Source organism: Netta rufina (genome assembly GCF_964035555.1).
Source record: "Netta rufina genome assembly, chromosome: 12".
NCBI lineage: Eukaryota > Metazoa > Chordata > Aves > Anseriformes > Anatidae > Netta > Netta rufina.
In genome coordinates this window covers 20,079,955-20,151,663 of record NC_140135.1, presented here as the reverse complement: position 1 = coordinate 20,151,663, position 71,709 = coordinate 20,079,955, and the positions used below count along the sequence as shown (strand labels likewise).

General features: G+C 45.1%; 2 protein-coding genes across 2 annotated transcripts; one reads left to right on the top strand and one right to left on the bottom strand.

Annotated features, from left to right (window-relative positions):
* Positions 1 to 8,671: 8,671 nt before the first annotated feature.
* Positions 8,672 to 13,328, top strand: TBX22 (T-box transcription factor 22; the record flags this gene model as incomplete). The annotated part of the gene is made up of 8 exons (XM_084293967.1): positions 8,672 to 8,807; positions 8,916 to 9,045; positions 9,301 to 9,402; positions 9,475 to 9,649; positions 9,727 to 9,891; positions 9,989 to 10,053; positions 10,130 to 10,215; positions 12,718 to 13,328. The coding sequence occupies 8 exons, from the start codon at positions 8,672 to 8,674 to the stop codon at positions 13,326 to 13,328; spliced, it is 1,470 nt and encodes a 489-aa protein (XP_084150093.1).
* A 20,068-nt stretch (positions 13,329 to 33,396) lies between these two features.
* On the bottom strand, positions 33,397 to 40,691 carry CHMP1B (charged multivesicular body protein 1B). The gene is made up of 8 exons (XM_084294391.1): positions 40,553 to 40,691; positions 38,709 to 38,806; positions 37,857 to 38,003; positions 37,135 to 37,203; positions 36,633 to 36,740; positions 35,589 to 35,632; positions 34,764 to 34,836; positions 33,397 to 34,086 (listed from the first exon to the last, which is right to left on the bottom strand). Exons 1-8 carry the CDS (start codon positions 40,557 to 40,559, stop codon positions 34,042 to 34,044), a joined length of 591 nt encoding a protein of 196 aa, XP_084150517.1. The 5' UTR covers positions 40,560 to 40,691; the 3' UTR covers positions 33,397 to 34,041.
* Between the last annotated feature and the right edge of the window lie 31,018 nt (positions 40,692 to 71,709).

The following is a 71,709-nucleotide window of genomic DNA, read 5'->3' as shown; positions in this document are numbered from 1 at the left end:
TTGACTTTCTTCCTTTAAACTGAGAACTTTTCTGTAACTTCATGACTGAGGAGCTGCCCGGGAGCTCCCTGCAGCAGCAGCAGCGTCTCCTGCACGTGCGAAACCCCGGCAGGAGGCTTTCCTGGTAGCGCGGTGCAGTTAATATTAGCTGCTGAACCAAGCGCTTGCTAAATTAAGGCTTTTCTTTTTGTCTTACAAATTATTCTCAACGTGTTCCTCATTTTTCTGCAGGTAAACAAAGGAGGACAGTTTTCAAAGTGGGGTCTGTTCGTGCAGCAGCCGCCCCAGAAGCGCACAGTCCTGTTTGCCACGCCAGCAGCAGGAGCCCCGTGCTCAGCCCCGCACAGCTCAGCCCCAGGTCTCCGACCCACTTTTCTGGCAGTCATCTTTATTTGCCAGCAATGGAGATTAAACGGCAAGATTTCTCCTATTCATTTTCTACAAACCTTCCTCCTTGTGCTTTATTGATATAAATTACAGAAAAATAAATCACCGTGCTGTCAGCTGAGTATTTATTTCTCTCTAGCTGGTGGAGCGCAGATTCACTCCAGGTACCGTGGCTATGCCCTGCACTCTCACGAGCAGTGGATAACGCATTTTTCAGTCCTCTTACCTCCAGCCTCCAGCTGCACGGACCGGGTAACACAAAACACACTGAGCTGGGCAACGCAGTGCCACAGCACGTGCTGCCGCAGCGCTGGGAAAGTGGTGGTGGAAGCACATTAAATAAAGGACGGAGTTGTTCCCTGCCCTCCAACAGCAAAGCGGAGCTGTAATTGAAGCTTTCCTGACTCCTCCGTGATTCACTGCATTTGCAGTTTCTTGGGGAGGTCCCAAAGATCCCGAGTTAGGAGATGTGCAGGGCGGAAAGCGGGGCCGCACGCGTTTGTGAGCATGGCTGCTGAGCTTCGCCTTGGTTTTCATTGCGCGGGATTAACTCCGCTATGTGTGGAAGCGCTTGAAGTCTGTGGGATACGGGATAATAAAACTGAGCAGATGCGAGAATGTAGGAAGAAATCCAGATAACATACATAGTCCTTCGCCCTGCAGCTTCAAGGAACCCCTCTGCCCTTCCACGAGCTGCCTGCAAGGGGCTGCGGGCACCAGCTGGAAGGTGCCCACACCAAAACCTTGGTGCCAGCTCTGCTATCTGTCTGGTTTAATGCCACACTTGCTCTTAGCATACAATTAGTAATGAATTACCAATAATATTTAAATGCAAAATGGCCTCCAGGTTGCCCACAGTGGACTTCTGCACGTGGAGGGGCTCTTTGCTCTGGTAACTAATGGGCACGGACAGGCTTGAGCAGCACTGAAAGGTAATATCGACCGCAAACGCAACCAGATGTGCAACGAATACACGACTTTTCTGATGGCTGAAACTAGCTGCAGGTCCAAAATCAGACTCAGCGGCTTATTCCAGGTCTTGAGGGTGAGGAAGAGGCAAATTTTTTGTGCGTGAGCTACAATCGTAACTCAGACTTGTGGCCAAGACTGGCAGAGCAGAGGATGAATAAAGGCAGATGCGATAGATCAAGGACTGATTTGAGTTCCTGGGGCATGGTGTCCAGAAACACAGCCACTATGAGGATTTGGGGGCTCTTCTGCCTGCAGATGAGTCCTTTTAGGGATATTACTTATTTACTGATACTTTTTAAATTGCATCTTATCTAAAACCTTAGACCTTAGAGAGGAAAGCACGCCTGGTGGGCACTGCTCCACGTCCGTGTTAGCTATGGCAAACTCAGGAACATGTTCCAAGGCTTGGAGCTAGCACATGTGGAGCAACCCATGGTGTTGGGACAGGAGGAGACTCAGCGGGGTGTCCCAGCTCGCCCCAGGCACCCAGCGGTGCTCCACGGACCCTGCGCCGCCCCCAGCCGCAGCTCCCCCTGCGCCCTTCCCCGTCCCACCTTGTTTTCACATTACCCAAGGCCCGAGCTGGTTTTTCAGAGCAAATCCCCTGATAATGTGGCTGGGATTTGGATTTATGGCTACGGAAGGTGTTGAGCCACTGGACCAGATGGTTATTTGCTAATTTGGAAGGTTTGGAGTGGTTTTGGGATCTCAACAGAACTGTCCGCATTTGTGAACAAAAGGAACCCATACATCGAACTGCTTCGTATATTAAATCATTGCGTGTTTTTCTTCTTTCCTTATTGAAAAAGATCGTTCGATTGCTTGCTGTATAATTTACAGTCGGCGGTCTGTGACCCAGTGCAGCCAGAAGGAAATTTTGGAAGCGCGGATAATACCACGGAGACAGATTTTCCTGTTCTCTGATCTGAAATCCCTCGCGAAGCTTGCTGACCAGTTCAGCTAACGCTGGTTTTCTCTTACGACAGCAACACCAGCCTCAGACAGCCTTCTCTGCAGCCTTTGCATGGCAGCTACCTGCACGTTAAGATGCCCGGGCTGCGTTTCCTGCTTGTGCACAGCTCAGATGGTGCCGTCGGGTGGCAAGCCAATCTCGCTTATTTATTGCTTCAAATTAAAAGCAGAAAATAATATCCTTCATCCCTAAGGGGAAACTCGGGAAAAACAGGGTTTCACCCAGCTTCGCAATGAGAGTTCATGAGGTTTTAATTTCAAATACAAAGAATATATAGCTTGGTCGGGGGGTGACATCACTCTCCTTAGAAGATGGCGTGTGATCCTTTTCCCTTTTTTTTTTTTTAAAGCTGTTCTTTTACACATCTGCTGACAGATATTTGTATTGGCAGGTCTCATGAAATATTAAGATCGTATCTTTTCTGTTTAATTTCAAAAGTCTCTTCCTAACCGAAGTGCCAGCTAACAATTCAAAAGCACATCAGTGCTCAGAAGATGACTGAAAGCTTCCTTGCAAACCTTCTGATTTATTGTCCTCCCGAACGCAATCCCTTTTCCAAGCTTTCATTCTCTTCCCAGCATTGTTTGCATTTGCAGCAGTAATCAGCTGCAATAACCGAGGAGAGAATAGCAACACAGAGCTGAGGAATGAAAATTCATCACCGCCACCACGTCTCCGACCTGCCTTCGAACTGGCTGCTGCAAAGCACTCGGTTGGTGCACAGTGGAAAGAAATCGGTCAGAAATAACCTGTTGGCAAAGCGCTGTGCAGCAGAGCCAGTGGGATCGGGGATAAATCATTGTGTTGTGTTCGGATACACCTTCACCAGGCCCAGCGAAGGACTGAGGAGCAAAACCTATCGCAGCTGCCAGGATTTGGTGAGATGGAGCTGCAGTAACCTGCGGTGGCTGCGTAAGCAATAAATAACCGAGCATCCCACAGGAAAGCTTTCCTAAGCCTACCTCCAGGCTCACGGCTCTCCCAGAAAGGCTCCGCATGGGAGCTGGGAACCCCAGGTGGGGGCACTGGGGACAGTTGTCCAAGCAGGCCAGGGACTCAACCACATCCCCAAGAAGGATTTTGGCAGCCAGCACAGGGAAAAGCAGCTCTGGGATGCCTCTGGGACGGCAACAGTAAGGGAGAGGCAGCTATCACAGCCTAATAAAAGGGCCTGGTTTTAGTAAATCCTATTAAAGGAGGTGCAACTACTGGCCCCGACAGCAATGAGCACCACTTCAGGTGCCTGATCCTGGCTGGGACATGTGCTGTGGACCCACTTGGTAACAAATCCAGCCGTATTCCCCAGCCCCAAACCTTGGCCATCGCAGGATGCTTTGGCCAGCTTTGCTTTCAGGCCGTGCGGTGCAGACCGTCAAAGAACCTTTCTCCCAAGGCACCCCGTTAGGATTTACAGTGAAGCAAACCAGGATGTAGGCTGTGTTTCATAAAAAAAAAAAAAATAATAACCTCACTTTCCTCCTTAAAAAGGCTTTTCTGCCTTCAGGTGCCTTTCCGTGGAGGGACGGGCTGCTTGTAACGCCCCGCCGGGGCCGGCTGGACCCCGGGATGCAAAGGGCAGGAAACGCGGCCCCAGCAATCCTCTCCTGCGCAGGGATATAGGATAACCCCAAATCAGCTTCCCCAGCACTATTTTTAATTTCCCTTCTCCGGTGTGGTTCCCCTGGCAGTTAAATGGAGAGCGCTCGCAGGTCCCTGCTGTGCTCAGAGAAGTGTGGGGCGGAGGGGGGGTGTCCCCCAGGTCCCCCAGCCCCGTCCTTCACCCCACAACTCCTCCCCGTGGTGAAGTGGGACAGGATACATTTTGGTGCCATTCTGGAGGTTTTCCGCTTCATCCCTGTGGTTAATTTTGCTCTCTCCAAATCCCCGATTATTACACATTCTTGAAGTATTTTCTTTAAGCATTACGGGAGGAGTTCAAGACGGCAGGAATGTTCCCCTTGCCTTGGCAGGGGGAAGGGGCTATTTCTGGGATGTATTTCGGTGCTCTGGAGAACCTCTGGAGAAGACACGGGGCTGGGACAGCCGGGCACAGGGGCAGGGCTGGTGCGGGCTTCCCGGGGGGAGATGCTCCTCCTTCCTCCCATGCCTCTCCCACAGGGATGCCCATGACCCCCATTCCCACCAGAAACCAGAAAAGCCTGCCCCGGCCCCATAAATATGCCTGGAAGCATGGCAGGACTTGGAAGAGGTCACCAACAGCATCCTGCAGGCAGGAGCTGGGTAGGGAAGGCGCTGCTACACATGCTCCTCGCAGAAAGGAGCCAAGAAATTTTTGCTTTTCCAGAAAAAGTGCTGTTTTTGCAGTGGGATGTGGGGCAGAAGCCCCCACCACTCTGCCCCACCGTGGTGGTGGTCTCGGGAGGGTCTCAGGCAGCAGGTGAGCGTTCGACCTCCCGGGGTGAGGTGGGGAACACCACCCACCCTCCCCTCACCACAAAGTGATCCGAGGCACCTAATTCGGTTTAACTTTCCCCAAATACGACATATAATGTTTCTACTTCACTGAATCGTTTCCTTAGAGCTTAATCCTATTCCCTCTACAACCTTTTGTTTTATTCTAATGTATAAAACAACATAACGGAGATGGATTTTAACGTACCTTTAGCACACAGCGCATGTGGCAGGAGGGGAAGGAGAAGGCCATCCTAGGAGGGTGCCACGTCCTGATTCCCAAAATCAATGTGGAAATCCCAGAGCCCTGGCCGTGCTCACAGCATGCACCAGTGTGTGGTCACACCCTGCTGCTCAGCACCACTCCTCACCCCTCGCCCCTGGGCTCTGCAACACCTCGGTTTGGTCCTCACACCTCGCCCGGATCCCAGGCCGGGGTTCATAAGAGTTCATCAGGGGCCAAATTAGAGTGAGAGCGAAATTAAAGCTATGCTGTGGGACCTGACATTCGAGCACTTGAGGGGAAACAATCTCATAAGTGCCGCTCTGAGCTACTACGGGTGTTTCCTGCTGGGATTTACTCCGTCCTTGGGAGCGTTTTGTTCCGTGATTGCCTGCTAGGAATATTCATTACTCTGTTAATAAGCAATCACTTAATGATTCAAATGAAGTGGCAGTCACACTCATTAAAATTACTGCTTGGTGCTTACAGAGGCGAGTGCCACCGAAGCCAGGACGGAGATGCTGCAGCTCAGCTCCACCTCTGCTTGGGTTGCAGCCTGCGGGTCACCAGCATGGTGAGAAGCTGGTCCTGGTCAACAAACACGGCCAGAAGCTGGTCCTGGTCAGCCAGGACACTCCGAAGCTGGTCCTGAGACAGCCGTGAGGCTGCCCCATGGCAAATTTCACCTCCCCCTCTACTGCCGATAGCAGCAGCTGATGGCAGCACGCTGCCACTCGTAAGGGGTTTTTCTTTCAAGAAAATGCCATCGCTTGCTCTCTGGAATATTAGATTTTAGCTTGCATTTCCTCCGTGTCAGGTTTGCCCCTGTGAGATTGGAGGAAGCGTGCTCCTTGATGTTTACATGGCAGGAAAATACCCCAGGGTCAGAAGACCCAGGCTCAGCAAGCAGGCGCAGGAGGGCTTTGTGGAGGCACAGGGTGACACAGAGCCGTGCCTCCCTGGTTAGAAACCACCTGGAGGGCAGCACCAGCTGCAAAAAGGGCTGCCAAAAAAAAAAAATGACCCCAGGACATGCCGTGCTTGTCTTTGACCGCTAAAGGTCTCAGTTAGGAACAGGGAGAGCAGGCAGTTTTGAAGGGGTTCGACACAGATGAAAGATACAATGCTACCAGTTCTGTTGTCATAGTCAAAATATTTGTTAGCATATGATTTCTAGTCCATTTTAGGGGTTTTCTATTCTGTCATTCTGCTATTAGCTGCGAGCATCTTTCCTATTAGCATCATAAGGAATGTACAGGTTTGCAAGACCAGAAAAGGGTTTTTTATTTTTCAAAACATAAAAGGAAAGATTTTCTTGCTCACAGTTCTTGAAGCAGAGAACAAACCGTCCTTCCCAGTCCTTCCATTGAACCTGAAGAAGTTTCAGCACCAAATTTATATTCACAGCTTTACATAAACCTACGACGTATCAGGTGGAGATACAAAAGATTCAAGCTTTAGACGTGTAATGCAGAGCACGTGGCTTTTAAGTGTCACATATTGCCCCTAAGCCACAAGTCAAGTTCAGTTTGGTGCTCGTTTGTTTGTGTGTTTTGCTTTGTTGAATGCAAAGTAAATCTTGGCAGAACCAAGCGCTGCTTGAACATAATTAAACGCCTCAAAATCTGCCCAAAAAACGACCAGAAAAGTCTGTGTTTGGAATTTACCTGTGTGCTCTACCAGATTAATGGTCAGTAGTAAAAGATCATTTTAAAGTTAAGCAAACATTTCTGGGGTATTGTATAACGCTTGCTTTAAAATTAAGTTAGTTAATCTGAACTTTATGCCAAATGATTATTTGCTCGATTTTCTGATGACGGTAATATATTACATACCACCACATAATTTGGTAAAGACAATAAGATTACAAAGCCTGAGAACGCTCTGAGTCAGTCCTTGACGGATTAAAGCTCTCCAAGGCCCCTGAAAACACTTCCCTGACATATTAATTTGACCTAAACCTCCAAAATGTTCCTGATTATATCATCTCGGTTGTGCTTTATTTTTGTTTTATTTTTCATTGTAGGAAATTAAAAAAGGGTCGGTTGATCCTCGTCCAAGTTCTTGAAATGTGTTGCAATGCTGAGGAAATAAAAGATTACTTGAAATACTTTTTAATAATATGTCATGTCAGCAGAGATAAAAGTTCACACTCGGTGCCCTCAGCTGGCTTCTATCAGCGCCGCGAGGAGCGCAGCCGGCGTGGCCGTACTGCAGTAAGGACCAGGGCTTCACCTGGCTTTAAACCACGAGCTGATGCCGTTCTCATTACCATGATGTTTATGAAATGCTTCATTTCTCTTCCTAAAAAGAAACAAAAATCTGCATAGGTGCAGCCAACCCCACCGCGGGTCCCAGCCTCCTCCCCACCGTGCCCTCTGCCAGCCTCTGCCCCATGGATGGAGACAGGGATGGGGACAGGTACAGGGATGGGGATGGGGACAGGGATGGGCATTAGAAGCAGTGCTGTCAGTTTTCCCAGACGAGCTCAGCTGGATCTTTCTGTGCCTCGCTGTCAGACCTGGATGCTCGCTCACAGCTCCCGGGTCAGGCTGCGGAGCTGGGCGCCGAGCTCTGGCCTTCAGCACCAGCAAGAAAAAGCCGGAGTTTGGTGTGTAAATGTGTGGGGAAATGCACGGATGTGAAAAAAATGGTGTACGTGAGCATCGGTATGAAAAATCCACCATAAGCAGAGCAACGAGCATCCTTCAAATGGGCATTTGGGGACGTGGCATGGGGTTTGGGGCACAGTTTGGGTCTCAGGTGAAGGCTCACCTGCCCTGCCCGGTGCTGTACCAACGCTTCCCACAGACCTGCCTTCCTTTTGGGGTCGGCTTGGTGCTTCCCAGCCCGGGTAGCAGCCCCGAGGGCGGCAGGGAGGGGGGGGTCCCGCCTGTTGCCCCCCCGGTTCCCCTGCCCGGGGCCGTCCCCCCGAGGGCTTTGGGCGCTGCGGGGCGCGGGGGGGAGGCTGCTGGGGGGGGCTCCGGGGGCGGATCAGCCGGCTTCGTGCCCCTAATGCGGTGCAGCTGCCGCCGCTTTGAAGCGGGGCCGTGGAAACATCCCGGGGGTCATGCCAGAGCGGGCCGGGCTGGGGCGGATTTTCTGTCTTTAAAAAACAAACAAGAAAAAAAAAAAAAACTGACGACGGGGGGAGGCAGAAGAGGAGCAGCCGGGCCGGGGGGGGGCCGGGAGAGCCGAGTCGCAGCCGTCCCTCGGCCGTCTCATTCCCCCTCCCTCCCTTTCTTTTTCTTTTTTTTTTTTTTTTTTTTTTTTTTTTTGTGCTGGTTCTGGTTAAACGTTATTTGCACTTTTGTTGGAAAAGTGGCCCCTAGTGTGCAATTATGTCAAATTTCTTTGAGTTTTACAATTTAATGGAGAACAGTAACTCTTTTATTGATCCTAGACGGGGCCGGCTCCTCTTCCCCCGCTCTTCCCCTCCGCCGCCCGCTTTCCCCTCCCTCCCTCCCCTCCTCCCCCGCCCCAGCCCCACGAAATGCCACTCCGGCTTTCTCCTGCTCCCACCACTTTCCAAAACAAACAGCGGGAGCCGCAGCCTCCTCTCGCCTCGCTCGGATGCGGGCGGACCCCGCCGCTGCCCCCCGACGGCGCGGGCCGGGACCCCGCATGGAGCGGCCGCCGGGAGCCCCGCCGCCCCGCTGAGCCCCTCGGCGACCCGGGGGGGCCCCGGCCCGGGGGAGGGGGGCATGGCGCTGAGCTCCCGGGCTCACGCCTTCTCGGTGGAAGCCCTGGTGGGGCGCTCGGCCAAAAGGAAGGTGCCCGACGGGCGCGACGAGGACGTCGGGGCCGGCTGCAGGCAGAGCCGCAGAGCCCCGGAGCCGGGTTGGTAGCGTCGGGGGGTCGGGGGGGAGCTTAAGGGGAAGGGGGGGGGGGGGGGGGCAGGCTCGGCAGCCGCCCCGGCGCCCCCTCCGCTTTGTGTTCCCCCCGCAGAGAAGCGGCCCAAGGCCGGAGCCGAGAGCCGGGAGGCGAGGGACGAGGTGCAGGTGGAGCTGCAGGGCTCCGAGCTCTGGAGGAGGTTCCACGAGATCGGCACCGAGATGATCATCACCAAGGCCGGCAGGTAGCGGCGGGGCCCCCCCCCCAGCAGCTCCGTAGCCCCCCCCCAACCCCTCTCGTTCCCTCCTCCGCTTCTCCTTCCTCGAGGCTTCCCCCCTTTTATTTTTGCTTTTTTTTTCCTTCGGTGTTTTTCGTTCGGCATTTTTCTTTCGATGCATTTTTCCCCCCCTCTCCGACCTCCCTTTCATTTTTCAACCTCGTCGCCGTTTTAAACGCGTCCCCCCCCCCCCCGCCTCTGACGCCCTCCCCGTGCCCGCAGGAGGATGTTCCCGTCGGTGCGGGTGAAGGTGAAGGGGCTGCAGCCGCTGCAGCAGTACTACATCGCCATCGACGTGGTGCCCGTGGACTCCAAGCGCTACAGGTACGGGCGGGCACCGACGGGGCGGGCACTTGGGGGGGTCCCTGCGGATCCTGACGGCGGCCGGCGGCCCAGGTACGTCTACCACAGCTCGCAGTGGATGGTGGCGGGGAACACGGACCACTCGTGCATCACGCCGCGGCTCTACATCCACCCCGACTCGCCCTGCTCGGGGGAGACGTGGATGAGGCAGATCGTCAGCTTCGACCGGGTGAAGCTCACCAACAACGAGCTGGACGACAAGGGCCACGTAGGTGCGGGGCAGGGCCGGGGCGGCCTCGTCCCGGCGGGGCCGTCGGGGCTGAGCGCGCCCTCCCTGCCGCACAGATCATCCTGCAGTCCATGCACAAGTACAAGCCCCGCGTGCACGTTATCGCCCAGGACTCCCGCTTCGACCTGGCTCAGATCCAGTCGCTGCCGGCCGAGGGGGTGCACACCTTCTCCTTCCAGGAGACCGAGTTCACCACGGTGACAGCCTACCAGAACCAGCAGGTACCCGCGGCCGCCCCCACGGGCGCAGGGCACGGGTCCGGCCCCCCCCCACACAACACCCCAATAAATGGCCCCTCTCGTTCCCCTTCCCCCGCAGATCACGAAGCTGAAGATCGACAGGAATCCCTTCGCCAAAGGTTTTCGGGACCCCGGCAGGAACAGGTAACGGCCGCCGCTCGTCCCCCCCCCCGTCGGGGTCCCGGCCCCGCCGCGGCGCTCAGCCCCGTGTCGCCCGCAGGGGAGTCCTGGACGGGCTCCTGGAGCCCTACCCGTGGCGGCCCCCCCTCGCCCTGGACTTCAAGGCTTTCGGCGCCGACAGCCACGGTGAGTCCCGGGGCTCCCGACGCCCCCCCGACGGCCCCCGACGGCCGCAGGCTCCGGGCGATGCTCGGGGAGCGCCCCTGGGAAGCGGCCGCGGGGCAGGGGGGGGACAAAGAGGGGACAGGGGGGACACCGGCAGCCTCTCTTTTATTATTTTATTTATTTATTTTTTTTTTCCCGAAAAATGCGCTTCCCGCAGGAGGGAAAGTGGCCGCCCGCTTCGGTGCCGCACTCCCGCAGCCCCTCAAAGCGGGGCAAGGAGGGGGGAAACCGAGCACTGAGCACAAACTGCCCCGGCTGGCACCCGCAGGGGGCTCTTACAGCCCCCCGGCAGCCTTTGGAGGTGTTCCTGTGAAGTGGTTTTTGTTAGCGCCGAAGGAAAAGCCGACAGAGCTTTTGCACCCTGGAGCGCTCCGGTTTGGGGTTAAAGTCGCCGTTTTTGCTCTCCTTTATGTTACCAGCTCTTCAAATTTGTAATGGCGCACACCGAATCACTCCAGTCTCTGTAGGAAAATGCTGGAAAAGAAAAAAGAAAAAAAAATCGTGCTGTATGGGCGTAAAAAAAGCAGAGATAAAAAATCAGGCTCTGGAGAAATTAAGAGGTTTACCAGATTGCAAAGAGAGCTACTTTTTATTTTTATTTATTTATTTAAATAGGGAAAAAAAAAAAAAAAACATTTCTAAAGTAAAAAGCTCTCTTTGAACCTATTGGGCAGGCTGTGGATTGGAGAGGAGCTGATGGACGGGCTGCAGTGAGGAATGAGAAAACCAGCACAGCTTTTGCAGTTTTTATTATACAGATGCTAAAATATTAGGGCTTCTTGGGATTTCTTTTTTTACTAGCTGTAACATAATTGGCATTTTTTTTTAAGGGTCAATTTTCTGGAATGATGTAAATATAACAAAATCCCCATTTCCACTAATAAGAAAATTGCATTTCTGAAAAAGAAAGAGAAAGAAAGAGAGAAAGAGAGAAAATGAAAGAAAATGAAAACGAAAGGAAGAAAGAAAGGAAAAAAAAAAAAAAGCTGAAATAAAAATCCTGAATCCCTAAAGATAGAAGACAAATTTAAACGAAGCATGAACGATATGATGAAGAAAAAAATGGCAACAAACTTGGGATTTTTAAGCCTCGTAGAAATGGCAGAAAGGGCCAGCTATTCGGGCTGCTCTGTGCTCTCCACCATTACTCCCAGTCCCAAACTGGTACTGGGAGCTGTGGGATGCTACTGCTTAGGATACCTTGAAGTCAGTACTGCCTAGAGCAAGCATGCCGTGCTCTAGCTAGCTTCACAGGGACTCATTTGCTGCCTCATGCTCACAAATATTGGCTTTGTTGCACCCTTTTACGTGCCTGAAAGCCCACAAATCCTGGGAGGCTGTCAGGATGCGTGCACCAGGAGGAGCCCAGCTCCCTGCGTCCTCTCCCACCGATGTCAGTCCGCAAGCAGCCGCTGACATCAGTGGCGAAGGGGCGAGACCCTAAAATCGAGCATTCCAGGGCTATTGCGGAGAGGTGCTGATGGTGCTTACCAGACCTGGAGGATCCTCTGCAAGCTGGCAAAAATTAATTTGTCTTCAATTAAGTCTTCAATCTGTGTGTGTGTTTGGTTTTTTTTTCTTGTTTGTTTGTTTTTTTTTGGTTTGGTTTGGTATTTTTTTGTTTTGTTTTGTTTTTTTGCTCTTGTTGGTGGGTATTTTTTTACTTTTTTTTTTTTTTTAACTTTTTTTTTTTTTTTCTGTTAGATTTCATATACTAGCTGACTTTGTTAAGAAACAAAAAGAAGTGGGGGGAAAAGCCTCTGAAAGAGCGTGGTGATGAACGTGAAGCTGCCCCTCCAGGCGCTGCTCGGAGGCGCGGTGCCGAACAGTGGTGTTACACACACGAGCAGCCTCGAGAGCGCTCGCCACGTGTGAAGTAAACTGGTGTCGCTTTTCGACCAAATTATGAAAGTGTCCATTGATTCGTTTCGGAGAAGAGAATGTCAAAATGACATGTGCGTTTAAGGCTCCGGCAGACACCGAGAGGAGTCGAGTGTGTGTTTCAAATTGCATGGGAAGCCAAGCAAAATTAGTCAATTCCTGTGAGCAGGAAGGTACAAAAAAATTCTCCATCAGGCTGAATACATTTTTTTGTTCTTATATACGTGGGGAAAAGCTGCCTATAATTTGTACAAAAAGTAGGGAACTGAAAATGGCAAGTGTGTGTGTCTAACAGGAGGTTATCGGTCGTGCAGCGAGGCGCAGACCCAGCAGGAACCTGTTGGCGTGGAACTGAACCTCATCATTATCCCACCCAAATTAATGGCATTGGACAGGTCTGAATATTCCTTAGACGAGCACCAAGTAACAGCAACGTGTAACTTAGGGAGAGGTCTTCCCATTTTCCAGGAGCTGGCTTCGGGGCTGCTTTGTGTTGGGATGGAGATGCGGTGGGAGCAGGAGTCCACCAAGGGCTCCGCGTTTGTGGCCATCACTGTGGGTGATTTCTGTTCCTGGTTTCAGGTGGGAGCTCCAGCTCTTCTCCAGTGACCTCCAGCGGTGGGACGCCCTCTCCTCTCAACCCGCTGCTTTCCCCGTCGTGCTCCCCGCCTGCCTTCCATCTCTCAGCGAGCAACATCGGCGTGCCGTGCCCCGAGACCTACCTGCACAGCCTCAGCCTGCCCCTCTACTACAAGATCTGCCCCGCGAGCTTCCTGAGGCAGCAGTCCCTCGTCTTCCCCAGCCACGAGAAACTGGGAGGCGCCAGCCCGCCGGCTTTGCCCCACTTCATGGTGGATATGCCAAAACTCTCTGCCCTCGGCATAACGAGCCTGAAAAATGGTAAATCCGAAGACTTAAACGGGCAGTGCCTTCAAGTACCCGGTTCTGCTAGTCAAATGCTGTATGGATTACATGCATCTGGAAACATTTTCCCATCAAGTCCCATTGCTCGGGAAGCACTTAATTGTTCTTTACATCCTCCATATGGCTTGTACGGCTATAACTTCTCTGTGCCATCTAGACTGATGAATGCAGCAAGCCATTTCAAAGTGAGTGACAGCATTCCAGCTTCTTTGAGAGATGGCAGATGCAATCACCCTAACTGGCACTCGACAATTAACCATTGCCTTTAGTGGGATTTTGTACTATCGCTAAGCATGGGTGTGTAAAGCGAGCCCGTTCTTCAGCCGTACCCAGGGGCTTGCTAATTTCCGAGTACGAAATACTGCACGGGGCAGGAGCGGTTCATTTTTGGTGGGCAAAGGTGTCGTATCGCCGGGAGTGTGGAGGATCTGGGAGCGAGGATTTGCGATGATCCCCGGCAAGGCGATACCTGTTGGTGGTATTTATGTCGCGGTGGTAGGTTTAAGAGCGAGCCGTACAGTCACCTTTTTCATATTTGCACTCTGAAGCGGGAACGTAGCCGTATACACTCCCACAAGTATGTTTTCCTGAAACTATCTAGCTTTCCTTTAGTTAGCCCAAAGCCCTGTGAGCTCATCCCGCTGGAGATTTTCCACGAAACCCAGAGGGGCTGCCTGAGGCCTCGAGGTGCCGTGCGTGGCCAGGCGCTCGGGTGTGCTCTCCCGCTGCCTTGAGCCCCAATTAACCACGTGGAGGTGCCTCAATGCTCCAGGACCAGGGCAAATCAGCTCTCCAAGCAGGAACATGAAGCCAAAGCCCTGCTGCCGAGGTGAAGGAGGACAGGACAAGTGACCAGGGGCTGTGGCACGGAGCCTGGAGCCCCTCTGCTGTGTGCCACCTGGTCTGGTTCACACCAGGGGGCTTGGCTCAGAGACCTCAGCAGGGAAAAACGCCTCCTGAAGCTGCTGGAGAACGTGGGTCCTTTCTGGAGAGCTGCAGCTCGACCAGCCCCGAAGCACGAGACTGGAAATCCCTTCCAAAAGTCCTGTTTATTTTATTATAACCTGTGGATATTCTTGTTATTCCTGTAAATAATCTCTAGTCCCAGGGGCGCAAAGTAACTCTCAATAAATCGGGGCACAGATTATATTTTTTGTTTGATCAGTGCTCAGTCCGTATCTGAAGCCAGTTTTATCACTCAATATATGACAGAGATTTGAAAAAAAGTGCTTGAGTGGGGCCAGCCATATTTGGGGATTAAGATAAGAGAATCCTGTATTTACAAACATAACACAGCAATATATAGGGATTAAACGTAGGTTTAAGAACCAAAACCGGTATCAGAGTCCTGGTTTTATTTTCATCCATGGCAGACATCAAATTAAGAACAGAACAAATGGTTCAAATAACAAAAAGTCACACTTTTACTTTCATGAGTCTTTGCTAAAATCAGCCAGCACTTCTTCCCCCAGCATGCTTGGAGCAGCCAGAGCCCCGGGTGATAGCAGTATGCAGCCATAAGCCACGCCAGCCCTGCTAAACAGTCTGTGCAAACCTGCTTTCTCATGCTGTTCCTTAGCAGTTTATCTCACTGTTTTTATTAAAAAAAATGAAATGTTTTTTTCCTCTGGGAGTCCTTATTTCCAAGCCGTCACTCACTGCTGGTGGGCGAGCCCGCAGCGGAGGCTGGGACGGATCCTGCAAAATGCGGGGCGATCCCCGGGGCTGGGCGCTCTGCTCGTGGTCGTGCTTGCTGGGAGGCTCTTCCCGATCAGTTACGGATTTGTGGGTGGATGCAGGGGGTAATGTCCAATTTTCCAAATATCTGCAGTTGCGTAAAATATTCCAGAGCTGCTGGCCACGAGCTGCTGATCCAACAGACCCGTGTTTGTCTAGCCGAAGACTCAACCGATGATGGATAGCTATTTTCGGGACAGACAATCTTATAACAATAGCTGTTTGAATTCAGATCAGATAAATCCCATCTACTGCAGCTGAGCAAATTCCCACTCGGTGGGACCCACGGCGGCGCTGCTCGGGGCAGGTCCTGCAGGAGCCCGGGGACCCGGGGAGGTTTTGGGAGGAGGCAGCGATGCTCTCAGTGGAAATTAATTCGCTGGATTTGTTCATACCGTGCCGTAATGGTTCTGCTTATGTGAGACAAACCATGCCCAAAGTAGCCTGCATGGCACTTTCTAGTGGGGAACTTTCTAGCGGGGAAGTTGGGCACGTTGCCATCACCATCGGTATAATAAATCGCTATTTATTAGATGTGAAACTGGGGAAATCGAGGTCAGCATTTCAGGTGAGACCACGTGCCTGTAAATGCACATATGTTATGTGCTGCTTTGTGCTTCCTCCTGCTAAATGTGATTTGGAGACAACTGCAATAGTTCTCAGCTTTCTGGAGGTAGGGGGTGATTGAGAACATAAACCCAGTGTTACCGTGCTATTGTTTTAATGGGAACAGGGAGAAAAAAAGAAAAGTTTTTCTGAAAGACTGAACTTGCTCAACAACCCCAGCTATTAGCCACCTGACCTTTCCCAAGAGAAGCCTGAAGTTACTCACAAATCACTGATCACATTTACAGCACTCGGCAAATGAAACCGGCAGCGCTAGAGGCGCCGCGTTTGTCCTCCGCACTGGGACGTGGGATGGGCTTTGTGTTCAAACAGCAAGAGGCTGATCTAAAAACCACGGAGACAAAAAAAAACACAACAATTGTGTTTTTAATCAACGGGCGGTTTACTGTCCAGCCTCACCAAAATTTCGTGGACACACCGGAGAAGTTTAAAGTTGGCCAAACGCACAGAGGGAGCGTTGGATGGAGCCGCACTGATAGAAGTGCCTTAGTTTACATTTGATCTTTTGAGGTTTGCTCTGTAATTAGATGATAATTTGTATCACAATTATGCAAAACAAACGAGGATTGGCTAGCAATATAGACCAGAACAAATAAGCACACGGAACATTTGAAATGTATCCAGTATTAAAACTATTTACATGTGTGGCTCAGGCCACATTGGACATGTTGTTCCAATAAAGTTACAGAAAGGGAAAAGGCCAGTATCGGTTCCTACGAAAGTTTCAAATGTTCATGTTTACAAATTTGTATTGCACATTAATATGTAAACACACACGATAGGAAACAGATGACTCCGCAGTATTTGTGTGTCCTTTCTTCCTAGATCTGTGTGCACCGAACGCACAAAATGCGCAGCGACTCCTGTAAAATGGGGATAACAAAGCTGAACATTTTGAAATCACCAGCCCGGCAGCTAGTTTGTGTGAAGTCACTTTGCAGCAGATGAGAAAAAACACCTCCCTTGCTATCCGTACACAAGTCCGTGACATGTTAGCCACCTTTTGCCACCCCACGATTTGTGATTTAGGTTGCAGACCCCAAGCACTCTGTCCCGTATGTGGCTGGGTCATGCAACTTGCAGCCTCCTGGCCCTGGAGGAGCTACAGTGGTGCTGGGCAGCCTGGATGCAGCCCTCAGAGCTGCTGGGATCCATCCTGGCTGCAAGGGCGCCTGCAGATGTTGGGTATTACGCTGCAAGCTGCTCACGCTTACTAGAGCTTCGCTTTCTCTGAGCTTGTGTAGTTTCTGAATTTTATGGTTATTTATAAATCCACTTCTCCTCCGTGTCCCTCCGGTGACATTCATGAGGAGAACCTACCGTCTGCTTCCTTACATCAAACAGTTTCCTTCCGCACGGAGCAGATTGCTTCTCCGAAAGCACCGACCTTGGAGTTTATTGTGGCAATTAAGCAGAAGAAGTATTCCAGGTTTCGCGAGGGACCCTTTGAGCTTATAAATCAAATGACACAAACCAGAAAGTAAAATTCAAGACGTTTCTGGAGAGGAAAACACCGACATTAAGGGAAAACCCCAGGTAAAAGTAATATTTGCTGCCTGAAGAGGCAGTTCCTGAACAAAGCCAGAGACAGGGGCAGGGGTTTGGGATGGTTTCTGCCTCTCTGAAGTCTGAAGATATATTGGATGCACTAAAGAGGTTTTCAGACATTTTCTGTTATCATAAAAGCTTCACTCCTTCAGATTTTGAGAGAGCAGCTTTTCAGTGAAATCCACTTTTTCCTTCTTGGCGTTGGCTCCAGATCTCCTCTCGGAGCAGGGTCCCAGCTCCAACAATTTCCTCCGTGCGCGGCGGGCAGCTGGGAGCACTTAGCAGCTAATCAGCCCAATTCGGCTCACCTGCCTGAGCGATCCCTGACAGGTCCATCTGCTTCCAGTCAGGCTGCAAACAAAACGGGGCCTCGGCTCTGAAGGGGAGGAAAGAGCAACGGAGCTGTGGGGTTGCTTGCAGATACCCATCTTGTTGCTCAGCTGATGCTCTGGGGATGGTCACTGCCCTACCCCTTCACCACGGACCTGCGACCTAAAGCCAGCAGAAATTCACTGTTTCTTTAGATTTGGAAAGATGTGCTTGCTGCTTTTGCGCTCACCAGGAAGGTGTGAAATACTGTCAAAGAGATGTGACGTTAAACATCAGAAGTGTTGCTGAGAGAGGGACCATGATACCTGTTTGGGTGCTGCCCTGGCCGTATCCACCTCACCCCAAGCGCTCAGCAGCTGGAAGCATCAGCTTCCATCATATGTTACTTTAAATGCCTTGGAGGCCCGGCCCCTGACAGATGTAAAATGTGCTGCAGAAAAGGCCCAGCGTATTTATGGCGGTTTGCTAAATCTGAGGTTGGGATTGTGTTTTGTGGGTGTTTTCGATAGCAGGACAAAAGGGAGCAATCCAGGTGGCTGGGCTGATTTATCCGCCACCGGCACCACAAACCCTCCATGCAGGCTCTGAAAAAAAAAGGTATAAATCTTTCATAAATACAAATTAAAAAAATTACCCTGTGAGGGAATAAAAAATGCTCCCCTGTGAACATTTCCCCAGGGCATTACAGGCACAGATACAAGCCCCAGATACAAATTCCCCCACACCATACAGTTTTTATTCAGGCTCACACAAATACTTTGATTCCCACAGTCTTCCAGTAAATCATCGCGTACACCCCTAGTAAAACCTTGGCAATCTTAAAGAGAATAACTAATGGTCTTATAAGTATTGACCACCAACCAATTTTCTTCCGTCAGGTAAAAACTGTCATGAATATTCAGCTGCCTGCTCCGGGACGTGCAGGTACCGCTCAGCATTGCTCTCAGCATCCCCCTCCTCTCTGTGCACTGACAACGCTTCTAGATTCAGAGCTTTACCAAATTCTTCCTTTATCTTCATTAAAAGTCTTAACCATAAAATTAAGTGAAGTTGATAAGCCATTTCCTGTATCGTATTTCTTCCAGCGTTATCAATATTGCTAATAAAAACATAGATTGAAACAGTATGTTGTAATGTCCAGGATATAAGCCAGGTTTTGCTGCAGCTCAGATAAATATGAATTTGGCCTTTGGCTTTCATAAAAACGGGCTAATGTCTCTATCGGGGCTATTCGGACGGATAACATCAGCCCCCTCTGCTTCAGTGCTCAGCACTACCAGTACTTGGGTGAGCGGCGGGCTGGTAGAAGCAGAGCTCTATTTGCTGAAGATTTTCCAGATTAAGGCAAATTAAAGCAAAGCGAGGCCTGAAACTTCATCTCAACCCAAAACCCAACATCTCCAGGGCCTTCATGCTCTGAACTGCTGACTCTCCTCGTGTTGGTTTGGGCGTTTTTTTTCGGCAGAACTGCGGATGAGAAGACGTTGCCACGAGATATTTCAGAAGGAGGATGGGGAAGGGTTGGTTTGGCTGGAGCTGTGGCGCCTCGGCGGTTTCTCCTCCCCAGGCTGATACTCTAACTTTCTAAAGTGGTTTTGGGTCAAGCCATGCTGTGTGGTGCTGGAGGGCTGCGCCTCCCTGTGTGGGAAAGACCCGAGAGGAGTCAGGAGCCCTTCAGCACGATGTGAGCCCCCGAAAGCCTTCCCGTTAGCTGCCGATCCCAAAAACGGGCCTTGCCAGCTCCCCGGCAGTGAAGACACATGCGAGAGGCTGCTCCAAGCCAGCGCTCCCCCAGCGATAGAAATATAACGTACTGCTAAATTGTTTTTGAGTATCACCCGTGCAGCTGGAGTCATGGGCCATAAAAAGGAGGAATTTCACCGGGTAGGTCTCCTGGATGCAGAACAGCCTGTAAAAGAAAACGAGCTGCAGCTCTGCTCGAGCTCGGTGGCAGGGATGGCTCCCAAAAACGGGGGTGGGTTTGCCCCTCGTGGGGTGAAACCGACCCCAAAGCTGGCAGCACGGAGCTGGTGCTCGCCCGCAGCCTTCCCCTCCCTCCTGCTGGCATCAGGAACCCCCTGGTAGCGCATCAGCAGGAGGATTAAACACCAAAGAGCACGGAAACGTTTTCCCCTTGACAGGCAGAACGAGCCCGGGAATAGCAATTCGTTGTCTAATGGCAGGAAAGAAAATTAGAGGCCTCGCCACGAGGAGGATTTGCTGTGCAGCAGGTGAAAACACGGATGGGTGATTTTAAGACAATTTGTCAGTTTAAAAAAATAATCAAAACATACATGGGACAGGGGGAAGCACTCTGAGCGCTTTATTTCCAGTAATTGTGCTTGGTCAGTTTTGATCTCGCAGTTTCTGCTTTGACAGCCACGCTCACCCCAAAGCCAGCCCGCACGCTCTAATTCTGCTGGCTTTTTTCTTAAAATAGGACACACCTGCGAGGAAGGCGAGTTTCTTCAAGACATTCCTGATCTGGAGCGTATTAAACTGATATTTTTGTTTTGTATTTTTGATGATTTGCTCCAGTGATAACATAATAGCATGATATTTTGCCTGGGACTGATTAAAACATTTCTTTTGATCAGAGCAGCAGATTGAAACAGTTGTTTATTACTGGACAAAGCTTCAAGAAAAAAAAAAAAAAAAAAAAAAAAAAAAAGAAGAAGAAGAAAAGAAAAGAAAGAAGAACGTGGCTCTGGATCGCTGTTGAGTCTGCTTTTTTGCCAGGGGAATTTCCTTCACTTTTGGGAGCGGCGCAGAATTCCCTGTTTCGGCTTCGGCGAAGGCGGGGAGGATCCGGCCGCCGCCTTCCCCAAAATTAGAGGTAAAAAAAAATAATAAAAAATAAATAAAAAATTTGAGGTAGGGAAGGAAGGACCAGGCTGCCCAAAGGGCGACGCATCGTGCTGACAGACAGCGGATGAGATCTTGGTTGTTTGTTTTTAAGCTCCATGGGCATTGGATAAAACTCATTTTTTGAGCACCGTGCCTAAGATCACAAATGACACGGCTTTCTGTAACCAAACTCAGCATTTCCTAGAAAAAACATCCTTCCAAGCTGCTTGAACCGCTGCACATTTCAAAGCTACCTATATATTAACCTTCAGACTTCAGCTAAAAAGCTCTTCTTTTGCTTTCTAAACCGAAACCAGAGTCATATTGTTACAAGCCGACAACATCTGAATGTAAATGTGTTATTTTGGTTTAACTCCAGTTGCTATAAAGACTTTCAAGAATATAGATTTTAATTACATAAATATTTTTAATAAAATCCCACATTTAACTGCTGGCAAGACTGTAAGGGAAAAAAAAACAATAATATCTGGCTCTGTCTCTTTGACAGAACAATTCTTCAAGTTACATTTGCCACATTCACGCAGCTGTGACCAATAACTCCGCTGTCTTTATTATTCTCCTATGATATGAAATTAAAATGAACTGGAAATGTTTATGCCACAAATGGCGTGCAACACATTAAACAGATAATGCAAGCTAAGGTTTTGCTTAAAGCAGCGAGTTCCTCCTCCAGCAGGACTGCGCTGTAACTTAATCCACGCTTTTCCCAGGCAGCGGAGATTGCTGCTCTGTCGAAAGCCTCAAACACATAACAATATCTTCATTAAAGAGGAATTACTTCCATCTCACCATTCCCAGGTGCCACTGAAAGCGAGGCTTTGTTTCATGTGGCCAGTTTCAATTACTGTGTTTACATCAGCAGATTCCTTGGCTTCACGGAACATTTTTTGATAAATCTATTTCGGTTTTTGTTTGCTTCCCCTTGGCTTTTCCCCGCAGCGTGTTTATGAGCTGCATATTAATTCATTGGTCATGCCTTTGCTATTTTTCACCGCTTCCAAAAAAAAAAAAAAGGACCCCATCGCATTCAATCATCTCAGCCCAACACATTTTTTCCTCGTTTGCACCGATCGATAAATTGAGCTCTGTCAAATTAATTAAGGCTGGTAATTCTCCCAGGGTGTGCACCTGCCCCCTGTGTACCTGGCACCCCCACGTGCCAGGACATCAGAAGGGTGAGGAATGGTGTCTGCAAGTCCTGCCTGCCCCCAGCACTTCTGTTGGCAGCTCTCTGTCCCATTCTCTCTCCCCCAGCACACAGCATTAAAGCCGCTGTCCACTGAAATAAAAGCAGCAGTTTATTATTAAGAGGCTCTTTTGCACCGATTTTTTTAAAATAACATCTATCCGCAGTGCTAGCAAATGAAAGATAAAACCAACTTATTTGTTAAAGCAGGAGCAGCTTGGAAATACACGCTTGGAGTATATTGATTCGAGCTTTCAGCATTGATTTTTCGTAGAGGACCTTTACCTTCCCTGGCACAGAAATCCAGACATAAATGCTTCTCTGATTTACAGAGAAGCTCTGTTTTTCACAGAGAAACTCTGCAGAGTTTGAGGCATCTGCAGATTTGGAGGCATTCTGCAAGACGAGCAGCAGTCCCAGCATCGAGGTGAGGGTGAAAGGCAGCCAGGGCAGACCCAAGCCATGTGAGGGCTCAGAGCCTGTTTTTGGCTACCCACTGTGCCTGGCCCCAAGCTCTTGGCAAAGGGAAGGGCCTGATCCTGCCATGGGAAATGCCTCTTGCCATGCTCTGCATTGCATTGTAGCTTTTGGGACTGCAGCATTTGGCTAACACCACTGTCAGTGCACCCATGGGTGCTGTTGCATGGGCCCAAAGCGCACACCAGGACAAAATGTCCCCGTGCCATGGGATGAGTTTGCAGCTCGGGTGCCTCTGTCTGAGCTGGAGCAGCAGCAGCATCCCCCCTCCCCAACCTACCTGGCACCACCACCACCTCCCCAAATGGATTTTAAGCCCAGCCACGATCAAGTGAAAAGGGAGCAGCCCAAATTAGCCGTGAACCCACTGTTTTGGGCAGCTCTCCCGTCCTTTCCACCGCAGCACACAGGCATCCCGCTGTCCGCAGGCACGGCTGACGGGTTTTTGGCACGCTCTGAATTGCACTTGGACAAGAAACCACGAAAACCTCTCCCCGCAGCTCTGCCTCGGCCAGCCCGGGAGCTGCACGAGACCCACCTCGCATCAGATGTCCCCTAATATCGTCTGTCATGGGCAATCCGTGGCGATCCCGGGCTGATTGCTAATTGCTAATGGTCCGCAGAGGAGTGCTGAGTGCCGCTGCACGATGCTGGCTCCAGGCGTGCACACTCGCAGCACATCACGTCGGATTTGCTTTAATATTTCAAATCATTACAGAGCAGTGCTCCCCCCCAGAAGTCCGACCGTCCAGCCTCTGCAGAATAAAAGGCCAGAATTAAATGTGCAATTGCGGGTTTGGAGGGGGTGCTTATCCCTGCGAAGCAGAGCTTAATTAGCGCCCGCCGATCGCGGCGTAAATCTCGCCGGCGAGGGAAGGAAGCGAGCGGCGGCGCGAGCTGTCAGCAGCTCCCTGGGATCTGACAGGGTCCAACAAATGCTTTCCACATCCTGACCCCGCACGTCAATCAGCACTCAGGGAGAGCCCCTCGTGCTGCTCCCGCCGCCCGGCCCCGCTCCCTGCCCGCTGCCCTACAGGGGCAGGCGGGATTTGGGGTGGCTGGGGAGTTCCTCGGCACAGGCAGGGATGGGTCCTGCAGGAATGAGCCTTTCCGGGCTGCTCCAGGAACGGTGGGCCAGTTTTAATCTCATTTATATCTCAGTAACCCAAAGCATAACTCAGAAGTCAGCTTCTAGCATTTCCATTCAGGGTGAAGAGTAATATTCCACTTCCCCCTCTGCACCCCAAGTGATTTTCATTTTATGGGAGCTGAACTCAACATGGACATGAGTTTTGGTGCTAAACTAAATGATATGAATGTGCTAAAGAAAATACAGCAGAGAAGTGACACAGAAATGCCTGCGTTAAGCTCTGCGAGGGAGCTGATTTAATGCAGCAGGGAGCTGTGACAAAACATCTCACTTAACACAGTGAAATGTGTGAAAAACCCTTCTTGGTGTCTGCGGCACTCACGGCAGCTGGAACCGCTCCTTGCCCTCGGATCCAGCACGTGTTCAGCTGCACCAGCCCTGCAAACACTGACGTGCTCAGCACGTGCCCAGCTCACACCTCCCTTTGCCAGGGGCTTGGTTCCTCACCCCCTCTCCTGGACACGTGCCTGGGGGTATCTCAAGGGACTCCTCAGTGGGGTCAGTACCCAAAATGCACCAAAAAAATTATAACAGGGTTTTTATCTTCTTAAAGACTGATATTAGACAGGGTTTTTAACTTCTTCACATACATGTTAAGGCACTACAGCAGCAAATAATGTATATTTTTATGTGCAGCCTAAGCAATATAGTCAGCACATGGTCGGAGCCAAACTTTGAGAAGACATCGAGGTTGCTCCGAGTGACCAGAGCTGCTCGGTGTCCCCGCGGGGCTGGGCTGAACCCAAACGTGCAGATTGGTGATGCTGCACACAGAGGTGGCCGTAAGCATCCCACCCTCACCGCTGGGAGAGGAGCTGACCCCTGGCCCCTGGTGAGGGACAAGGGGAGAGCAAAGCGTGCAGCTGCCATCAGTTCGGTCACATCACGGCGCCTCCACAGACCCCAGCCTGGGTGGGTGTCTCGTTACCGTTCCTGGGACGAGCTGCTCGTCTGGGAGGCGATGATAAAGTTCACTTGTGACTAATGAGGGCCTTTTCGTTCAATTAATTAAGGGCCCGGGCTTTGCAAATGACGGCTTGCATTTATTTCTTTCTGTCAGCCTGACAACCGTTTGGATGTCTCTGTCACCACCGAGCTACTGCCAAGGCGCCTTGTGGGGAGGAAAAAAATTGCAAAAAAAATGGAAAACAAACAACAAAAAAAAAGAGTTCATTCCTTAATTTGGAAAATATGCCCTTTCTTAAACATCCAGTCAATATTATTGTGTTAAAAATAACTTGCTTTAAGAATGAATGCTTAAAAAAAGTGCCTGAAGAATATTTTCCCTTTTGGAAGACCAATCTTAATCTGCTCTCCTTCTGAAGACAAAGGAAATTGGCTTTATTTTTAAAATTAACACTGTTATTTAGAAAGATGCCGTATTTCTCACCTGATTCACCTGTGTTCACTTCTATGCAACGCCAAGAACTTAAAAGGACAAAATTTAATGAACGGATTGCAAGCAAGCCATATGCAGGTGAACACCAAGGTCTACAAAGCTCCAGCACGTCAAGGAGGCAGCAATAAGCAAAACAAGTGATGGTCGAGAATCCAGTGAAGAGCATCCAAAGCGTTTGACTGCGGCTCTGCTTTGGAAATTGATGTCCCACACCCCACTGCCTGCCCACAGGGCTTCCTGCTCGGGGTCATCCCTTGGAAAAAAGGAAAGGCGCACGCAGACACGGCCCTTGGCTGCACTGCAGGGTTCTCCCCTTTGCTGGGGGAATTATTTCTTTGTTACTTAATCATCTGTAATTATCTCCTGGAGTAAATTCTGTTGGTGCATCAATTTTCAAACACAACATTCGTTTTTATCAGTCATGTTTATTTAATTTTAGCTGATTAGCACAGAACCTAACAAGTGGCTTAGACTAACAGTGTGTCACTGCTGAAGTATTTTGTAGGTAACAAGAAGACATGGAATAGTGCACATGTTGCTTTGTCTGCATTAATCTATTTACATTGTAATTCTTCGACTGTTTTTAATGGCTGGTTCAGCTGGAAGCGATTAGTTGCCCAAATTAAAGCCACATTTCTCACTTTGTGCACCGCGAAGGTTTTCGGTTGTTGTCTTTTCATTGCTTTTTGTTTTCCGAATCAAGGCAGATATCACTCGAAAACGCATGAAATCCTATTGAGGGGCTGATCCCACTGCTCGGCTCCGTGCTCCCATTTATGCCTTTTAAGCCAAATACTTGGACAGGCCCCGGGAGCTGCGTTTGGAAGGGGAAGGCTGCTCGTCCTGGCTCCTCTCGGCTCCTGACTGAGGTTCCTCCAGCTCTCCCCACACCACCACAACCAGCTTGAAACCCATACCCAGGTCTGTCTGGGATGGCTTCCAGCCACAACTGCGTCCTCCTGATGGCACATCCATGGGAAGCACGAAGTGACACCTCGTGGCTTTGTCCTGGAGCAGCGTGCCAGGGCCTCAAGGCGATGCCAGCCTGGAGGGAAGGGGCAGCAACCTGGTGTGCACCACGCTGTGCTCACCTCAGAGCTCCCAGGAGGGGCTTCCCTGAGATATTTTCCTTAGGAAACACTATTTTATAACATTTCACCTAGAAAAAAAAATCTGGAGGAGGCATTGCCATGCTTGCCTCTCACAAAGGTAAGGAGCAAAGCCCTGCTGTGCCCTCCACGGACCCGAGAACAGCCCATAGGGTGGTACCCATGGGAAGGGGGGTGCGGGGCAGGAACCTGCAGGGAAGGGGGATTCACCTGCTTATAGTCCAAAGTGAGTCTTCTTCAATACTCAAACCAAATAAATCGAGCTTTATCACGGTCTCTGTCCCACGGCAGTGCCCACCTGGCCACCCGGGCCAGGGCGCTGCTTGCTCCAACGCCTCCCCCCCAGCAAGGAGGACAGCATCCCCCAGCAAGTTTGCTGCCTCTGTCGCTTTGTCACAACCTGAGAGCCCCTCGAATATTTCGGTGTACTTAATTATCCTATCTGCAGCATCTGCAGCTCATTACATGCTCGGGCTGAGCGGTGCGCGGAGTCAGGTTGCGCGGAGGCAGAGGTCAGAGCAGCCTCCAGCCCGGCTGTGCCACGAGGCAGCAACACCAGCCTGCCAAAAGAGCAAACGCTGCTCCGTGCCGACCACCAGGACCCTCTCACTCCAGCAGAATAAAGGCAGGTAGCCTGTTCCTCCTGGCTACCCACCGCCTTGAGCACCTGAAGCACACCAGGCAGCCGGCTGCAATTTCTTGCAGCTCGGTGCACCAGGGCTGGTGCTTCACAGCATCCTCCCTGCTCCACCACGTCTTGCTTCTAATATACTGCCCGGCATTAATCAAACGGGTTGGAAGCATCCTGTATCGGCTCTGCAAACCAGAGCTTAAATGATTTACTGGCGGATTCTTTCAGCTCCTGTTAGCCCCCTGTTTTGCTTTCATGTCGGTAGCAGAGGTCAGCAGCGGGAGGAGATGCATGCTTTCACTTTGTCTCACATTTGCTGCTGTCATTCTAACCCCGCTCGGGTCCCTGCAGAGCAGCAGGATGTGTTCATGCTCGCAGCCCTCAATGCTAATTGATTTTAGGGAGCCCATTCATCAGTTTAATTTAGTAGATCACCCACCAGGTTTGCTGTTCACTGTCAAAGGTAATTCAATTAAAAGCCAGAAGTGTGACTAACTATTCGATGCTAAATATGCTTAGCAGCTGTGTTGCTGTATCTTCTCCATCCTATTGTGTCTGCAGAGCAGCCCAGGCGCAGCATGCGACCGAGCCATACCTTGGCTGATTAATGTACACAACAGCTCGGCAGCAGGGCCAAAAATTAAGTCCAAATGCCTTCTTCAGTATGCAACGACATGCAAATGTTGAAACGTCATAGTTCCAGCAAGGAAAAAAGCCTCAAAAGTGCTGAAAGTCAGCAGTGGATAAAATGGTTGAATTAAATCTTTGCAGCTGTAGTTTTGTGCAGTTTTGTGTTGGTGCTTTAATAACCTTCCCAAGAATCAAATTAATTCTCTCATTCATTCCTACTCTTAAATACCTACTTTTTCCCTTTGTCATTAGTCGAGGTTCCTACAAATGCCACCCGACAGGATTTAATCCCACGGCTGAAGCTGTTTGTAAATCAGGCAGACACTAGAGCGCTTGTCTAAAGATGTTTCTATTAAAGACAGGGGAGAGGGGGGAGAGAAGCCTCGCTGAATTCCTCCGGGCTGACAAACTGTTTTGACACTTGTCTGTTGGCATCGGTCACTCATTTGGGGTTTGGTGGTAATTAAGCGCATCGTTAGTGATCCCGTTGTACGCCACGGGACAAAATGGTGTGTCTGCTTAACAGATTAAACGAAAACTTTATCTGAAAAGCGCAGGTAAACAAGACACACGTCCCCTAACCTTTCACCCCTGGAGAGCAAGGTTCACGTCCCACCAGCCCTGGTGAAGGGGCGGCTGGAGCTGCTGGGGGGCTGCGGGCATGCCAAGAGATTCCCCAAACCACAGAAACCCCTGTGCTTTCCTGTGTGTGACATCCTAAAATTATTCATTTTAAAATGAATGAGGCACTGAAATGCTGAGCACCTAATAGCTTCCATTACACAGGTCCCGTTTCATCAGCTTGCGCCCTGCGAGTCCAACCCCATACAAATGCTGAGGTTTCCCAATTTCCACGAGCTAAAAATGGTCAGTGAGCTCCAGCGACAGCCCAGCAGCCTTCCTACGTGGCTGTTTGTAGAGCAGGAGGCAGAATATTTGTGCTATTCTGTAAACAGCATCCTGAGAAAACATCCAGATTTCCCAGGCATCACAATAAACCTTCCAGCATTAGCCTGTCCATTAATGTGTAATTAAAAATATATTTTATAAAAATACATACTTAAAATATTTGTTTAAAAAAGCAAAGACATAGTTAAATGTAATAATTCCCACTAGGTAAATTACATTAATAATTCTATCTTTACAAATAGAAATATCTCTGCAGAAGAAACTGCTACAACCACACACTTTTTTATAGAGATATCAAGCTTTTAAGCAGCAAAACGCTCGCAGCAACGTAACTGGATCAGCAAAGGCTTTGATATACGGTCGCTGCCAGGAATCCTTTTTTTGTAGTTGCTATTGAATCCTTCCCTTCTTCTGGCATTAATAAATTAAGGCACCTGCTATACAAATCAGCAGAAATTTGGAAAATCATTATCACTTCCATGCGGAAACAACGTCCATCACCAGTGAACAAATGGGGGATGTCATCTACTCAGGGCTTAAAAAAAAAAAAAAAAAAAAGATTCTGTTTGTCAAATTACTGGAGGAAAAGTCGATCTTACTGTTATGGACTTTATCCACTTCCAGGTCATATCAATTAGTTACAGCAGTCTCGGGGAGACTGGAACTAATTTACAACACTCGGAGCGGGCCTGCCTGCCATGCCTGCAAGCTTCGAGTCCCACGCTGGGGCTCTGTGCGGGTACCTGGAACTGAAAAATCACCAGCAAGTGCACTGAGTGGCTCTGGCGTTAGCCCCTTTCCCAGCAAGAGACAAAAAGTGAAGTCCTGACTTCTCTAAGCACCAAGTGAAATCTCCCTTATAAAAGCTACAAAGCTAGGTTAAAGCTTTTTGAAGTAATCTTTGAAAAAAAAATGACAGATCTGAAAAGCGAACAATAAAAGCACAAAAAAGAATATCGAATATCTTTAAATGAAGTTTTGAAATGTTTTCCTCTGACAGCTCTTTCTGACAGAAATTGATTATAATGAAGTATTAGGAATCAGATAGCATGGAAATTAAATTAAGCTGATTATTATCTCCTCAGATATGTTTGTTACTGTGCAACGTTTATTACTTTAGACTTTTGTGAAATAATTGCTTCATTTGGAGTTAACCATTTTTGACCATTCTCACCAATACACACAGCCTGTCTGAACAGTAAACCATTTTGGTTTAAAAACATGAGGCTTAAGCTGTTTTACACTCTGAAATCACCCCTTTGTAAGTAACAGCCTGAAAGCAAGCTCTCTTCTTTAAGCCCCACACTGCTGGAAGACCCCGCAAAGCTTCCCAAAGAGCTGGAAAGTGCTCAGATCCTACAGCCCATCGATTTCCTATCTCGAACTGTATATCACAGCTGATTCAGCATGACTTTCTTAATAAAGAGTAGTAAAGGTCAAGCGAAAGCCTGTAAGACTCACTTACTGCATCTTCTTCCAAGTTAAAAAGGCTCAATTGGCACTCAAAATTAGTTGCAGATTGTTCACATCGGTCTTTTCCCTTATCCGAATGGGAACGAAGAGAGCTGCTTCCGATACAAGCAAGGCCACTGACCCTTCTTGTGATTTCATTGAAAAAATACTGTTTGACAAAAGAGAGAGCACCGAGCACTATGCTGCAGCCACTTCAAACCAGGCCTTTGCAACGGAGTAAGTGCCAACACTAAAACCAAAAAATAAAAATAAGATACAATACACTACACAGAGAGTCCCAAAATCAAAGTAAACATATGCTTCATCAAATAAAATCCTGACACAGACAGCACTTCTAATGAGAAAATTAAAGTTTCCATTAAAACCTATTTTCCATCTGCATACAGTGTTTTCTTCTATATAAAATGTAATTATCACAGGGCAAAACCAGAACCACACAACTGTAAAAAAAAAAAAAAAAAAAGGAACTAAAAATTAAGGAACTTAAAACAACTTTTAAACAAAATTTTGCACTCCTGCGTTCCTAGCAGTGGGTCTCCAGGACTCAAATGAATGCCCAAGGACAGCAACGTCCTGGTGTGTTTAGCAGTGATGGTTGGATGTTGACACGAATTAGCTGATGGCTCTACCAGACTCCTTTCCAGATTGCATTTTGGGCAGCAGATGGGGCAGCAGCCAGGCAAGGATGAATGCCCTGCCACAGGCGCTTCCCGGTGAGGTTGGACACTGCCCAGAAACAAAAAGGGGCCACCAGAGACCAACAGTTGCTGCAACAAGTTGGTAGTGACTGGGAAACCCCCTTTGTTTTAAAAACTCAAAAATCATTTCTGCAGAACCTCTGTAAAAACAAAGCTTGAGGCTCCCTCTGCTGGTTACTAAACAACAATGGAAGGGGAAAATAGAAGTGGAAGTTAGTTTTATTTATTTTTAGCTTTGTGGAGGACAAACTCCAACACCCACCAACTCCTGCCCATTTTCCCTTGTTGTGTAGGTTAAGGACAGAAAAGCCCCTCAGATGCTTAACCCCAAAGGACAAACTTTAGTCTCAAACCAGACTAAACATTCATAAACGTCATTATTAAATTTAAATTACTTGTATTTTATGTTCTTATACTTGATTATAATTACTCCCCCAAAAGTTGTTCCAAGTCTTTCTTGATAGCACTCACTTCACTTTCTCCTTATTTCTCTCTAAAGGTTTAATTTTCTGGTTATTTCTCCCAGGAAAACCTTGATGGCATCCACTTGTCTGCCCATGCACTGAGACGTACCAGTAGGTAGCCACACAACCTAGGAAGACACCTGAAATCATTTGGCTGTACAATTTTTATTTACCATTTGCAGTTACATTTACAAATTGTCCCGTACGAGTTATGCAGTTTTCAAGATGAACACTATCAGAGCTACAAAAATTACTCTTCTCTATACCCGTCACCAACTTCAGAATTTATTTCTGTACGTAGTTGCTGACCAAGTGACAAAACTTCACTATTTTTTTTGGCTCTGAGGATCTCCACAAAGGCAAGGTGATGATTTCATCCCAACGCAACTGAGAAAGACAAATTACTTTTCTCTCCCCTCCTCTCATCTGAAGCTTTTCATGGCTTTCAGTTTTCAAATTCAAAAGAACGAAGACTACCATTACACTAGCAGATGGAAATACAATGCAAAAATACCGCTGTTTTTCAGTAAACCAGGAAAAAAAAAGTGTCAAGAAAAACCATCCTGAAGCATTTCAAGCAATGTTTCACTTTAGATGTTTCTGCTCATAAATATAAATATTGAACTCTTACTTGGTAATGAGGTTACATAGGAGTTGTACAATTTATTTACTGTGAGATGGGCTTCTACAAACAGACAGTCAAGTTCCAAGAAACACTAGAAAAGTAAAAGTGAGGAGCCAGAGTTGTTCAGAAAAGAGCAGATGTTTCAAGGAGAACCTGAATGGAAGAACGATACAAAAGTCAAATATTGCTTTAAGAGTAATAACTTCCAGTTTTAAGCATTTTCCAAAAGACTGGAGAAAGATACATACATTAAAAGTGTAAGTATTAAATCTCTGTGAACGCCAGCTCTCATACAGAAGTGCTCCTTCCCCAGGAGAGGGCAGATCTACATGCAGAAGTGAGTGGTACAAAATCCCAGCAACATTCAAACGCACAGCAATGCTGAGTGAAAGCAGCAGGGCAAAAGTTTTGTTTCCAACATCTTTTCCTCGAGTCAGCTACGCCTGCCTACTTCTTTGCATCCTAGTCCTGCAGAGGTTACACTGATTACGTCAATCGAGCCACTAGGTTACTTGCTAATCCCTAAAAAGATCCAAAAAACTACTCTGGTACCAGCGTTCAGCTTGGGACCTCTGGGAGATCAAACTATGAAACAAGCTGCATCTAGCCAGTAAGATAACGAAGCTTACTTAATATTCCTCTTGCAGCAAGTTAATCAGTCTCATGTCCTTCTGTTTTGAAATTCCTCCAAAGCCCCAAGGTTCAAGGCAAGGCAACATACTCAGAAAATCAAATACATGAGGCCTGAGAATAGCTGCCTACCCCCTCAAATAAAGACCAAGAACAGTCCCAAAGCAGCATATTGATTAACATAAAAAAAAAGACACAAAAAAAAAAAAAAAAAAAACACAAAATAAGCCAGAGAAGATAGCTGGAGTTGTCTAATTATCAGACACTGAAAGCCTTGGTACTTTATGGTACAGTTTTAACAACAAGCAACTGCAAAATAAATTCAGATGAGGAATTATTACACAATAGTGCTGCCATAAGATGTAAAGTAAGCAAACATCAAAAAAAGTTCACTAAGGCAAAGGCACACACAAGCAGCTTCCACAGGCGTGGGTAACTTGGTTGCATAGATACACCATTATGTTTCTGTCACACTATTCAGGAGTAGCTAGCAAGAAAAGTGTACTACATGGTCTCTTTCTTAAGATGTTTACTAATCGTTTTAAAGGATTGTACCTAGACTACAGTTGTGAGTACATGGTTTCTAAAACACCTTCCAGTTTCCCCTAATTACAGGAGGAACACTCAAGGGTGTTTAAAATAATGCTGCATTGAAAAGAAGTGTAAACATGGGAAAAGAGCGCATTTTAAACAGACCACTTTAATCTAGGCTGCTGGTCTAAGAGAGAAAACAACCTGAAATGTTGTGGAATTGTCTCTCTTATTTTCTGTATCTTATTTTTACAGTAGCCTTGAATACCTCAGTATGTAGCAGCCTGCTAGACCTGCAAGGTGACCAGAGTAATGCATCAAGAACAGTTTGAAACAGCTCTGAAATGTTTCCTCATTTTTGCATGCACTGAAAAAATCTCGACTAAAAAAGCTGAGTTGTTTTTTAACCCATATTTCCCCAACACTGAAAAACCCATGTGGTCCTGAAAACCAGTGAATCAAGAACTAATTCTAAGCCTAGTGCTATACACCTTTCTCATCCCTACAAATAGAAAACAAACCGAGCCCAAAGGGTCAGAAATAGATTTTTAACACCATTGCTTATCACAACACATCACAAGTGGTTTCTGCTACAAATGTCTACAACCATTTCTTTACTTCACAACTGCAGCAAGAGCTTGAAGCTACTGAAAGCAGATTCTCTTCCTGTGCAGACATGTGAAGGGATAACTAAAACAAACTAGCCTCTCCAGACGTGACTGCAATATTCCAAATCACATTACTCCACCTGCAGACAGCAATACCACATCTTACAAAATGAAGTGGCTGTTCCTAATCCAACGTAACTGATGCACACATCCAGCAGCCTGCCCCTTTGAGGCAGAGCTGCCCTACCTTACCCTTCCACTTCTCACCTCTCTCCCCAACACCAGACCAGAGAAAAGGCTGATCTGGGTGAGTGCCCTGGTTACAGCAGCCAGGGTTGGGACTGTGACTGATGAAGGACTGTGAAGATGTGAGCTTGAGGAAAACCACTTTTGTATTTCTTATTCCATACTTCAGCCTTCTGCCATATTACAATCACCAATTTTTTTCTTGCATATTAAGTGACCAAATAAAAAGCCAGCATGACAAAGAATGAAGAAAAGCAGGCTTCAGTTACATATATGGTTTCTCAGCTTGAACCTAAAAAGAATGAATAGCATGAGCTCCTTATCAGCAGGAGCAAGATACTATGTTGGTCAAAATAGAGGTGAGAGTGGCATTACTGGCTGCACCTCAGGACACCGAGAAGAAAGCAAATAGGAGAAGCTAGAGTACTCAACCTTAAACAAGCAAGCTGACAGAACTGACAAAGAGTTGAAAAATATATTTTATTCCTCCTGTACTAAAGTGATGAAACCGTACAAGTTCCCGATTATATTAAAATAGCTTTTGGTAACTCACTTTTGAGCCGGACCATTAACTTCAGTACAATTACTGTATCTTTAAAATACTAAAACCACCACAGACTGAAGTCCACTCATTTTTTTTAACAAGAGTATTTTCATGAAGTCCACACTGTCCACCTCTGTGTTCCAGGAGTTTGGCTGCGTAAGAAAGTTGGCTAGTACAATCATTGGAACCGAATACATCAGTTCTCCAACCATAAACAGTTCCATAATTTAAAAAAAGAAATCACTTCATAATTTAAAATATATATCAATGACACTCTGCTTTTCTTTCAGCTAGAATGTGCCAACATTGCTAGCTGACTTAGAATATCAACTTGATTTTGTGAAAAAAGCTTGCAAAAAATATATCAACTTCAAAATGTACAGAAAAAGACATTAGAGAGCTGATACTTTTGGATTACTCAATGTATTTAGAAAGAAGAGCAAGCTTTGAGTGCAGTACCCTATATTACAAATATTAAACACCTAAGCCACGTTTGTAGTGAAGGGTTAGTCACAGAAAGGATTTTTTGAAAGCATGTACACAGACTGCAGCTTTGTTTAACTTAAACTTGATCACGAAGGCGGGCCAGTCTCTGTGACAGCTCATCCTGCAGAAGTGTAAAACAAAGAAACCAATTATCAGCAATATGAAAATTAACTTTTGGAAAGTTCTGCAATGGTCGAGCAATCTCTTGTTATGACTTCATATGAGATAATTTCATACCATCCGAACAAGATTTACTTCAGAGCAGCTATAGCAGATTAGACCAGAGATCAGTATAGCTCTCTGATCTCTAGCAGAGAAAGGAGTTTCAGAACATAACACATAAGGATAACTTTCCATGTATGATCTTTGCAAGTTTAAGTCAACTTTTACAGAATTGCATTCTTGGATGCAGCCTTGACTAAGTCATAGGCCTAAATTTTTGGGGGGTCACATGCAAGGTGAAACTGAACCTAAAAATAATTTGGAATATTTGCAGCTTCTCTTACATAAATTAGTCAACAGGAGGCTCCCTGCCTTGAATATGTTAATGGAGTCAGCTTTTTGGAAGTCTGAAATAACCATCCAAAAACATCTGAACTTAGTGGATACCTTAAATAGACAAACACATTGTTAAAATTGTTTTGCTTATATGACTGCCTTAACTACACAATATTGCTTTTGGACAGCTAACATCTAATTACAACTTAGCAAGCTTGATTTTTGTTTTGACCAAGTGAAGCATTTTTTCTTGTCCCACACTTCTCTACAAAACATTGATTTCTGTTGAAACTAACTTACCTGTTCTGCTGAGGCAACGCTTGTACCAACAGAACCTGTCTGTCCTTGAGGTAGTTCCATGTTCAGATCAAGACTATAGTTAATGGGAAAATAAAACACAGCAGTAAGTACAATAATCACCAAGCTGAGCAATACTGTGAGCAATAGCGTGAGGTCACTAGTATCCCACAACCACCACAATTCTGGTCATTAGGCAGCTTGACCAGGAAACTAGCTCCATCACCAAGAACACAAGTCGTGTATTCCAACCAGCAATCAGGACTGACCAAGATTTCAGTTTAGCAAAGATGCATTGGACACAGTATACATAGGAGTGAGATAAAGATAGGAAGCCTAGACAACTTTTACTAAAAATGAGTCCTTAAGACAACCGAGTGGCACTTCCAACTTAAGTGTCACCAAGAAGGAAAGCAAAATTCTCTGAAATATTTCTTTAACCAGTAAGAACAGAACTACAGGAAGTTCTAATGTGGTAACAAGGACAAAAAAAGGGGAATAGTGTGGAGAAACAACGTAAGGATTGCTAATGCTAAAACAATCCAAGCAAATAACACAATTCTGACATGACAAGTGACATAATTTGATTTTAGGCCTTTGCCCAACCATCTGCTTTATCAGCATTCATAGTAGCTTTGAGTGAAAAAAGAATGAAATATTGGCAACTAAACAATAAATTAGTGATGCCCAGAGGTGAAAGGAAAATAGCGATCCGTGGCTGCTTTTGAGACAGACATTTAAAGCATTGGTATCTGATCTTTGTGTTTACCTGGAAGGGCTGGTGGAACCAACAGACCTACCCAAAAAATAGTCAAACATTTTACCTACCCTGCTTCATCTGCCATTTCCTGTAGAAGCATGTCCACTTGGTTCTAGAGAAAGGAAAACAAAATCCATTCAGTTGTATCACCATAGTTTATAACAAGTTCTGTTCAATCCTGAGAGAACAAATTTTTAACTAAACTGATTTAAAGGGAAATGTCCTTTACAGAACATATTAGTGCTTTTAACCACCAGAGGGCCCTGTATGAACTCAAAAGGAGCAGCAGAGCTAAGTCTGTTAAAAGCCCATTGAACTTTAGCTTCTGAAAAAAACACAGAACAAAAAATAACCATTTCCAAAGAATTAAACTTATCTGTAAAAAATTAAACATACACCTGAATACGGTAAGTGCTATCAACTGCTGATTATGAATTACTAAAACACTGCTTCGCACAACATGGAATAAAGCCTATCTTCAATACATTTGGTTTACTGGATTTGGGTTTAGGTTTATTTCCTTTTTTATTTACAAAGCATTATCTCCAAAAAAAAAATCTGATGGAATTTCTGATGAAATAGCTCTTTGCATCTTGTGGAACAGCACAAGGGGATGGGTGCTAACTATCCCGGTATTCTTAACTATCTCAAGTATTGTTTAAGAATTTTAGTAAATATATATAAAGGTATTGATCAACATTTTCATTACACATGCTACTACTAATTTGGTGGTGACTAACATCATTTTGTTAGTATCAGTGAATTAAAACTTGATTTTCTTGCAGTATATTTTGTTTTTCTTATATAATGCTAAAACATATTCTGGCTAAGAAGTTTACTAAGAACATGTTGAAATACTGCTTGGTCAATAGCAGAGTTAGATAGTTCAATATGTAATATAAAATAAAGCCTGATAAAAGTGAAATTGAGTAAAATACATGTGATCCTCGACACTTGGGACTGTAACTTGAACTTGTCTCTTCATCATAAAGAAACAAAGTGAAAATGCTCCAGTTCCTGGTGCCTCAAAACAGGCAGAATGAACAGAAGCAGACAGTTTAGACAATTGGAATTTTAAAGATCACTTTTTTAAAAAAAATTATTCTTCTTACTTGTGGCGTTGTTAGCGTAGTAGTGTTGCTCATTGTGTCTTCCATCTGCTGTGTCTGAACATCCAGTGTTTCAAACTGATGCTCAAATTTATCCATTAGTGCAGATATCTTAAAAAAAAAAAAAGAACTAAATCACTGATCTGCAGATTAACATAAAAGAAATACATTTCAACTGGTAAAACTAGAACCACACTGTAAGGCTGCAAGCAGCTTTTGGAGATCAATTTGTACCACTTCACCCCCCCAGCTCTGCCCACCCCTCACACAGGAGGGACTCTGAAGCTGACCTACCCCTGCAGCTCTAGGCTGGTAAGGGCCCCATCCAGTCAAGTTCCACCTACCCCGTACTGGGACTTGAAAACCATACTGTCTTGGGCAGCCTGTACCCAGGTCTACCACACTCACTGTAAAACCTTTTAATTTGAAACTCCCCTTTTTAAAAACTTGTGTACATTTCCCTTTCTGATTTTGATGCACATCTCCATGAAAAGTTTCTATTTACCTTTTCCAAGTTCATGCTCTTCAAAGTGGCATCCATGGACTTAACTACCCCTGCCATTGACTTTGTTACCTGAAATGAGGTAAAAGAAATGTATTACAGAGAGAGAAAAATAAATAGTTCCTTACCAAGTTCTCTTATTTCTGTCCAGTTTCTACAGTACCAAATAGCAGGGCACACATTACTGCCATCTCACATATCACTTGGTTAAGGCTCCTATCATTTGACGTTTTATAAGTTCACTCATTTGCTTGAAATATGCATTCTGAACAGAAACTCACTACAAACTAAGATCTACATGGCATTAACTTTTGAGGGTCCCAAAACCTGTCAAATGGTAAGGGATATAATTGGTACACAAATCATATGGCAGAACAGTCTCTCTGGCTGAAGAGCAATACAGCAGTGTACCTTAAAAGACTGCCTGAGCTAAAAAGATCTCTGGAATCACTAGTTCTACACATATAGGACTGTATGTATTTGGAAAGGGAACAAGATCTCCTTAGGAACATAAATAACAACAGGCAAAAGGAGTTACAAGCTACAAACACGGAGGATAGCAACATATTTCTAAAGGAAAACTGCCAGGGGAATTCCAGTACCTGATTTACTAATGGCTACATCTGAAAAGCTCAAACTTTTCAACTCATTATAGGTCGAATTATGTCACTTCTAAGAGGATCAGAGGTTTCATTCTTTCAACAGATTTGTTAAAATTGACTTACTTTGCCCATCGTCACTGCAGTCTGAACTCTTGCTGCTACTGCATCTACTCTGGCACTCATGCGCAAGAAATTAATTGCTTGATTCTTCTGTCGGATTGCATTTTCTGCATGTATTCGTGCAACTTCCATGTTACCCTTCTGGATTGCCTGTTTAAAAATGTGGGGAAAAAAGGCATTTTAGCTTTTCTTGATCTTTGTGAACACAATTTCCAAATATCCTATTTCATTTTTGAAATAAGCATTGATTCATCGCAATACTTTTTTTTTTAAAAAAAAAAAAAAAAGGCAAGGAGAAAACACAAACAAAACAATAGTTCTGAAACTTCTTTGAAATGCGAACCCACTAACTTTCCCCACTAAAGCATCCAGCATGTGTTTCAAGTAGAGGTTTTTACAAAACTACAGGAAGTTTCTCTTCCCTAAAACTTTTTCAGCCTTAAGACCCAAATACAGATACAGCTGGCGTGGCTGTATTTCATGACAAAAATATAGCCAAATGAATGTAGGGTCTCTCTTTACTACTTCATGGACTCACAAACTAGTTTCAAGAACCTCTTCATAAACCCTTTTAATACAAGCTGAAAAAATCATATATTTTTAAATTTGAGAATAAGCCCCTAGCGGAATACATTTAAGACAATTTTCTTAGTAAGTAAATGCTACAAGTTCTTAATAAATGAATCCTTATACTTATTAATATGGGAAGATTTATAGTTGTGTAATTTAAATCACAAGCATCTATCAGTATTATCAGCATGCATACCAAGAAAATGGTAACAAAACACTAGAAGTTTTTCAGCTATAATATGTGAACAAAAGACCTAAAGAGCAAGTTTCAGAGTCAGTGCTTACCTTCTTAATTTTTGCTTTCTCAGCCTTTTCTTCTTTGTCGCATTTTTTTGAGTTTCTGTTGAGCTCCTTTGCAGCAAACTTCAAATTAAACAGATGCTCTGCAGTGTAAGTTAAGGGTCCAAGAACATGATCAACCCTCACACTGTAGTATTTTTGCTCTCCTGTTTAAAGTGCTACCAACCCAGCATTATACCATTAATGATATTAAAACCTAGAGAACACAATTTAACTAAGCCCTTGAAATTCACACAATAGGGAGACCTATCAAGCTGTTTATAACTTATATGGACACATCATACAGGTTTTAAAATCACTGGCCTTAAGGAAGCAGCTCAGGTCCCAACTGGCTCCATTTCACTGCAAACCTAGTTCTGACAGATGGATAAAACAAAACAAACCCCAAGCGAAAATGAAAGCCTTACTCTGCCAGCTTTCGCTCACACACCCAGACTCATTGGCTCTCAGTGATACGGAAGAGCACAGCAAATGGAAGTGCAGTTTGCTGGCCTGGATCCGCCCCAGTACAACAGAATAATTTATAGGGTAAGAGCAAACTGGCTTGGCTGACCGCACCCAGGTGCGGGGCAGGGCTGTCCTTCCCAGCCACAACACCATCCCGGGTTGGAATTGCTCATGCAGCCTCACATCCCCGGGTCACGTGAGCCCTTCTGGGTCCCTGATGGTTGTCACCTGACACTTTGGGGAAGAATGCTTAAGTCTGGAAGAGAAACTTTCTTAATTTTCAACTTATGCTTAAGATGAAAGCTCTAAGACAGCAAAATTGCCTCTCACAGTGATTTAAATGATTCACATTAAACTATCATGGGACAACAAAGTATGTGTCACAAAATTTTTCTTACAATGACACATTTTTAAAGCACTGTTGATGAAAGACTGATATTGTTTTGGAGCTTTCTCAAACAACAAAAAAAGCAGCATAAAGATTTATAGATGTTTTATATTTTTGTCATGACACCTTTTGACACCCCCAGAGAAAAATGTAGCAAATACTAAGATGCCTAACAGTTAATTGAAAACACAAAGCTGATCATTACGAGGTTTAATATTTTAAACGTATAAGTTATTCTACAGCCATTGTTCCTCCAGTCCAGCCACACATCTTAGAGCTTCAATAGCAACTTGATGAGGTTAAGAAGTCTGTTGATGTTTGTTACCTTGCCCAATAATCACAAGTAGGTTACAAAAAAAAGTGACAAATGTGCCTATACACCTTATGCACCTACCAAGGTAACTACAGAGGTAAAACCAAAATCTCCGTTTGTATTTATATTTTGCTGTTTTCAAACCTAGGCCAGCACCCCTTTCCGCAGCAGTACACATATAGCACTGAGTCACTGCCTGGGTAATTTCCCAAGCAGGAAAATACCTCAGGGGTGATCGCCCAGGCACACGCCAGGTCAGAGACCAGAGCAACCAGGCACAGCGTGAGCTCCCCGCTTACACCCATCACACAGGGAAGGCACATTCAGAGCAGCTTATTCCTGAACTATTTCCTTGGTTATTTGCGTGGGCATTTAGCTTGGGCCTCCTGGGATCCTGAAGCTTTGGAGAAGCGTCCCCTCATCCTGCCTGCCCCACAGAGCAGCCGCCACCCCACAGCCACCCCCCAGCCCCTACCACAACCCCCAGCAGGGCCAAACCCCATCACCACCCTTCGGTTACTCCCACCTCCGTCAGTTTTTACACCTTTTTTTGTGTGTGTATCAAGACGGTTTCAAGCAGCAGGAACACCCTGCTCCCCGACCCCGCGCCGCCCGCCCCTTCCTCCCCCGGCTTCCCTCCCGCTCCCCCTCAACCCCCAGCCGCGGAATCCCCTCGGATACTCTCCATGCCGGCCTCGGCAGCCCCAAACAGGGCAGGGCAGGGCAGGGCAGGGCTGGCTGCGGCCGCTCTCGTCCCCTTCCCCTCTGCCGGCGCTGTGCTGCTGCCTCCGGGCCCGGCCCCGCTCCCCTCCGCGCAGCCGCGCCGGGGCGGGACCGCGCATGGCTGCGGGCCTCAGACGGCCTCAGACACCCTCCTTGGGCCCGGCCTGCCCCGCCCGGCTGCTTTTAGAGGGATCCGTGGGGTTTTTTTTTTGGCCCTGGTCCCAATCCCGGTCACGGTCCGGGTCGCGGTGTGGGATGCGTGAAGGCTGCGGTGGCAGCGGGGCTGGGCTGGGCATTGGTGGATGGAGCGCTTGGGATTTTGTCCCGCTGCTGTCTCGGCCCCTCTCTGCTTAAAAAAAGAGCCGAGATTTGCGAGCTGAGCTGTGGGGCACTTGGGATGCTCCTGGAGCAGCTCTGGGACTGAAATGGGTCATACTGGACACAAAGAGACAGCAGGCTGAGGGAGAATGGCGAGGTGGGTTTGGTGACAGCTGCTCGGGATCTGAGATCAGGACGCCTATTAAATAAGTTTCAACAGCTTCCGTGTACATTCGTGTGGCAATTTGTCTCCTGGGAGCATCAGAACTAGTACACAAAGGCAAAGCAAGGCCCAGGGCTGACAGCAGGCACCCTGAGTGCGTTACGAGGCCTGGACAGCACCAGTGGCGTTGGCCCCAGGTCTCTCCAGGCACCCAGCCACAAAGGTGCGGCTGCATTTCGCACCTAGGACCCGGATTCATGAAAAGTTCCAGAATCTGAAATACCCTTCCTTAGATACATGTAGGCCATTCCGCGAAGTGCCTCAGTTCTCAGCTTCCTCTTGGCTTGTTTTATTACATCACAATGCGATCACAAGGGGCAGTAAACAGCCGTTCCCTTGGCACTCTGACACAGTTCCACAGAAATAAAATAATAATAATAAACACCGTTAGCCTTTTTTTTTCATCAGTCTTGCTTCATTTCAAGCGTTTTTTGAACTTCATTTCTTGCAAAGAACTGGTTTCATATAAAATTGTTTTTGTTGATAATGGTAATTTTAATTTCCGCTCTCCATTCCTTTGTGGAGGTTCCCAACAGTCTGTTTAGTTTCAGCACAACCCAGCACATATCCTTGAATAATAAAAGTCAGCTCAGAACTTTCATTATATTTGAAAAATTGTATGTATATATATATATATATATATATATATATATATATATATTATCTCTTGGTGCATTGCTTTACATATATTTGCACTGAATTTCATCTGTCATTTTTTGGCCAGTCAAAACTGGCTACCTGCAGTTCTTCATGACCAGCTCTCGTCTTCCCACCAAGAATGTGCCAACCTGAGCAAAGTTTGCTGCCTCAGTTTAAATATCAATTTAAATATTTATATTTATTTGTTCTGTACGGGATGAAAAATTTGACTAGATTTGTAATCATTTCTGCCCAAAATAGATAAATATAAAATAAAATAAAATAAAATAAAATAAAATAAAATAAAATAAAATAAAATAAAATAAAATAAAATAAAATAAAATAAAATAGCTAAAACATGCCAATTTGATGTTTCTTATTAGATTCTGATACAAAAATGCTATACGCCAGGTTACAGAATAGATCAGAATATTTTTATTTACATTAAAAGGTATGAACATAAAATGGATTTGTTTTGACTACAGAAATATAAAAGAAACAACGTATGCAACCATACCAAGAAGACAGGGAAGCACATTACACCAATATTTTTTTCTGCGTGTTGCCACATGCAGAAAACATATGTGCTCTGTTGTTTTTTAGTGCTATAACTCATTTTAATTATCATACCTTTGGCTAAAGCTAGATTATTGTAGAGTATATAATACGCATATATTTGTATACAGACATGCATACATATACGTGAGAGCTTTATATATATGTAGGGCAAGGGTAACAGACTACATATTTGCGTTACCTATCATTTATTTATACTTTCATAAAAAAGCTATGTTTCTTTTTTAATAGTATCCCCTCTCAGGATATGGTGTTTCACTTGGGAAATACTGAAATGTAATATTAATACACTGTAATACTTTTTTTACTAATAATATTTTTTTAATTTGACAAGCAAAGAACATAAAATTCTGATACACTGGGGAAATGTTGAAAAACTGTAATATCAGATGTTTCTATTGCTATTGTTTCTTGTCCTCCAATATCTATGGAAACTAGCGGAACTACTTTTCAAAGGAAGCAGAATGCTATTGCACAGAGCTAATTAAATGATCTGTGACTCCGATTCAATTTTTCTATAAATTTTGTGTCCCTCACCTGAATTCCCTGCAGCATGTCCTACCTGTAGGCTATTCTGGGATGGTGCCATCTCTGGTCTTCCCTCTGAGATTGAAAAGAATAGAATTTGACTATATTGCAGAATTTGAGTATACTGAGAAAAAGATAAATAAATAAACTGGAAAAAAAAAAAAAAAAAAAAGATACAGATTTAACACCCACTGACATTACTAGAACAACTTTCACTGACTTGTATTTAGTACAAATATTCACGTGAGCAACGAGACCTTAATCTTCATAGCACTAAGCAGCCACTAGTACAAGCATTTGATACCAAACAGTAATTTTATCATGTTCCCAAATTTTTCCATTTATCGCACATATTTCAGTATGCATAAGTAAAAGATCCTTGACTAAGTGTGCAGCATTTCTCTTTGGATCAACCTGAACACAAAGAGCAAACGTGAGTTGTGTTCACTGTTGAGTTGTTGGAGGTGTCATTTTATAAGCTCGTGACAGTCTGCCTTATTAAGTGGTAATTCCTCCAGAAAGTTAAATTATTTTCTTGAGTCACCTTGCTGAGTCACTCTGATAGCTTGAGATGTGATTTTTTCCCTGATATTATATCTTTCAGACAGAAGCTGTTAAAGTAAGTGCTCTGGTGTCTAATTATTAAAAGGCTGAGAGCCTGAACCAATAACTTTGAAACAACCAAGGAGGACTCTCATTTCTTGCATTGTATGTTAACAAGAGCATAACTATTTGTAGAGACTTTTTCTACAACAAAGACCCCCATCTAAATCCAGCCTATCCAAAAAAAGAAATAACAAAATGACAGTAGCCTGCATCATATCTAATAAACCATTCAACACCCAGAAAAGAGTGAAGAAATACGAAGTTATGCCATTGAATTTACTGTGAGACAGAACAAAGTTATTGGAACAGAACTTTCCGAAATAAAGTTCACAAGCATGTCATTAGCTGAAGGACTTTTTTTCACCCTTTAAATCACTTGAAGAGAGTGTGCTCCAGCTTTTAATTAAATACATATTTTTTGCAGGATGAAGTGATTAAAGTGCTTGATAAAAAGCTATACATCCTAGTTAAATACAAAGTACATAATGAGAAGGAAATGTAATATTTTTATTTAATTTCCCTTTAATCTTCATTCCTTTGATAACTATGGCTAAAGCTTCACCTGAAGAAGTTCCAAGCAGCACAGGAGCCATGTACAGCAACCAACATTTTGGCTCTAATCTGTTCTGATGCTAAAAGTCCTCTTGTCACTAATTTATTAACTTGCAGCTAACCATAAAGTAAATCTGCCTGTCTGTCACCATCCCAGAAGAACTCGGGGGAATTACGAATCCTCTCAGTGTCATTCCCCAAAGCACAGTTGCCATCTCCACTGTTTGACTCTCATCTAGTTTGGCAGTAGCGAATGGGAGAAAATCAGCCATCTGGTGATCCGAAGTGATACAGCCGTGACATCCCCCATCTGAGAAGTGTCATAAGCTTAATTTCTGATAGCACTTGACTGTTAATGCAGCACTGACAGCTACTCAAGGCGAAAGGCAGAAGTTTTGTCACACATACAGAACATGTTCTGCTCCCGGAGTTCAAGCCCGAACTTTTTCACGGTCAGACTTTCCTTGCTACAAGGTAAATGTAACAATGACTTTAAGAGTTAATTGCACCACATTTTAGAGGAGTTTGCAGTCAGGCTTAGGATGAGATATTTTTCTCTTGAAGACCCAGTCTTCCATGGAGGGTTTTATTTTTCATTTATCATTTACTTTAGATGAAATAAACTATCACGTTAAGGCTTTTTTTCTTTAATGAATCTTTCTAGCTTGCTGTAAACATAACTAGACTTCATACTCTTCATACTCTACAGTAGTCCTTTAAAGTCAGCTATTTGTTGCACTAATAAATAGTAAGACTCTGATTTTCTCTTCAAATACATGATGGAAAAGACCAAACTGACGGTAGTCTGGTAATGTGTTCTGGCTGGTAGCTGGAAGCTGTGAGAAGCAGAGGAAATCAGTCAAGGCTAATTTGGGAGAAAACATTCATCCTCACTGCTTGTCTTTCATCACAGGAGGTTTCCTTCAGACAGCAGAATTTTTAGGAAAAAAAATGCTGAGTTATTGTTTTTAGCTAGCTAAGCTTTCAAACATGAGTTCATGTTTTCTCTTTACATGAATGAACATATCTCACAGCCCTATAAATCTCTGTGCTTCATAAATAAGGTGTCCAGAAAAAGGTGTTGGAACAGGAGATTAATGCTGCTTTATAGTAATTCAAGTCTATATTTATTAGTATAAAGTTTTTATCAGTATTGGCCTTTCACATTCTTGAGATAGTGCATGGGGTTTCTCCAACTCCTCTGGAAGTGTGAGGTTGGGTCGAGCAGTCCCGAGGAGATACCTGCCCTCCCTTCAGGGGGCAGTGAAGGAGCAAGGACCCCTCAGGCTGCTCTCAGACTGAGCAGCAGTAGGGCTGGGAGCTTGCTTGCTGCATGGCTGCTGAAGCATCTCCGGCAAAAACCTGCCAGGAAAAGTGATGCATCTGAACCGACAGCTTCCTCATTTGCCTCCGCTATCCGAAATTCATATATGAATAGCTTGTAGATATGGTAATAATGTAGGAGTACTTATAGCAAATGAGCCATAATAAGTGTGGCAGCAGGCACTTTTGAGCAAAGCTAGTAACAGTAATTATTCTCGCTTGTGTCTCGGGAGTCTGAATTCATAATGATAAAGATTGCTGAATCCTGACTGTAAAAGCTTTGTAATGCCTACCTGTGACAGACACGCGGTGACCAGCAGCTGCACTGCTCTGTGTTTTAGCAGGAGACGTGTATATAAAGTACCTTTTCAGGAGATGGGAAGAGACACAATTATGGGGTACGATTTTCTGGATCCAATTCGCATCGGTAGATAATTCTCAATATCACTTTCACAGAAGCAAGTATTATTGTCTGTGGTTTTAAAACCAAGTCTTTGGAGAGCTGTAGGAGTGATTTAATAGAGAACACATTTAATGGAGAACTAACTGCGAGCAGACTACTCCGGAGTGAACAGCCCAACTATAATCAACCTCCTAGAAACTTACACAATAATCCTCATGTATAATACTTACTTAAACGAATAAGGTTTTCCAGGGTCAGAAACAGACACTAGATCACTGAATATCCACTCTTTTTTTTTTTTTTTCTTTTCTTTTTTTTTTTCATATTATTACTGGAACTCATTAATTAGGACATGGTTTGGAGGTGGCAGCAACATTAGATAGGAACTATTAGAGTGATCATCTACTTGGAAAAAAAAATGATTCATTTCAGTGATGTCAAAGAGAAGTAAAGATGGCCTAATTATACACAACAATATCAGAGAACAAAGAAGCAAGAACTGCTCAGAAATAGGAGCTTACCTCAATCAAACCTGAAAAAGGGTTGATCAGCTTCACACAGCTGACACAGGAGGGAGCCAGCCAGGCTGCTCAGGGCACACGCCACCAGCCTACATCCCTCTTCCCCTGTGGCCTGCGAAGAAATCCCCTCCTGGTGATGGGCTCCTCGGGGATCCCTTCCCATTTTGTGGCGAACACAAACCTCCTGCAGGGCCAAGCATTTCCAACGCCACGTGTGGCAGCTGCTCTTGGACCCTATTCCCCCACCTACGTGGCCACCAGTGACTAGGAGTTCCTTGAGATTGACCAAGATGTTGGTAGCGTGGCACCACTGGCAGAGACGATGTTCTCTAAAAGAAGGATGTTAGTTAAACTGAAATTTAACATCACAAAGGTCAGCTGAACTATTTGAACAGCAAGCTTAACCCAGTATAACACCTATGAAAACTTGTTAATTATTGCTTTCTAATTTTACACTAATAATACCTAGAAAAATGAGAAATTAGCCTTTTTTTCTTTTATTTTATTTTCTTTTGACTCACACTGTCATTTATTATGGTGGGTTTCTTCTTTTTTTTTTTTTTTTTTTTTGGGGGGGGGGGGGTTGGGGGGAAATCCTACACACCTTTAAATGGCTGGAGGATTGTAAGGGAAATATTGCCAATGAGTCTTAATCATTGCCATGGCAACGTTGTGGTTGCAGTTGCACCACAAGAAAAAGGGATTTTATTGCCTTGCAATTACTTGGAAGGCTAATATCAGTATCGAGTATGTGAAGCACTAGGATTTCTGTTGGCTCGATGGGAGATGGATTTCACCCCAAGCACCGGGTTGTTTAAGGAGAGCTGTGCTTGAGTACAGCATTCAGCCGCAGAAGTGAACACCGAGTGGTTTCCACCCTCCCATAAACCTGGTGTTCAGCTTATCTGCAGATGGCATGGCTTATTCTCTGCAGTCCTGTCACCTTTAAGAAGATTAACCCGTAGAGAAGATTTTAAGGACTATTGACCAGTTAATGATCAAATCCTATCAGTGCTGCAGTGATTAAGAGGCAAGCAGCATTACTAGGGAAATACAGGTTATAATTTCATTTTTTTTAACAGACATATACCATTGAATTTTAATGACTAAAAAGAACATAAAAATTTTTGAAGATACATATTACCTGGCGCTTATCTTCAGCAACCTGAATTAAATATCTTGCCTACTGTGGGGGAAGTTATAGACACACCAAGAAGTTAGTAAATAGCAAAGAAGCTTACACATTTCATATATTTGTAAGCATTTTCATTAGAGTAACATACTGAAAGTACATTAAAATACATAAATCGCATGTTCTCTGCAAGTTTTCATTTGAAATTTACTATTTCACAGAGAAGGGAATAAATCTGGCAGGGCAAACTGCATTCACGGAGCTTTGTTAAAATGCTGACCCCACAGCACGGGGAGAGCTGCAGACACACAGCCCAGTGCCATTAGAGGAGCGTGGGGCTAATTACAGCCCCAGCCCCAGCCAGCACTCCTGCAGGAGGCTATAAAGCATCGTGGAAGAGGCAGGGTTTGAACCACTGCAGTTCTGCACTCAAAAGGCCCAAAGGCAGGGATTTCCAGGAGGGCAGCACAGCTCTTCATTGCTTTCTACGACAGACAGCCCCTGTTAAATCCTGCTGCCTCGTCCCTTCTCCAGTAAGACCTGTTTGTCAGGGTCTCCTCAGCTGGCCAGAAGCTGTGTTTTGGGGCAGAATGAGGCATCACTTACGGCCACTCAGGCTGTGCTAAGACCCTTGATCGTGTCTCATCTAGGAAAAGGAGCGTTGGTAATTTTGACATCTGAGTCACTGTTATTTGCTATCTGAACGACTTCCTCTCTGAAATGAATAAAGCTGTTGACCAATCTCTGAACTATCGGTACAGCCTTTCTGCCTCTCCGAAATGAGGAGGAGTGTGCCGTGTCCTGTCTTTCTGAAAGATGAAGATGCAGTTGTTGACTCTTTCCAGCCAATGCAATTTCAAACAATTTAATCCTTACTTGAAACCCATCATGATTTAGATTTCCAGTACCGACTGCTAACTTCTCATTAGGCTGAAATCACCCTGCACAGCCACTATTTCTGAATGCTTTCCTCCGCTCTTTGCATTTTAATTCTTGATAAGTCCATTTTAGAACATTTGTGCTCTGTTGAGTTACCTACTCTCAATTCTCAAAGCTCTTCCAAAAGCAGCAATTTGGTTAAAGTCTGCCTCCTACTTCCTCCCCTCACCTTCCCTCCTCCACAATTTCCATCTCATCTATGATGCAGCAAACATTTATTTTTCTTCAAATTTTATTGAGTTGTGAATTGCACGTTGCCCCCTCCGTAGCACTTTGGAGAAATAAAACTGACAAACTCAGCTGCACAAGACGATGAGCCAGAAGAAAGAAGTAAACTGAAAATAAGGAAAAAAAAATACCAGAATTATTAAATGAGAGTGCTGAAGAACTACAGTAGAATTCAATTTCCAAACATGATGGAGGTGTATGGATTTGCTATTTTAATGCATACACTTACAGGTGGTGATGGCTTTTAGGACAGGAACGAGGCAGTGAGGTTTAAAGCATTCATTAAGCAAATAAAATTCTCCTTCTCTGTGGTTTTTCAGCTCAGAGTCTTGTTTTTATACTTCCTTCAGCATCCACTTTTTCCGTCTCTTCTTCCCCTTTCCTACATGCTTTGACATTACCTGCAGACATAGAGAAATATAATTCTTGTCACAGGTTGGTTGTTGATGGTGGGTTTATCCATGCCCAACAAAGTGTTACAAACAGTATTTGTTTGATGCCTTTCAGCTAAGCCTGTAGAAACCTGTGTTATCCTTCATGTTTTGTAAGGAGAAACAAAGGCACATTTTACATTTACCTGAGGTCCCGTATTGCATAAAACCTCCAGACTGGCTCTTGCTATAAAATAGCTCATTTCTAGAATGCATTTAAAACCCAATACGACTTTACAATTAGGTATAAAGTACATAAACACCACATGCACTTTATTCTCCTGATGATCCAATGCCGTAATTTGGATAGAGAAATAGTCCTACGATATTCAGTGAAATCCTCACAATGTGTAATTGGTGCAAGACCAAGCCAAGTGAGCTCATGTGCGTTGGTTTGTGAACTGTGACGCCAGGAGGACGTTGCAGGGAGGATCGATTTTAATCACAGTAATTGATCTGTACAATTAGTCATTCGTAACACCAGTCATGCCTGGTGTGCAAAAGAAAGTAAATGTTAAAAAGTTCAGGGGACAGAACATTAGACGTAAATGTGGGTATCCTACAAACACAACTGAAAACTTTAAGCTTGTGGAGAATGCTGCCATAACTAAAAAGCAATTTTCCTACCAGATGCCAAGTAAAAGCAATATATGGATTTGATCCACATTGTATTTAAAGTCTGTATTTATAGCACAAAAAAAATAAATTGATAAAGATATTAGGGAATATGGAATATTTGTTAACTGATACCTTTCTGCGTCTCTGAAGCAAAACCAGCTGGCTATGGAAAGCTGAATTGTGTTAGCCCTTGGAGCGAGCCAGGCAGCTTGGCCTCCCCAGGCTTTCCTAATGCAGGAGCCCTGGCACAGGAGCCTGCAACCTTTGCCCACTTCCGACTTTGCTCTTTTACTCGCAGCAATGTTCATTACGGCAGATGGACTCTGGAACAGTTTCTGTTGCAAGGGAGGTTTGCTAAAGGCCAGAAATGTCAGCGAGACACCAGATTCCCATCGCAAAGGGTTGGCAGCTGCAGCAAGCCAAGTTCAGAGCGTTAACGATGAGGTGCAATTTAGAATCAGTTCAACGTGGAAAGATGATGGCAAAATATAGATAGATCTGCCCACTTTTGTACTCAGGTAAAGGTGGATGCTCTGGCTATAGGGAGCATGTCCCAGTGGATGTCACAAGGCTTGTAACTGGAGGCAAATGCTTGCACCACAAGCTGTGTGATTGTAAATCACAACATAAGCATTTCCATCATTCAATACAATCACTGCTAGCATACGGCAACAGGAGGAGACGGGCTGATTGCTGGAGCTGGTGATTTAATGCCAGCATTGATTCATTCAGTCCTGAAGCGTTCCTACTGGTTCTTCTTTCATAAAGATACTTCTGCAATATTTCGGCTTAGCAGATGCCATTGAAGTGGTCAAAGCTAAGAGTTTCGCTTCCATAGAAAATTCAGCAAAAATTGCTTTCATTTGCAATGAGTACCAGAAATTGTGAAATTTTCTGTGGACAGAAGAGTCCAACAATTCATGTTGTGTTTTTTTCCTTCTTAAAAAAAAAAAGCCTAATTTTCTGTTATTCTTCATGCTCGCAACACATTATAGACTTTCTTGCTGAGGAGAACACAAAGCAACGTGAAGGAAAGTGCCTGCCTCCAGCTGGCTTCCCTTCCTTCGGCCATGCATGGATGAAGAGGGCGACAGAGCAGAACTGCAATTTAATAGTTCTGCTAGAAGACCAGGGTGCTGTTGACAGGTGTGATGACAACAAATAGCTTTTCTTATACGTGCCATGCTGTAAGTACCTTCATGTTCTGACCTGTAATTTACACAAAACCAACAATATGGGCATTATTTAGATGAAGTAGCACAGGATTTTCTCCCATCTCTTTGGAGAGGAAGGAAGGAAAGCAGGAATGTGAAAACTCCTTATCTGGACACAATGTCTAGGTACTCAGAGCCAACCTGCCAGGATCTGAAAAGCAGGCAGCTGGAGGGCATAAAAGCATCAGTTCAATAAAGCCATTTAACTCTCCAGTACTGTCATTAATTATCTGATTCTGTACCTCTGAGGTCCACCAGAGCAATACACTTGATTTTAAAATGAAAACGGGTCAGTCTTTTCAAGTAACAAATAAGGCAAAATAGAATGGAAGATGGGTTTATCGGGGAACAGCACCCGTGCTAGCACTGGAGAAGGATGCTCAGCCCCTTGGGGGCCTTTCACGTGTCCCCAGAGGTGCCTGCTAGAGCCACGGCTCCTCCGGGCTGCAGGACTTTGCCTGTGGGTCACAGAAACACAACAAAAAATTGTGCTTCCATGTGGGACGTGTGTGTGTGTTCTCACCATAAAGGCCATCAAGACTTCTCATGATCCCAGATTGTGGCATTTTCAGAAAAACCGCTGCCAGTTTAAGCTAAACCTTTTTGACAGTCAATGGTAGAGTAAAAACCAAGGGACCCCACATCACTAGGGTGAATTTTTGGAAAGCTTTTTCCATGTTCAATTACCATTAATTTACTGATGTTCATTTCCAGCTTATCTCTCCCAGTAAGCCTGACACAGCCAGCTGCTGAGCTGTAATGGTCATGTTCTGTAATGGGATGTTGGTAGTCAATTTAAAATAAGGATATGGGGTTTCACCCATATCAAAAACAGTTTGAAGAAAATAGATTGGTCATGCTGAAGAAGATCTGAAAGTTTATTTTTTCAGAAAATGCTTCATTTCTTTTCTTAGAGATTAATGTTCAGACTTTGAAAATACTCTGTCAGCCACTGAGCAGATGAGAAGCTTGGGATAGATTTAAGAAGAAAACGAAACTCAATTAATGTGACAGGGAAGTGATTTTTCTCCTGGAAAGGACTATAGGAGTTGCATGCCAGTTAAGAGAATCTGAAAACAAATAAATACATGCATTTATTTATTTTTTAGAAACAAATGCCCTTTTCTTTAATAAATTAATCCCAAGGTGGTGTGTAGGCACAGGAATGGCCATACCAGCTTAACAGGAGGACAGGGCTCCCGGAGACAGCAGGAGGCACATGTTTTTATCTGAAATAGCATATTTTTTACATGCAAGCAGGGTGTGCTACAGGACCTGCTGCATATCCAGGGCCAGACCTGCCAGGCCTCATCCCCTGCACGGTGACCCAGGTGGGATAAGACTTCTCTCCATCCCATCCTCAATAGATGTGACCCCCTGAGCATGGGATGCAGAGCACCATTTGTAGGCTGTTTGTCAAGCAATCTCCCCGACTTCACCATCACAAATCTGGGTGGTAAGCACGGGGCTAGAGCCCTCTGCTCACAGCTGTGCTCAGTGCCTCTCCATCCCTGAGGCATCCTTGATGTCACGGTAATGGAAAGAACAAACCAACACGATCCGGCTTGCATAAGCTTTTGATCCTCGCTTTCATCAGCCTTTCCGTTTTCAGCTCCCTGATGGAAGAAAACATCTGTATGAAAAAACAGAGTGTACTGTGACAATGTCAGAGCAACCGGTGTTAACATCAGTGCTTCATCCCTGCATAATCACATGCTGAGTGGTTGGAAAAACATGCTGGAGATTTCTCACCATACGCAAGCCTGTAACCCCAAGCCTTCTTTTTGCAGGTTTATGACAAACAGCACCACTTAGTTGGAGTCTTTGGGATTGTCTGAAGCAAATTTTCTGTTTGATTGCTCTACAGGTGAAAAGCATTACCTAGTGGGAATAAAACCCAATACATTAATGTCTATGCATAAAGTTATGCAAGAGATGCTGCTTGCTACTAGTATTTGAAGAACAGCTTTTAGGACCCTAATTTCAACTGGTTCCTAAACAATACTTCATGGACTTCAGCTGTCCGTGAAGCATTTGCTGGTGGTAATCTGGTTTCTAGCTGTAAGGCTGTATCAAAAGATAAAAAATACATTCAGTAGATTATTACTTTGCCTCCTCTGGTGGATATCACGGAGATGTTGCGTGGTTGTGACTGGTGAGATAAATGCAAGAACAGGCTTTAGAAAGGTAGGAGTCCTCTGATGCAAGCTCTCTAGCAAGTGTAACTAAGAAAACACGATCACACCATTTCTCTGGGGTCTGAGCAATATGTTGTTGTATTATTAGAAAGCTTGTGCTACAACCGTGCCTCCTGAGCTCTGGGAGCTTGTTTGGACTCCCCAAGCTACTAAAACTGCTATTTTCAGAAGTCAAACAGCAACTACCACCAGCTCCTTTGCTGAAAGCAATTTTTCTCCAAAGGAGTTTGTTTTTTCACAATGGTTTCTGAAAACATAGGCATGAAAGCAACAGAAGAACAAATGAATACTCCTCTGCGCCCACCAGAACACAAAAAATCACTCAGGAACTGCTCGGGGTGCATGGCAGTGCATGACTCCATCCGATCAGTGATGCTGGACACAACCTGCGTGTGGTGGACCTGCTCAGGCCAACCTCCGTGCCAGCACCTCTTAAAACTCCTTGCAGATGGTGTTACAGCTTTGTTTTTATGACCAGCCTTTCAGCTAGAACCAAGCATCTATGCTTAGCAGCCAGTGAAGCATTTTTCAGCTGGTCCCACAATCCTGCTGCCGCCTCTCCAAAGGATCCTTGTGCTCATTAAAGGGAGCTGCAAATGCGTCTGGTGTGCAGACAGCCACTGGTGGGGATCGATGAAAGGCATGAATCTTTACGGCTGAATTAAATGAGAACATCCTAAAACAATGTGCCGGCTCCCCATAAAGCAATCGCTGTGAGATCTGTCTCAGAAACCATGGAGGAATTCTTCCAGTGAGGTGTTAGAGCACCTGGGCTCCTTGTTCACTCTCAGAACAGAGAAATGCTGAACTGCCTCGCTCAGGTGCCATTAGCAGCCTGTTGGGTTCCCTTCTGAGTTCTGGAGTGGCGAGGCAATGGAGAGCTTCATCTCCAGTTTGGAGGCCTTGGGGAGTGGGAAGCCCCATAGCTGGTGCTGGTCCTGCAGCAGGGGCAGCTCCCAGGTAAGGACGAGTGGCAGGGAACCACCAAGAAGCCTGCGTGACTGCTCCCTTGCTCCAGGAATTAAAAGAGTTTTGCTGCCAGGCCAGCCTGTGCCTTACTGAGCATTTAAAGGATGTCCTCAGAATGGAAATCAGAACAAATCTTTACTTTCTGTACAGTATTTGTCAGAACGGTTTATTCTCTGAAGGAATCTCTTTTGCTCTGTATTCATCGTTCATTTTGATTACACAACATAATAAGTAATAATAATATCAAGCTCCACTCTAGCTCTTTTCATTCAAAGCTCATGAAATGCTTCTGTGTAGCACATGAATAATACTAAGGAGCCTTGATGCTTCCCTAAGCCATTTCTCTGTTAGAAACACCCTGAAATCCAACGTAAGCCTTTTCCCCTTTGGAAACGTGGGAGCCACGAGCGTTGTTCCTCGCACTGCTGCTGCAGTGGCAGATGAGCAGTGAGGTCTGAGGGTGCAGCAGGGCTGCCTCCACTCTTCTTTCCCTTTCCACGCAAAGTGGCAGCTAGCACATGCATTATTCAGATAGCAGCAGATGTTGCTCCAGGTCGTCCTCTAAACCAGCAGATCCCTCCTTGCTCATCGTTCACTCCCCCAAACTTCTTTTCATACCTTTCTGTACTCCCTGCCTGCTTCTGCTGCTCCCTCTTTGCTCAGGTTCTCCCTCTCTGTCCCTCCTGTGGAAGGAGACGTTTAGGAGGGTGCTTGACCACAGTCAGGAGTTCCCACCAGGCTGCAGGAGAGCTTGGATTTGCGGTGTGTGCACAGGAGCTTCCTTTGTGAGAACACAGTGAGCAGTTACCTGAGAAATCCCACCAGTCCTATGGTGAAAGCTGAGGCACAAAGTGAGTTGCTGCACAATGGACGGGGAATATAAAAAGAGAGAAAGAAAATAAATGTGCTATCAATTCATTAGGAGCAAGAGAAAGTCCAGGCTGACTTCTCAATCAGGCAAGAGACAATAGCAGGTGGCAGAGGAAGGTTACATCTTTAAAAGGCTGCGGACTAGGACTGACCTGCCAAAATTGTATCTGGCTTCATAGTTCTATGATTTCCGAGCAGGATTGATTTTTTTCTTTTTTTCTTTTTTTTTAAACCAGAATAACCGTGCTATACACTTAGGTATTTTCACCCAAACGATGAGCTCATTCACATTCATTCAGTGTGATCAATTCCTGCGGGATTTCATCTTGTAATTAGCAGGAGTTACCCCTGGAGACGCAGCCCCTGGAGTATATGCAGGTGTGCACGTATTCAGGTGCAGATGCATATACACGGATGTGCACGTGCCTACATCTTTGCCTAACTAGAAAAGTTTCCAGAAGGGCTGGAAAAGCTCTGCAACGGGACATTGCTGGTCTGAGAGCGTGACAGGTGGAAATTTCACTACATGCTCTGAGAACCGATGCAGGATGGCATTTCAGAAGCTTCTCTGATAGCCTACAGTAGGAAGGCAGGATTTCATTCTCTTCCCTCAGGTGCTCCAGAATGCCCCCCACAAAAAATCAGATTATTTGAGCTTTACTAAGAGAGAAGATTGGATTAGCGGCTAAACAAGCCAGATCAAGTTATACATTTCTGTGCAGTTTTATTTTCTTCCCTGCCACCACAGGGATATATATTAAAGGGCGTGTGTATAAAAGACCAGCATTTGCCATATGGGGAGATCTTGCTATAATGCCCACAAAATTTTTGAGTGTAAATGTTTAATTTGGGATCTGGCATGATAAAGGAGTCAGAGATGAAAGGCACAGGCAGAGCGTGTCTTTCCTTCTGGCAGGACAGTCAGGAAATAGCATTTTTCTGAGCTTCCCAGCTGTCCGTCAATGACGAATTACTGCTTGTTTCCATCTAGCCCGGCTTCAGCTGGTCTGAATATATTCTATTTACAAGGGCAGGGAGATTAGTTCAAGTTGCTCCAGACTTCACTGTGCTGACGTTGAAGGAGATAAACAGAGTAATTTGCTGATTCACCATAACAATTTTAATAAAATATGAGTCAGGATTTTCTCCTTTCATGTAATCATGAAATTAGGTTAGCATGCTTTGCCGAGCACTTAGCTCTACTATGTGTGTTCCCAGTAGCATCTAATGTTCCTATGGTATATTTCTGGAAGCATAACCGGATTTACGAGGCCACATTTTCTCCCATTTCCCCTGGCTTCCCAACAAACCAACACTCACCACTCTGTGTCTGGAATTAGAAGCCTCTTCTTCACTCTATTCCACAGTCACGATGCAAAGTGGATTTTCTGCAGCCTCTCACCTGCTGGACCATTAAATCTCCGTTTGAGATCACTGCGTGTGTGGGCTTCTCCAAAATCTGACAGCTACAGCAAAGTTTGCTGAATGTTCCAGGAGCTCCCCGGGTGGTTCATTCATCCTGGAGCAGCCTTCTGCCTGCTAGACCTGGTTCACATCCCCTTCACGTGGCACCTAGCTCATGCATGAGCCCTCTCGTTTGTCTCGCAGTCTGTCTGCCACCCTACCGGCGAGCTTTGATCTCCGTACGATGCTGGCAGTGCCTTTCTAGTTTCCCACAGTTAAAGAAGCGACTTCAAATTGAAGTAGTTACTGCAGAAAATTGCATCCGTATTTCAACAGATTTCCTGAGGAAATTTTAAATGGTTATTTTTATAGCTTATTTTGAGCTTTTCAATTTTTTCCTCTCTGGCCAAAGGTCGGAAAATTATTTCATACAGAGCAGAGCTTGAGCATCAGTACAGGAAAAGAGCTAATTCTGACTAATCTCATGGTTTTGATTGTTTTGATTTGCTTTCATTCCAAGCATCAATGGCAGAAGAAAACAGGAATTGCATTCTGCCTTCAAAGAGACCTGCTCTGGGTGAATGAAAACATTCGCCACTTCTAGGCTCATGCAATAAATAAACACAACAAGTCTCTTCCTATTTAAGAATAAAACTCACTAAAAGGTAGAAGGAGCTATAAAAACTCAGACTTTTCTCCTTCCACTTCCCCGAAGAGAAATTTGCACATCAAGTAGTTCTCAAGAAGCCTCTTTTATTCAGTAAGTCCTGATTGGCACGCTACGGCTACTGGATTGAAAAAACAGACACGGGCAGTATAAATTCCTTCCTGAAATCTGGCCGAGCACTCGCTGCAAGGCGCCCTGTGACAAGAGGAAGAGCTTGCGCTGCTCTGACAGTCATGTGTGCAGGCTGCTGCTTTCACTCTGGCAGTCTGGAAAGGAAAATTTCCTGCAGTTGTCTTTCTTTTTTTGTGTGCAAAAGCAAAGTGAATGCCTAGTTAACCTGGAAAGTGCACTCCCCACCCCCTACCCTCCACCCCACCCCCCAAGTTGTCTCAGAAACAGAACTTTAAAATTAAGGCCACAGGGATTTTTATTTTTATTTTTTCTCAAATGATTCCCTTTGAGACAGAATATGCATCATTCATGACATGAAATTCGGTACTTTTGGAGTGAAAATGTAGTACTGTGATGGAATTTTCCAAAGGTAAAAACTATTTTCTTCCCCTCTATTGAGCTGCAGAGTGGAGAGCTAAATGCACAGGCTATCTCAGATCTAAATACACGTGAGAATTGGGGAAGTGTAGATCAGGATCTGACCTTTACAATTCCAAGCTGGGTAATCTTCATCATTTTGAAACTGCCTTTATTGTTATCACAGTTTGAACTTGCTCTGCACACCAAAATCCCTATGAAATTTGATAAAATTTGAAGGTAGGGCTGGACCCCACTGTTGCAGTTGAGGATTTCGGTGCTGTTATTCTAGCAAATCATGACCTTGCGTTAGGTTTTCTACTGCATGCTACGGACTTGGAGCTGTGCATTCATAAAAACAGATAAAGGGCACGGTTCCAAGCCTCTGTGAAAAATTGGCTGTGCTTCTAAAATTTTATTCAGCAAGAAATCAGTGCTGTGCGTCATTGGTCAAAAGATGACTAAGCTCTGGTAATAAATGATATAAATGATAAGGATTTACTGCTAGATTATCCCACTTTTACTCCTATTGAGTAATACCTTACTTCTTAAGCAACGAATTAGAGATAAGAAAATCCTTAAACTAGGTGTTTGCTGAAAAGCTTTGCTGATGAGAAATGTATTTATGTATGTGTTAAGTGCTTTCTTGAATTAGGGCCAAAGTAGGAGGAGGCAGCAAGAGCCCAGGCTTTAGAGAGCCTTTCTTGTACATCACATCCGCAGAGGAGACCTGGCCTTGGATGTTACTTTTAAAATCCTCATTTCCAAAACAAACAAAGTGCTCCGGGTGAAATCCCAGCGTCACTGAACTCAGTAGCAAGAGTTCCATCAACCTCATTGAACCCAGGAGTTCATCACGCAGATGGCCTTCTCCTTCATTCAACACCTTCTGTCACTTTTCTACTTGCTGAAAAATATATTGCTGCAAGCTCTGCGATCATTTCTCTGGCCTCACTGCCTATGGCCATTCATACGAGCGCGGTGACATCACGATGGCACAGATTTACATCCACCTCCCCGAAAATGCGCAAAGAGGTAAAGGCACAGTTCCAAGAAAATCCAGCTCTCCCTGCCTGACATCAAAGTAGGTTCATCAACCATTGACCATAAGCTTTTCTCTGTATATTAAACACTATTCTTTTACCCAGGTATGGTGTAAGATGGAAATTATCTGGTGATATTGACTGAAAAAAAAAAAAAAAAAAAAAAAAAAGGAGAAGAAATACTTAGCTCTTACTGTTTTTGTAGTGCAGTAGAGCCATTAACTAATTAATCTGCCCAATCAATCACTCAACAGCTACATACAAGTGTTGGGTACAGCCGTGGGCTTCATCCTGGCACCTCGTGGTGACTTGTGGCCCATTCCTCTGTCCTGCAGCTCGCTGCCTGGGGGCTCCTGGCTGGATGGGCTGGGAGACGGCGTGCCGGGAAATGAAATTGTTGGAGCTGAGAATTGGTTTGCATTTTGTGTTTACGAGGGCTTGCAAGTTATGAAAATCTCATCCCTGATTTGTTTCTACAGTTTGACAGCTAGGAATATAAACTAATGCGGAGTGCTTGGCGTTTATGGCATAAAATGAAGTCGGTTCATGAGCAGCTTCTTTTTAATTACTAAGTGCTGTGTAATTGCTGCAGCAGCACTTTATCGCTGCATTCGTAAAACTGTTCTCAAGAGGAAAGAGACATTGAAGATGTTTTTAAGGGCCCTAAAGTATAACAGCTGGTTTGGGGATTTTTATATTTAACAAGGGTCAGATTGCATTGCGCTGAGTTCTTTCGAGATAAAAGGCTAAAATCTTGATTTTGTGTAATACCCAAGAGCCAGCCTAGAAGTATCTGGGTGCTGTATATTAAAGTAAAAATGTGTCTCTTTCGGGTTATTAAATATATTTGCTTATAAAAAAAAAAAAAATTAGCTTAAAATACTTACATAGCCTTTTTTTTTTTTTTTTTGGTCAGGGTATGCTCACTGTTATGAGTCACAGTAGTACTAAATCTGCACTTTTTCAAAAATAATCATGGCTTACCCATTTGGCAGAATTTCTCAGAACATTAAAGTAAATTGTCTTTCATTGTACTTATGTGTAGTGGCAAAAGCAAACTTAGACGCTGCACAGCAAATAGAAGGTATTTAGTACTACAGTAGAATAGAAATGACAAAGAAAAGACCCAAATGCTATAAGCTGATTCCATGAGGTGATTTATTCCATCCAGTTTTAGAAGCCTACAGATGGAAAGATCGGCTTTCTAAATATACTAGAAACAAACTAGAACTGAGTTGGTGACGGCGCTTGCTGAGGAGCGTTTGGAGTCTGCAGAGAGGGACCTTAACCCGGCAAAGCCTCCGTGGGGTCAGATCCTCTCCCAAGAGCCGGGCGCTGTTCTCGTTGCAGCTAACCACAAGGTAGCGTTTCAAGTGACCAACCTGCTGGTCCTTGTGCTTACATCGGGGATTTTGTGAACGAGTTTGGCTAAATCACCACAGTCCCTCTACTCTGCAGCCCTGAGTGTGATTCCCTGGCTGCTCTGTGAGCACCCAGCTACCGGGTAACCACCAGGCGAGGGGCTGGCCTCAACTGGGTCTTCTTTGCGCTCCTGCAAACACAGAGAACGAAGCTCGTGCAGGAAGTTATCTCGAAACCAAGGCAGTTTTGTTTTGACACCGCTCTGGGAGTACAAGCCAAGAAGCGGGCAGCAGGAGCTCCGCGCAATGGGACTTTCCTTTCCCTGGGCCCCGTGGCATGGGGGGGGGGTGAGTGCCAAGGGACCAGGGGCAGCCCTGGTGGGGTCAGCACATCCCCGGCCACCTTCCTCGGCCCTTCCTCGCCTCAGGCCCGAATGGAGGCAGGGGCAGGGCTGGAAGGAGGACGAGACACAAGGTGGGGGGGGGGGGCAGGCAGCCCCACCTCGGGCTGCGTGACGCGGGTTGCCATGGCCACCCCGTTTACGCTACAAGGCCCGGCGGGGGCGGGCGGCGGGCGGGGCCGCTTCAGCACCAGGGCGGCCGCGGACAGCAGCGGCCCCGGCTCGGCGGCGCCTCTCCCGCTGAGGGCTGCGCGGCTGCGGCGCCGGGGCCCTGCTCCAACCCGGCACCGGGAGGTGGGGGGGGAGCCCTCGCGGTCAGTCCCGGTCCCGGTTTTCAGCCCCGATACCGCCCGGCAGCACGGCCCCGGAGAACGAGGGGTACCGGGGGGTACCGGGGGGTACCCGGGGGGGCTCCTCCGGGCGGTACCGGCGCTGGGAAACTTTGGGAGCTCGGAGCCCGGAGCCCGGAGTGGGGCCTCGGTGAGAGCCGGCAGCGAGGACACGGCGAGTTTTGTCGGCTTTTGGTAAGAGCGGTGGGGTAAATCCGCTTCTTCCTTTATTATTTCTTGATGTATTCGTGAATTACGGGGGGCTCGCCGTGGTGGTGGTGGTGGTGGTTTGGTGTGAATCCTGTAAAGTTGTTGAGTTTGGGGTGGGATGGCAGCAGCAGCAGCCTCATGCCCTAATGGGGGCTGGCAGCAGGGTGCTGAGGTGCAGGGGACACCCAGCACCCAGCACCCAGCACCCTGCAGCCCCCTGTGCCATCCCTCAGGCCTCCGGGGTCACGTCCAGCAGGAGGTCAGAGCCGAGGTCCCGCCGGATGGGATTCTCCGAGCTGAACTCCAAAAGTGCTCTGCCAACGGGGCATCGCTGCCCTGTGCCAAACCGAGCCGGCGTGCGGAGCCTGGGGTCGGCAGGAGCGGTTTGTCGTGCTGCCTTCCCGGCACAGAAATGCACCCTCAGTGCTCGCTGCCTGCTCCGAGCCACGGGCACGTCTCGTTGGTGCGTCTGGTGAGGCGCTGCACATCTTTAGGCATGTTTTGTTGTTCCAGCAGAAAGAGCAGGGCTGGCTGCACGGCCACACGCGCCGTGTTCCCTGTGCTGCATTAGCAGGAATAGTTCTTTTTCATGGCTCCCATAAAAAGCAACAAGGTAGGTATGAATAATGATGCGGATCACTGGTAAAGGCCAAGAAATGAATAATAAATGAACGTGAATCGGGAGCAGGGACTCTCCCCCCCACTTTCTGCTCGTGTTCTCCTTGGAGCCAGGTGTGGCTCGTGTCTGTCCCACTCAGACACGTAACCCCTTCCCCCTGCCCTGTTGTCCTCCTGTGTGCTGTGGCTGCAGCATCCAGGAGCAGGGAATGAGGGCTGGATGTGCACAGGGGAGAGCTGCAGGGCCAGGATTGTTATCTCCTCCTCCTCCTCCTTTATATCTGAGCTTTCTTGCATTCCCACAGCTGAGTTTAAAGTGAGCAGTAACAATTCTTCTAATTTGCTGTTGCTGCAGACCTTTGGCCTCGTGGTAGTGTTGCTTGCACGCCATCCCTGCTCAGCTATGCATTAAAGGCAAAACTTTACAGTAAATTCAGTTTTGTTGCCTCATTAGGCATCAGACATACAGCACTGTATTAAGAACTATGTGACCTGTAATGATTCAGCTGCCAGAAAGAGAGACGTCTAACGCTGACCCTTGTGAGCAAAGACCTGAACTTAACTTCCTGCCCTGCAGAGCGTGGAAACAGCTCCTGCTCAAGTTCAGAAGTAACTGCTGACACAGTAGGCTCCGATAATTTATGAATCCACTATAAATCAGATAAGTGGAAGAAACTCCTTGAAAGATCACATTGAAATCACATTCAGTTGAGTTATTTTGGAGAGTAAATTATACAGCGTTTAGGCTGGCAGTGGAAATTAATTCTTTAATTAACACTGCTCGAAGGAATGAAATTCTACCCTTATTTCTGAAACGCTTCTAATCCAGATCGGTGTCACAGCCTTCATGGTCCTCAGCTCTGATGATCCAGAGCTGTGGCTGTGGGTATCTTGCATGTGGGTCCCGGGACAAGTTTGGTCCGTGCCATCAGTGCTTTACCACGAGGAGGGGTGAAAATGTCAGTAGTCTGGGCTCTGCTTTGCCTCCTGCATTAATGCTGAGTTACCCCACAGCAGATCACCTTGAGATTATCAACAGTGTTTGTTGAATTCCCAGTAGCATGTTAGTCGCCTGTATAGGGGGAAAGTATTTGCCTTATGGATATAAGGCACATATATGATGTGCAAACGTAGAGAAGAGTAGGAGAGAGCTCAGAGTTTACCTTACCTCAGGCCAAATGCACATACTGGGCCAGTTCTGCTCCCATTTATACCAAGGGAATTTCTGCTGTGAGAATTGAATTTGTACCATTGGGATTTAAATATTATCTATCAATTTATCTATCTATCTATCCACGTACCTACCTTCCTACCTATCCATCTGTATGTGTCTTTTGTAAGTCGTAGTCTGGCTTTCTCCTTTTGCCATCATCTTTATGCAAAAAGTTACTCGAAGCTCCAGTACAGACTCTGAGATACCACAGGGAATTGGCAACCTACCTACCATCCACTGCCATGCAGAATTAGAGTGCAGTCTATAAAGGAATAACGTAGACAGCTGCAAAATTTGAGCATAATACTGAGCACGGTTTCTTCACGTTGCAGGAGTGTAAGTGGATAAACTAACATTGTCTTTTTTTCTAAGCAAGATATTTTTGTGTCTCTAAAAAAACATTTATTTCAGTACATATTAACCAAAAAATTGTTTTCTTCCGTGAAACACTATAAACTGGCACAGCAGATGTCAATTTATGTCAGCATCAGCTGATTTTCTTCTCCATTACCCTTTCTACTGGATCTTTGCTTATCTAGCAGGTCCTGCCTTTTTGACATCCAATGTCATGTCGAATGCTTTTTCACGTTTGGTGATAGAAAGCTTGACTCAGTCTGTCTCAAAACGTGGTGTCGTCATCCACATGATGGTCATTATGCATTATTGATAGTGATGGAAAAGTCATGAATACACACATCTTTGCTGCAGGGCTCTAGCCTTTTTCTTTGGTTTGTCGTTGCTTTATCTTCTCGCTGCGTTTTAGTGCGAGTGTCAACAGAGGCATTTCATTCTCCCTTCACCATGGAAGAGCAGCAGTGCCCTGACGCCGGTGCTGCAGCCCTAATCCTTTGCCTGATGTAGTTTGAATGGAGTTTTGCAGCTTTTACTTTATCACAGAACTCTGGAAAACATTTCAGTTACCAAAAGCTATTTTCTAGGAGACTGTTGGCTCTTACTGATGCAGCATGAAGAATAAACTCTTGTACAGCAAGTGCTTGAAGTTAATAAATAATTCATGTATGTTCCCCAATTTTACAACGTAACTTGTAAACCTGGGAAAACAGCATTAAAAAGAAATCCTGCTACTGTACTGTGTAGTCAGAGAACAAGTTTCTAATACAAGTATGGAAATGAATTCAAAAATACATGAATTATATTTATATATTACCATTGCAAGCACAAATAGCAATAAAACCAAACAGTTGGGGACAGAGTGATCTTGGAATAGGACCCAGATTCCCCGTATTATCAGTTATGTGAGACAGATTCAGGGGAGGGTGCCAGCAGAACCCGGTCCAGGATACAGGAGTTTCTTCCAGCTCGCCTTAAACTCACCACGTACCACAGCAGTCACCGAGAGCCTTTATTCTGAGGGATCCTAAGCTGCTTAACAAATCATTCCAGAGACTGCACGGGGTTCAGGTCTTCAGCCATAAAATGAAAATACTTCTGGAGTGAGACAGGGTAACTGCTTAGCAGCAGATACTTTATGAAATATGCAGAGCCGAGCAGGAGTGGTACCGAGAGGTCTTTAAGCAACGTGATGCCGATCGTCTTCAGCTCGCTGGCTCACCCCAAGGAAGCCTCTCCAGGTGCGTTATACTACAGTACGTACTATCAAAATCCAGCCTCCGTACGTCAGTGGCTCAGTACTGATTCAGAAAAAAAAAAAAAAAGCGTTTCATTGATTGAATCGACTAAGTACACCTTCCAGCAAGGCGCAGCACTTTTTGGGATGTTCAGTAAAAGAAGAAATCCTTTCAACCTTTCGTGCACGTTGTGTTGGAGCCACCTCAAAGGGACACAACCACAAGCCTGGTGGTTTCTTCTGATGCTTTCCTGACCAGGTCCATCCCACCAGGGAGGTTCCTGGGCTGCTCTGCCACTGCTGTACCTCGCTGGGTCTCTTTTGGTGTAGAAGAGGGGAGGAAGCCTCCGGATTGTTTCTGGGGACAGCCTTGACTTCGAGATGCCCTCCATCTTCAGAAAACAGCCTGTGGCACCCTGCACAGCTCATCCTTCCTCCTCTGGCATTTGAAGAGGAGAGACCACTGTGAAGATGGCTGGTAGATGGCAAAGGAGGGTTGTTTTGTTCCTTAACTTGCCGGCTTTTGCTGCAGTTTAGTCATAATAATAGAGTTTTTGGTAAGTGAGCTTCAGGTTGAGTCACTGGTATCTCGAGCGTGTAAATAGGTTTTGGTATTAGTCTGGAGAGCTGCGGAGAGCAATCGTGCACTGCATGGGGAAGGGGGGAGAGCTGAGAGTGCCCGAGCAACCCGCACAGGCGCTGAAACCCAGGGGGGATGCGGGCACCCAGGGGGTTTGGGGGCAGGACAGCACCCAGAGGCAGCAGCTGGCTGGGACTGGGCTCCCAAGCAGTGCTGAGGGGAAGCCCAGGGGCAGTCGTGTGCTGGCATCGTGTGCCTTGCTCATTGTGCACACAACCACGAGGGTAAGAGGCTTTGAAACGAGTTTGTCAGTGCGCATCGTCACAACTCACATTTGGAATTCAAGAACAGAAGGATATTATCTTTGAGATAAAATGTGATTGTTGACATAGTCATTTTTATTTTTATTTTTACTCGAGGAAGAAAAAATCCTGGAAGCCACGAGCAGGGAGCAATAAACTGATACACTTCTTCCTGTAATGACTGAGTCAATAAAAGGCAGCCATTGAGAATAAAGTCCCAACAGCCAAAGCACTTCATCAATCTCAGCTGCTGCTTTTATGAACATATTATATAATAATGGGTGTTCACACACAAAAAAATACAAAGGTCCCTCTTTCCTTCCCCTAAATATCACCAGGGAAGCCATTAATTCTACTCGAGTGTTAATCTATTCTATCATGATGATATATCCGTTAATGGTTATCATATATCCATTAAACCTTCCGCCCTCGCACAGAAGGAAATAACAGTAGTTCATTGTTAAAAAAGACCAAATGATGTATTTTTTTAAAGTAACTGCCTATATATTTGTCTGACTCTCCCTCCAGAAGGCCAGACTCTGCATGCTGGGACTCTTTTAGCTGAGCAGCCGGGAAGCTTTTCCTTGCATTGAAGAAATTACTGCCTTCTCCCTCGCAGCCCAACCTCAGCCCTTGCCGGCCTAAAACCTGGGTTCCCAGCTGCAAACGGGAGCTGTCACCGCACAGATTTGGGGAGCAAGTCAGGGAACACCCATTCATTCAATCAGCAGCCCATCGTGAGCTGGAAAGCAGCTGAGAGCTGCTGAGGTCCTGCCACAGCAAGAACAGCGTGAGGAAACCAACTATCGGGCTTTTGGCAGCAGCAAAAACATATTCAGTGACAATGACATGACTGCTGTAGCATGGCAGAAAAACAAAACCAAAAACATAATATTCTTAATTAAATTAATGTGATGGTCCATACCATACGGGGCTATTATTTCAGCTTTTCTCACAGATTGTGCTTATATTTACACTCAAGTCATACTTTCACAATTGTATTTACTCAGTAGTATAAATACTTTGGCCTAAAAGACGAGATTGTGGAGCACAACTCTGCAGCAGGGAGTAAGTTCACATCTACATCAAGTCATACACCAGACAGGGTGCTCCTCGGGATGCTTTAAAGCCTTCTGTAGGTGTCAGGACTTAGTGGGATGGGGCACTGGAAGGAGGGTCTTTGAAGGAAAGCCTACCAAGACTGCCAGGCTGCCAGCACATCCCTGAGAGAAGAAATACTCAGAAGTGCCTGTATAATCAGAAGCGCCTGATTTTTTTACAGTTCCTGCTTAGCTTGTCAAAGGGCCATTTGGTGCATGGAAATTCCAGCAACAGGCTGAATCCTGGGCTTACTGTAAATGAACCGCCAACCTAGTCTGCCAAGAAATAGCCCTTCCTGTCATCTGTACATATTTTTAGGAGGCATAAGAAACCATTTCACAATTTATAATATTCAATTTTGCTGAGTTGGTACTAGTTCTAATTTTTTGTATAATTCCCCTCTGTCCTTGCTAATTTGCATGTCTATTAATAATATTAACTTCTTATTTTAAATCCCTTAGAGAAAATAGCAAGTTGTTAACATCCTTGCAGAGGATTAAGTATGACCTGAAACCCAGAGTCTTTATGAGCACTTCTGTGCCTTGCCACTGCTTTTACCTTATCATTTCTGACTTAAAAGGCTCTTGTTATGACTGCGGGACTGCCAAGTCATAATGCATGATTTATTATGTACAGCAGGTGACTGGTAGTTAACATTTATCTCAAAAAGGATGTTATTGTTTTTGTGCTTTTTTTTTTTCCCTGCAGCTTTCCCTGGGAGGTTCACGTTTTTATCAGTGACAAGATGACAATTCGTATTTTTACCAAAGGATCCAGTGACTCATCCTATTAAACTGCTGGGATACGTGCTTGTCAATTGTCCTGCCACGGTAAGTCCATGGGATTTTGCATTTTCTCTGGACATATTATTCACGAATTAGTCCACAGCATTCATTCGGTAGTACAAATAGTATTTACCTGAAGATGTAACTTCTCAGTGATGACCAGAGCCCAAAGTAGTCTAAAGATTGCATATCACAGCTATTTTGTTTAAGTTATTACAAGGTTAGCACAAATAGAAGATTGACCATACCTCATACCATGCCATTTACAAGGCTGAACCTGAAGGCCATGTAAGAAGCACCCTCATGTTGTGAGAAGTGATAAAAAAGCACAATGTGGCTGGCCTTGAAAATGCTACCCTGTGAGATCCACGTGCAGCTGATAATGAATGTACTGTGAGTCATGATGGAAAACTTCAACATCCAAAAGAAAAACCCATCTCCAGGATAACGTAACATGGATTATGCATTAGTATCAGTTGCCCAAAGTAAACTCCTTATTTATTTGGTTCCTCCTGAGAACTGCCATGCTACTGAGCCAATATCCTGCAACATTTCAGCAGAAGTTAGGCTGCTCGGTTCCTTTTCCCAGCTTTGTGCTATAGGAGAGTATGGCTGCCCTTGTGCTAGACTGTTCTGCAAATCCATTCAGTCTAGGAGAAGAGATGATGCAGGCTGGTACACAACTGTGTTGTTTTTCCTTGTTCCTTGGGTTGGGTTGGAGAAAAGGTAGGAAACATTTTAGTTCATAATGTCTCTGCTTCTCTTCTACATGCTTGTTTTGCCCTTGAAGGTGATGTTCTGTGGCACGGTCCAAGCAAACCACTCTCTGTTGAAGCCTGTTTTGCACACCATCCAGCCTTATCTCATCAGAGAAGAGCATATGGCTTTGAGTTATTATTTGTTATTTCAGGGTAACTAGATGGTAACTGTACTGAAAACTTATGGCAAATCATGCGTTATCTCACAATAACAGGATAAATAAACAGTATCTTCACTGCATGCATTAACAGTAATGGAAGGAAAAACTCATGAAAAACATTGTCAATCTAGTTTAAATGTGTTCCCATTTAGGGTGCCCCAGATGCTTCTCTCACATGCATTTAAATTATAACCAGGACTCAATCCACATTCAACATTCTTGCCTTCAGAGCTAAAGCCAGCTGCAGTCCTTAAGTCAGCGAGTATGCAAAACACTTGAAAATGTCCAGCTTAGGGGAGAAATGTATCTTTGAATTAACATAAAACTTTAACAAGACAACACAGAAATCAGTGGTGGTGCGTCTAATGTGTATGTAGCAAAAGCAATACGGAGCTTTAGGGGGAAAATTGCAATACCTACTTGGAGCAGCTCTAGGGTAAATCCCCAAATGGTAGAATGCAGGGCTCCTACAGCAGCTTCAAGACACTTTACTTGAGCTCTAAAAGGTCCCCTAGCAACTGATTTCAGGTGCAGACAAAGGTAAAGACAATTGGAGCGTTAAAGTATTCCATATAATTGTTGTAAAATAGACAAATTGGGTAGTAGATAAAAGCAAAGGAAAGAGACCAGAGCTAACACAGCTGCACAAAAACTATTTCAGATGTATTCTGCTTGACAGTGCCAATACATTGCAAAGCCTTTGAAATTACGCTGAAGCAACATTGTAGAGTATATAAAAAAAAAGAATCTTAAATGGTTTATTGGTAAAATATGAGCTAAATTTGGTGAGACTGTCCTCTAGACTGTAAGTATCTGTTTCCATGAAAGCTGCGTGGAACATTAAAGCTGTCATTAGCCTGGCAGATCCTCTTGATTCAGTTGTAAAGCCAGATCCACTCTTTTTTCTTTCTTTTTTTTTTTTTTTTTCTGATGAAGCTAGTATATGGCATTATGTTAAGAACTGGTTAATTAAATCTTTTATTGTTGCAAAACCAAAGTCATAGATGTTTAGTCCAAACCCTGCTAAAGAACGTTAGAGACCCTGATTTCAATGTTTCACTAACAAAAATGTGTTTAATGATCTCCCATCACCCAAACATTTTTCCACATTGCAACCACTTCATCAGTGACAATTTGAGGACAAACTGGAACTTGAATCAGGGTCATATTCTTCTAACCTTATAATAAGATTAATATATCACAACACATGACTAGGTATGATTCTTTTTATTCTGTGCTTCTCTAGTCAGTATAAGTAAAAGTAAACACCCGGAAACCTATTTTTCCTCATCACTTTATGTGGCAAAGATCTTAAATCAGGCAGGATTCAGGGGCCATTGCAGCACATAGTAACATTTTAAATCCCATAAACAAAACAGTGAAAAAATCTTTAGGAGAGAGTTTCAATAAGTTCCAAATACTGATAAAATGTAGGGGAAAAAAAAAAAAACAACCACCAATTTTCAGTATACAATTTCAAAGGCTATTTGTTCTTTTCACTGCCACAGTACAAGAGTTTCTGCAGCCTTCCATGTGTCCATGTACGGACTTTAAGCTAGGAAAACATCAAATGTAAAGTGTATGAAATGCTTTTAGCATGTGTGCGTGCAATCCCAGCACGGTGCTGAGAAGGAAGCCACTATTCAGCCCCTTTTCCCATGAACCCAGAGCTCCTTCGCCTTCAGCCTCGTCCATACACGGGGCACTTGCAGGGAACTGCCTTCCCTTCATCCCGTGATCTCCCGTTTTGCACAGCACTGTGACTAATTATAGCCCCAGGACTACTGCTGATTTATTGTCACTGAGGCCTACTTGCATTAATAACTCCTGACATTAGCCTGAACACCTCGGTAAATAAATTTGCCACTGCTTAAGAAACAAGGTTCCTAATGACTATAAAATTGCCTGGAAATTGTTCTCGTTGCCTAACAAGATTAAGGAAAAGAACAAGAGAAAGTCCTTCTAAGAAGGTGCAGAGTTATGTACTGGGTTACAAACTGAAAGAAAATTGATAAATTTTAAAACAAAACAAAACAAAACACTTATCTACATCTATCTGTAAATTAATTATATTCTTGACGCCTTGATACTATTATTTTTTTTTTCCAAGGACATTTTCCTTACTTGTTAGAACTGAAGGCATCATTTCAGCACAGAATTCTTGGTATTTGTCATAAGATATTTCTCAGACATTCATGTCAAGGCTTTGAACTCACAGGGCATCACCAGATTCTCCAGAAATCACTTGAGAGGAATAAAATTTTGAAGTGCTACTCTTAATGAAGGAACAGAAGTTATCTGCTTTCCCTTCAATGCAAAAGAAATACCTGATGACATTACCTTTTCTTTCCATTTTAAAATCTTAGCATATTGCAATGAAACTGAAAATAATTGATAATGTGTATAAAAAAAAAAAAAAGAGAGAGAGAGAAAAAAGAATGGATTTGAATGGCTTTCTAAGCTTACTTAGGGATTCCATCTTCCATTCCATCTTCCAGCATTTAAAAGGTGTTTCAGGTGGGTTCCTCTGCTAAAGAGGGGATTGAACATTCCCTTCTCAAAGCCTGTTACTTCATGTCACAGCATCACTCTTGAAAAGCTCTTTCAAAGTGCTGCAGTATCAGGCAAGTCCCACAACATAACAGTACAGCTTACGCAGCAGTGCTGACAGCGGTCAGTTTGCTGGATCATTAGAGCTGGTCTACCATAACCTGACTTGTCAATACCACAGACGACAAACTTGGCAGCAAGAGAGTTTATGCAAAAGCCTCTCCTCCCAACCTCCTCACTCACCCACAGTTGTACTGCTTCACAAATTCACAGTGTCTTTCTGCAACAGCTATTTTTGATGATAAAAAACATGATAAAAATGCACTGGCATGTCATAGGGGCTATGAAAGATGGATAGAAGTTTTCCATAATAATTGTTTGCAGTAATAAAGGAGCAAGCGTGCAATCATAATAAGAAATAGCTGATGGTAATGAAGGAATAAGCATGTCGTGTAAAGTAGATAGATACTGTGGTGGATGGCAATTTCTCTCCCTTTCAGTTCTAATGCCGTATTTTTAAATTCCTGCAGGAAAGTTTGTATGGAAACAAATCTATATATATATTTCCGTGTTGTGTATATGGAGTTAATACATCAACAATGTCAGGAGCAACACAGCTGTGCCAGAATTGTAGGATTTGATCCAAGACCTTCACACCTACAATTCAGTGGCAATTAAACTCCTATTATTTAGCAATTAATAAATAGTCCTGATTTAGCAAACTTTTAAGCCATGTGTTTAACATCAACCATATGGTCGGTTCTGTTCTTTCTAACGAGGCCAGAAAGGTGCTTCAAATTACGTATGTTCCTCATTAGCTTTCTTTAGAGCTGAAACAATACCAGAAGTATGTGAGATGTGGCTCAGGATTGTTCCCAAGCCATTTATCAGTCCACAAATGACTTGAGGTTACTGCAGTACAGTACGTGGAATCTGAAGGCAGGAAATATATGACCACGTACACGGAGAGTCACTACTAACTAACACTGTACCCTTTTCAGTTGTGTTATTACTCAGTGTGATTTTACTTTATTTGTTATTCTTGAGCTTTAGCTAAAAAAGTATGTTTTAGCCATCTGTCAGCTGAAGCATTTCTCCATGCTTCGGTAGTTCATTTGCAGTGTTGTCAGGTACCTGAAAATCACTTCTTTCACGTGGCTCGTGAACCATGGAGCTGTTTCAGATCACACGTGAAAACCACGAGTTATCAATGGCTGATAAACACCCC

What these genes read in the sequence shown, in the direction of transcription:
- CHMP1B (XM_084294391.1), bottom strand. An exon ending in CTACGCTAACAACGCCACAA is followed by an intron (nt 35,633 to 36,632) that starts GTAAGAAGAATA and finishes TCCTTTCTCTAG; the next exon opens with AACCAAGTGGACATGCTTCT. An exon ending in GAAATGGCAGATGAAGCAGG is followed by an intron (nt 34,837 to 35,588) that starts GTAGGTAAAATG and finishes CATTAACTATAG; the next exon opens with TCTTGATCTGAACATGGAAC.